The sequence below is a fragment of the Ambystoma mexicanum genome, chromosome 10 (genome assembly GCF_040938575.1).
Source record: "Ambystoma mexicanum isolate Mex_15411 chromosome 10, UKY_AmexF1_1, whole genome shotgun sequence".
Classification (NCBI taxonomy): domain Eukaryota; kingdom Metazoa; phylum Chordata; class Amphibia; order Caudata; family Ambystomatidae; genus Ambystoma; species Ambystoma mexicanum.
In genome coordinates, this window is record NC_090932.1 from 820,899,961 (window position 1) to 820,972,049 (window position 72,089).

Below are 72,089 nucleotides of genomic sequence, written 5' to 3' on the forward strand. Positions count from 1 at the left end.
TGGGCATTATTAGCTGTTTGTTGCCCAGAATTATCCTCTCATGGACGGCTTTCTCCAATGTTAGTTCTATTCCCTCTGTGACTGTTTATTCTGTTTGTCCCCTCCAATTACATAATCCTGGCTCCCAACGCCTCTTCAATCCTTGCATACAGCACTCATTCTCTTCCCTGGCCCCTCACCTCACACTCTGCCTGAACTGTTCTCTTTCCCATCACCAAGCTCTTGGGCTATATGATCTCTGGGCTGTTACTGACACCATTCCCCCTCAAGCCATTTCACGCTGCTGCGTTTAACCCAAATAACTCTAGTCTTCTTCCTTGACCCACTGCCACTGCCTCTCACTTTACATGCACCATTCAAGGGGGGTGGGCAGCTCAACCTACTCTTTACTGTGCCATGCTCTCTGCTCTAATGCTGTTGGATTGCCCTGGTCATGCTGTCATACGCAGGCTCCTCTTGTTGCAGAATCCCAGCGCTCCCAGTTGCCATGGCAACACTGCACAGATGGAACATACGGCTCATTAAAACCACTTTTGCTTCTTTTATGGCCAACACAACCACTTGAACAGTACTTTGACACCCTTAGGAAGAAGCAATGACAACAATTATGTTGCGTAAGTTACCGGCCCATTTACACGCACGCAACACACAGTGCCATATTTTACCCGCTTCATCTGCCGGAGACCCGAGACAACTTCCTGAACCTGGTTGCTATGTAATGGGATTGAGACACATGTAACAACCCATATGGCAGTAGGGCAGCACACAACAGGGAGCACAACATGGATTGTCTGGCTGCTGGCCTGGCCTGATGGATCGTGTCATCTTACCATGCAAATTCCCCAAGGTGTCCCCTGTCCCGCCCCAGATTTTATGTGTCTCCTACACCCTTGGCCGACGAACACAGGCGACCCAATAAATGTTTAAAAAACATGTTGTCGTCCACTTGCAGTTTGGGAATATTTACATAACCGCAAAGCACTGCTCCATAAATGGCAACCGCCTTCGTTTGCAACAAATAACCTTGGCGAACCATGTGCTGAGAGCGACCTTGACACATAGACTTAAAACGGGAGACACCTCCCAGTGACTGGCGCATTTGTGCACATTTGCATTGTTTCTCCACATGTGCTTTTCCTGTCATAGAAGAAGAACATCTAATTCCTAAATAATCAAAGTCCTATACCATTGGGATGACTCCCCCTTTCTCATTTTCATATTCCTTTTACAACTTTCACTTGCAATGACTTCCCATTTTGAGGTGTTTACTTTTAAATTCAGATTGGTCATGAACTGAGTATAGGATGTGAGCAATCTTTGCAAAGCATCGGCGGGTGCGTACGATTAAGACTGTGTCATCTATCTGTGTATGACAAAACAGGAAAAGCCCTGTGGCCCAAGCTTGGATAATTGGTCATGGTCTCCTTAAGCACCTTCTCCAAACCATTTATATATCGGGGAAACAGGGCAGGGGCAAAAGAAAGTGCAGCATTGTCAGACTGCGGGGGCTATGTCAAAAAGAGAGTGCATTGACCCTTCTCCAAGATCTTGCACATGACTATTGTGCATGTGAGCAGACATCAGTACTGATAATAGATCCAGTGGGCAGTCCATGGACCTGAGCATTCTCCTTAGTTTGCCCTGATTCAACTTATCAGAGGAAGTGATCACGTCCATGAAGGCCAGATTATGGGTCCCCTCATAACAAACACAGAGTTGGCCACCAACAAATACAAATGTAAAGCCTGCTCAAGTCTAAAGACTAACTGGGTATCAGTTAGTATACTATTCACCACTGTCCAGTCCCCAAGCCGCACCAAAACCATCCTACCAAAGATGTTCAAGGAGGTATCCAGAAGGGAAATAGGCCTGTATGACAGGGGGCTTGCCCTAATGCCCTTTTTAAAAATGAGGACATTTATGGCATCCTTCCACGAATCAGGTATCAAATTGGTTTTTGCAACAGCATTAAAACAGACCGTTAATAAAGGACGTCACTCTTGTTCCATGTCTTAAAAAAGAGCTGCGGGTATAGCAGCCGGACCAGGCGCTAGATTCTGAGCTTGCTTAAAGATTGCAAGGCTGACTTCCTCCAAAGTAAAGGAGGCTACAGTATTTGAAGGGGTCAATTTAAAGTATTCACTTGACCCTTGATACAGTTTTGAAAAATGTTTGTCCCACGCTCCCACTTCCACCATTGTTTTTGTCCCATTTAGGCTCATTTTGTAACACAGGCCCATGGCCACAAACTCCCAAAACCTTTTGGAGTCTTTATTGTGGGCAGCTACAACAAGTGCCTCCCAATCTGAATGATCCAATTCCAATTTTCTTTTCTTTATAATTGCTTTGTAATTCGACCTTGCATGTATGATATCAAGCATGGAGGACCCCGCTGCGCGCTCTTAGTACAGTGAGAAAGGTCTGCTTGGCTTGTTTGCATTCATTATTAAACCAGCCCTGTGGCTAGAGTTCTTACATGCATATCTTGCTCAAAGAAACCTAAATTTAGAGACAAGATGGGTGATAATTGAGGGTGCAAGCTCCTCCTTAAAAATTGACAAAATCAAGGTTGAATTAGTACCAAAAATATCTTGGTTTATGCTGGAATGGATCATTTTAGCACACTTAATTCTGCCTTTGCACTGATGGCTAATCTCTGCATGATCGAGTACAGCGGAAAAGCACAGAGCCACATTTTGACGCTGCCACAGTAGGCCCAGAAAGACTGCGAAATGGTCACTAAAAAGATAATTTAATACTTTAAATTCAGAAATCAATGACCAGTGTCTTAGTGTGATGCAGAACTAATCTTTTGTTGAACAGCCTATATAGTTCTTGAATGTAATCACCCCAGGCATATCCAGTTTTATTCTGCCGTTGATGGATCGCATGCCCCATTCGACCCGTCAAAGGCAAAAAGGGCCCCTTTGGCACAGGTTTGTGCATCCGACATCTGTGGATTTGGAATCCCTAAAACCTGGTCCTCAAAATCCTCACAAATACCATAGGGAAGCACATTTCCCATTTTTACATTGAAATCACCCCCCATAGGCAATCTGAACCTATTATGGATCCCATTTTGCTTTCTACAAATCCTATAATAGATGACAACCATTTAGGATTTGACTTATGCAGACTATTATATAAATTAAATATAGCAACCACTTCTCCCTTCTTTGGGTTTAACCTGATCAGTTGAAGGCAATTCATATTGGTATCTATAACTTTAATTGCAAAGGTTAAGGTGGCCTTGATAAAAATCATTATGCCACCAAAACATCTCCCTTTACAATTCCTGTTGACGGGTAACAAAACAGTCACAAAACCATCCAGAAAGATACTTTGCATAGCCCAAGTCTCCTGCAAGAGTATTATATTATACTGTTCGAAATAACTTAAAATGTGTGGATCCTGAAATTTCCATGATGCACCAGCTATGTTCCAAGATAATAACAGTTTTGCAGGCTGATTATCATTTCTACCCATTTCAGACCCAGATTCTCCCTTCAAACTCGGTGGAAGAGTTAAACGTGTTCCCACTTCCGCGTCAGTCCATCTATTTCTTCAAGGGTGGATAGAGTATCAAAGTGGTTAAATAGCTGTATTGGCCCACTTTCTTTGCAAGATGCTTGCTGTCCTGTATCCATGGGTTTCTAATCCTAGGGTTCCACAGGAAAGTGGACTGCCCTTTGCAATTCTCAACTGCTAGACTCAGACACTATCAGCTTAGTCAGAAAAAGCTGCATGGACTGCCTAGATTCTCTAACAGGCAGTGGGTTTAAAGAATAGAAGTGTGACAGTGGAACCAATTTACTGGCTGAATCCTGATTTAGAGCTGTACAAGTATTACCAAATTGAAATTAAGTATGTCATTTCAAATGAATGGCTAGGCAAAATAAACCACAATACAATCTCCCTTTGAAGTTTTTGGGTATTGCCCACCAAGCTTACACTTCTGGCCATCAATATTAATCAGGGGTAAACCTTTGGTCCCATGATTGTTGTGTTTATCCAGTGGGATACTTTAATTATCAGTGTCGTAGTGGATTCATATGTTGTTTGAGACATGTTTGTACCGTTCATGATTACACCAACCAATGGCAATGGAACAGCAGCTGGCGCGAGGCCAAATGACCCCACCTCCATCCACCACAGACTGAACAGTATAAGCCTCATTTGTAATTGTACCCTTAGTTACATCTTTGAAAGGTTGCCCAAGTAAATGTTTTTTGTGAGCAATTTCGACCTGTTGCAGATATTTTGGATCCACTGGTATTCGATAGGACAGCTGGGGTGCAGGTGATGGCAATTAGGGACCAAAAGAATCCAGACATCTTTTCTTAAGATCCCTAATGGAATCATCCATGATGGCAAAGGAGCTCAAAACCTTATGCTTAAGAGATGTTATGGAGTCCATTATAGGACGTCATTTCTTGTCATATATTTCTTCCAGTGTCCTAACGTCCTCTCCCAAGGTATTATTGCTACTACAAAATGATGAGTCAGAACACACAGAAGCCTGAGTGGCTGGTCAACCTCAACCCAGCCTAATATGTTTTTCCTCCCAGACGTTAGCTCTGTGAGTCCGACATTGTCTGTCAAATCAATGAAGCTTAGTTTAGTTTAGTTTATTATTTGATAATGCGCTCCAAACCCAGGGGTAGGCGGGCGCAGCAGTTACAAGAATACTTAAGCTTGGTTGCATACAATAATGCATAAAGAAGATACAGGACAAGTGAAGCACATCCCTTACACATCATCCTTCTACGGTTTCCATCCATATTTAGGCAAAAAAGCACCCTAATAAGCATAAGCAGCATTACAGGGAGCAAACAATGAGCCAAGATGAAACTACCCAGTTGATCCAGATTTCCGAGGCCAAGGTTTTGAAGGCAAGCAGAACTGAGTTTGTGGCTACCGCAGTTCTTCCAGTGGGTCCAGGCCCTATGATAGCTAGCCCCATACCATGAATACAGCTGGTGGGAGAGCCCACTGACATGACTGAGGGAGGATTACTTGATCCAGAGATGAAGATGAAGCATCAGTATGTCAGGGGAAGCATGTCAAGAAACACATGCACCTCAATAAGTAATACCCCACATCCCCACCTCTTTCAATGGATACAACACATTTTCGTTAGTTCAAGGACCTGCAGTCAGACCTGTTTATGTTTCATGAAGCTATGGAAAATATGTTCATAAAGGAATGAAAGTATTCAGAGAGGCCCTCTTTTTCACATTATTTGTTCCAACTGTACCCCATGAAGGGGTTTTATGTCAAGCAGCTGGGACTGTCAAATTGGATGACACCTTTGGGGATATCATTTGTCAGGCAATTTCCACCCACTTAATGCAGTTGTCAAAAAGATAGACATGGGCCCTCATTACGACCCTGGCGGAAAGTGACTGACCGGACCGCCACAGCGTAAATAGCGTTTCCGCCATTGCACGATGGAGCAAAGTGCGGCTCATTCCGACCCATCGGGCACGAGCACCACGCCATGGCGGAAGTGCAAAGTCCGCGATGGTGGAAATGACCCCAAAACGGCCCACACCGCCGCCGTACGGCGCCCTAGGTGCAATACCGCCACCCATCTCAGCGGACACCGCAGTGAGCGCCAACCGGAAAGTACGGTGACCGTAAATATACGGAAACGGAAGTAAAAGCATGGTCCCGGAACGGGAAACATCACGCCGTACACCTATAAAACCACTAAATCCACACAACCATTAAAAATACTACCCTGAGACACATCCCAACCCGTCATCCACCCCAGTGAAACCAAGAAAAATGGGAAAAGTAGCGAAGAAAGCGTGCGACCGCAAGCGGCAGGTCCACTTCTCCCGTGAGGAACTCACCGTACTCACAGAGACCCTCCAGGAGAATGCAGCCGCCGTCTTCTCCACGCAAATGACCAGGACGGCACTAGCGAACAAGAAGGCCATATGGGCCCTGGTGGCACAGCGGGTAAGTGCGGTGGGGACCGCACCCCGCAACCCACAGCAATGCAGAAAGCGATGGGACGACCTGCGGATACGCGTCCGTAGCATACTGTCTGCCAACCGCAACATTGCCACAGCCACCGGGGGAGGATCGGAATCACCCATCAAGTTGACCCCCTGGGAAGAAATCTGTGCCTCCACCATAGGAATGGAGAGCATAGAGGGAGTCGGAGGGATGGAGTAAGGAGTGCAGACATCCGAAGAATCAGGTAGGTGGCCCAAATAAAACAATGCCAAAACCACAATGTCCAATCATGTGAAGTACCACGTGCCCACATAGTGCAACAGTAACACATGTCCAGGAGAACGTCCACATACATAGGCCTGATAGCACACTTCAAAACTCACATCAAATACATAAATAATTAAAAATCCTAAAAACACCCTCTACACGTGCAGCAGGCACACCCTAACTGCAGGCTGCCAAACAACTGCACCCTCACACCACACACAAATGAAACCACCTCCAAGGCCCCGACCCAAATCACCCTCAGGTACCACCCCAATGCATGTGATACATTGCCATTCCAATTCCCACAGACCCATCAATAACGCTCGCCCTCCTTTACTCCACCACAGGGTCCGATCCAAACGACGAGCTCCAGGACACCCCTACCAGCACACCTGCAAAGAGGGCCAAGACCAACGGCCAAAGACCCTCCACCTCAGCTGCACGCATCAAGACACGGCAGCAGCACAAATCAAGTGGCAGCACAGAGGAGGGAACTCCAACAGGCACCCCAGCAGCCAGCATGCCCACACCACCACCACCACAGGTCCCCCCAATGGATGCCCCAGTAGGCACTGCTTCTGGTGGCAGCAGCACCATAGGTGACACTGCATTAATGGCAGCATGCTCCGACACAGAAAACGGGGATGTCGAAGTCAGATCCATCCATGACCTGTCCCAATCCCCCTGTCTGTTCCATCCCGTACACCATGAGGATACCACGCAGGGGCACCCACAAGACGACAACTGGCCATCCCCCACAAGCCCTGTGGCAGGGCAACATGAGGCGAACAGCCACTCTGTGACACCACCGCAAATGGCCATGGCCCAGCAGAGGCAACAGTCCCTCGACCAGTTAATCGTGCAACAGCAGCAACTGGCCACGCTCCTCAAGGACCATGCCGATGAATGTGGGGGCACTAAGGCAGACATAGAAACATCAACTGAGACACTTAGGGCAGAAATGGAGAGAAGTACAGAGACACTAAGGGCACAAATGGAGAGTAGCACCGAGTGCCTGAGAGTCCAAATGGAGAGTAGCACCGAGAGCCTGAGAGTCCAAATGGAGAGAAGCACCGAGAGCCTGAGGGGGGAACTGCATGCGACGTCCAAAGACGTATGTGCCGAACTTGCCGCAGTGCGCCGTGTGCTCACTGAGCTCTCACAAACCCTTAGGGACATGCATGGATGTGAGCAGGCAGAGACATCATCCGTTGCAAGTTCCGTCCAGGGCAGCCCCCAACGTAGATCTGGGAGGAACCTGCGCTCCACAGGCAGGGGTGCCCCTGATACCCGCAGAGGGGGCTTGCAATAGCGACTGCCCACTGACAATGAGCATCTCTGGACACTGGTGTTCGGGGGGGAGGTAGGAGGGTGGAGGGGGGGTTTTGGGCTCACTTGGGTGGCGGGTCGATAGGGTGTTTAACATGATATCACATATGCCATAAACAATGCACGATCAACCAATGAGATGTGTGGACATTGATCTTTGTGTACGAGGCCATTATAGGCGTACAGTCCATATTGTGCATGTACCATACACACACAGTGCCACGAGTCCCGTGTCCATGTATCAGCCACCAGGCGTGAGTGCTAGAAGCATGCATCTATGAGATGCTGACGAATGTCACGGCCCTCCTGTGCCTCGCAGACTCCTTGAGGTGCTGCCACATCCCCACCCTCATCATGACCATCTTCAGGTGCTTGCAGTTCTGCGTCAGGGGGCATGGGCACATTTCTACGTACGCACATGTTGTGTAGCATGACACATGCCATCACCATCTTCGCAACCTTCACATGGCGGTACAGGAGTGCCCCGCCAGACCTGCTGAGGCACCGGAAACGAGTCTTCAGTAGGCCGAATGCCTGTTCTATGACTACACGGGTACGTGAGTGGGCATGGTTGTAGTCCTCCTCATGCTGGTCCCGTGGGTTCCGGACTGGTGTGAGGAGCCATCTCTTCAGTGGATATCCGGCATCACCTGTATGTGGACGATAAACGAATCATGTGGAATGCCATTGCTACTTACGCACCCCCCCCCTTCCCGCCAGGTCATTGCCGCATCACATACCCCACATCATCATGCATGAAATGAGACTCACCGAGTAGCCAGGATCTGTTCCCTGCGTGTCGCTCCATGTAGCGTGGTATTGTAGAGTTCCTCAAGATCATAGAATCATGGGTTGATCCAGGGAATCGGGCACAACAATGTGTAATGATCCTGTTGGAGTCACACACCATTTGTACATTCAGAGAATGAAATTGTTTCCGGTTGCGGTACTGGGCCTCCATGGCATGTGGGACGACCAATTCCACATGGGTGCAGTCGATGGCACCAATGCAACCCGGTATGCCGGCAAGTGCATGGAATCCCACTTTTGTGTTCGTAATTTCCTGCTCCGAGCGTGGTAGAGAGATGTAGTCGTCTGCGTGCTGCAGGAGGGCATCGAGCACTTGCAATAGTGTCCGTGAGAACAGTGGCTGTGAAATGCCATGCAACTGTCCGACTGTGTGCTGGTAGGTGCCTGTGGCCAGGAAGTGGAGTACAGACACCACCTTCAGTAGGGGTGGGATGGCGGTTGGGCTATCTATCATGCTGACAAGGTCAGCCTGTGTCATGTCCACAATGGCGGTTATGGTGTCCCGGTCCAAACGGTAGAGGGTGTGGATCTGCTCATCAGTGAGGTTGAACGGATGTGCTCGGAGGCGTGGGATTGCGGGCTGCCTGCGTGGTGGTAGTGTCTGTGCTGGCAGGCCTTGCTGGCCCTGCCTTGCCCTCCTCCTCCTCCTGCGTCTCCTCCGTGCGGCCGGTTGTAGTTGGTGTTCGTCTTCTTCTTGAAGTTGGAGTACCTGCAGTGCTATCAGGTCCCCCAGGGCCAACATAGCTAGTCCTGCCGGTAGCATTTCGGAGTGGTTGTGGGAGGAGACTGGGCGTGCAATTTATGTGTTTTCAGGCTGTATGGCCTCCACCTGTGGTGATTCATTCCACCTGTGCAAGCTGCTCTCCCCTTTGGGCGAGCACGTCCCGCACACAATGCTGCAATTCGACGAATGGCATCTTGCTATTACAATCATGTATTTGTACCCGATGGCAGTGTAACATTGGTTGATATGTTCATTCGGCTATGGTCCCATTGTTTCACATACTATCTTTGCAGTCGCGAACAGACTTGTGAAGGGTCAGTGGAACGTAGTACTCGAGTAACGGTGGACCCTCATGCATCACTGCACCGAGGTTCAACGACGGGCGGGGCGTCCCATTTGTGAGTGAAGGCAGTTGCCATTTTCACACACAGCCGCACTAGATGGATGAATTTGTGATTTCAAGCGGCCACAGATGCCTTTTCGACGTGATGTTGCAAATGAGGAATTCGAAGGGCGGCGCTTTCGGTTTTCAGCTAGCGGCGAGGAGATGCCCAAAGGTCTGACTGCAAATATATCGTTCTATTGTTCAATGTCCTTGGGACAGGGGCCATGGCGAGGATGCAATGATTGATATGAATAGTTTGGGATGCGCAATGGCGAAGTGGACGATGAGGCCGGACGTTCCCAAATACATGTTACTTCACAACACTGGAATTACGGGCTGGGGCACAGTGGATTTTGCAGGCTGCATAACGCACAGACTCAATGGAAATTTCACATGTTATGTGAGTATGGAAACAGGCGTTCTCATTACGGGATGAGGGAATGATGAATGGATGCATGGACAGATGAATTGATACAGAGTTTGCCATGTACAGGGCTTCTTGGAATCTGTCCGCCTCCCCTGCGCTATGTGATGCAGGGCTGCCATAGTGGGACCATCGTCTATCTGGCCTTGTTGAGCCCTCCCTGTCTCGACGCGCCTTCAGACACTTGTGTCTATGCACGTTACCAATCCCATCTGATGGATTCTGTTTTAACAGACGCATGCACAGGTACACTCGTTTGTGATGGTGTTTTCACCTCGATATAGATAGTTATGATTCGCAAGTGGTTTTTGGGTGGTGATGATCCTTTGGAGTGGGCTAGCATGCATATGGCTGTGGATTTGGTGTGATCATTGAAGTGAGTAATACTAATGAAGTTCTGATGGCCATACTGTTCTTTTTCATTTCATTTGGTTGACAGGTATCTCCTCCCCTTTTGCCACTGCCATCTGTATGCCACTCCTGCAGATGGATTTTACTCCCGACACCTGCTGCTTCGTGTTCATCAGTGGAGCAGCATTACGATCTTATGGGACGATCGCCAATGGGCCACATGCCCTTACGCAGTACTAGTGGCTAGGAGCAACATTTCGGCCTTTCAGCTGGACTAGTGCCTCCCTATTGGGACGGCCCTGCGGTTCTAGGCGCTTCCATGTTGCCTTTTCGTACGAGAATGTAGCCCCTGTGTACCATGAAGGAACAGGGCGTCACACAAGAAGTAGCTGGTCATTTATTGCGGATGCAGCCCACAATGGTGAAATGTGTTTTGGGGTTCATGGCCTAATGGCTGTATGGGCTTGGTGAATTTGTTGTGCATTAAATTTCTATTCTGATATGGACCGTGTAGCGTTCTTCTTTGCAAGTGATGTGGCATATTCCTATTTGGGGAGCGATGTATTGTGAGGAGATCTGCATTGGGTTCCAGCTTCGGAGTATAGTTGCGTGGTACTGTGCTGGGCGCGTTTGCCTACGAAGCCCAGTGAGGTCAGGGATGAGGGCTGCCAATATGACTGTTTTAATGATGTCCTGCTCATGGGCGGGGGATTTGCTTTTGTGTAACAGATGCCGGTCAGCCAGGTGGATTGGTGGAATGATGTGATTTTCGAATATTGCTGGTCACAGGTGCCTGTGTTTGCGTGCGTTTCTTGGTGGGGGACTGAGGTCATGTCCATTGGGATGGCTTCTGTATTCGTGCCATCTGTGCCCTGCAGCTCCCATTGGCCCCTCTTGAGATTCATTTGTTCGTTGGCAGGCATGGATGACTAGTACATTTCACTGGTTGCATTGTGTGACTTCATTGCACCTACGGGGAGTTGTGCAATGTGGCCAGGGAGCGGTGTACAGGCACTCAGTGGGGCCGTTTACGGTTGATTTGCGATGCCGTACTTCTCACCATGGCGGAATGGTACTTTCCGCCGTGCTTGATGGCGTTAGGTGCATGTCCGCTAGGGTCAGAATTCGCGTACCGTTGCGCCATGGTGGTAATTACGGTTTGGCATGGCGCGCGCGCGCGTACTTGGTGCAGTTAGCGTTGGCGTTCACTACGGTGTCGCTAATGGCATCGTACTTTGCGGTGACGTGTCATAGTCGCACCGAGCGCTATTCGATGGCGGTATTGCATTTCCGTCATCGTTTTTCGATTTCCGCCAGGGTCGTAATGAGGCCCATGGTTTTTAAAGCAACATATTCAGCTATCAACTTAATTCTTTAAAGTGGGGCACATTCAGGATATAAGGCCCAGTCCTGGTTGAATGACGAGAGGTCCACTGCCTGTCTGTTATAAACTACAATACTATGAGGGGGAAAACATCTTCAGGCAACATTTCCATTGCAGCCAGATGACACCTACATAATTTAATAGTTGGAAGCACACTCTTTCCTATACGGACCATGGAAGATATTTTTCATCAGTGACAGAGTTCTTCAGTACCAGCACTTTTGCCAAGCAGCAGAGGCAGAGATTTGACAAACAGAGGAAAGCCTCCAGCCCCAGCTCAAGCAACTCCTGCATCCCCACATTCCTGACTATCCAGTTAGGGGCTGTCTGTTCATGTTTAAATATTCCTGGTTGGATGTGACAGATAAATGGGTCCTAGACGTGTTACACATGGGATATTCCTTGGACTTTATGGAGTTGCAAAAAGTCCAATGCCTGATTCAAACTCTGCTTCCAAAGAATCCTGTAGAAAGGAGGACATTGACTGGAGGGCATCAATGCCCTGATTCACTTGAATATGATAGTCGAACTTTCACTGAGGGAACTCCAGAAAGGATTCTCTCTGCTTCTCTTTCTCATAAGGAAACCTTCAGGAGATTTCAGGCCAGTTCTGTACCACAAAACACTCAGCAGGTGGATGGTGTATCACCATTTCTGCATGGGAACTCTGAACTCTGAACTGCAACAATCCAACCCAGTTATTAGTTGGCATCCAGGGACTTAGAAGATGCTTACTTTCAGTTCCCAAGAAGGGCGGTCCAGCAGAGGTTCTCTCAGGTTGCAGTGGGACCGTTGGCATATCAGTTCTCTTCTGTGTTTTAAAATCAACACTACAGGTGTTTACAAAGCTTTTGGATTGGGCCCCTGCATGCCCACTGGATATAGAGTATGTACAGTTCTACAAAATTATGCTTTTCTAACCAATTGGAAAGAATCCCAGCTTGTAACAGCTCAATCTCTGTTATTAATCACATTCTGATTCAACAGAGTGAAGGCACAAGCATTTCTGCCAACCATCAAGTCCATGCCACTGCAGAAATACCTGGACCAAGTGCTCACAGCAAAGGAGACCTGGTGGCAGCATGATTAGGCCTGCAGGTTCACATGGCAGCTTGCTCTTCTAAAGTTCAATTTGGTCTGCAACATCTGAAACCGGTGCTATGTTTGCCCCGGGTTCAGGGGACACCCGCCACAGGGGATTACAAAATCTCCATGTTTCCATCAGCATCCATTTTATGACTCATTCCTTGGTGGGTAACACCAAGCAATCTTATAAGGGGAGTTCCCCTCCATGTGGTCAGGCTGGCACTACTAATGGTGGATGCCAACCGCGCAGATTTGGGAGTGACTCTCGAGAAACTAGAAGTGCAGGGTTGTATGGACTAATTGGGAGTCCTTAACAGTCCTAAAGGCTCTATGAAACTTTGAGGCCTAGGTCGGGAACAAAAGGGTCATGGTCCAAACAGAAACACAAGTCACCAAGGTGTATGTGAATGTGCACAGTGAGTTCAATGTCTAGGCTTGGGTCTGGTGGCAGAAAGGTTATTCAAATGGGCAGAGACACATCTTGAACATCTAGAGGAATCTTATCTTCTAGGAGCCCTGATTCGATCAACTGGCACATCCCTTCCTTTTATTAAAAAAAAGATTATTTACACACGTAAAAGTAGCAGCAACAACATGCACTAGCCCCTATTTATAAAGAATACAAAACATTGACATTCTCAAGGCAGAATCACAGGTTATCACCTCGAGAGTGTAGTTTAATGTTTCAGAGTAAGTAAGTAACAAACAGTAACCAAACAGCCACGTCAACCCCACTTTCACAAGGGAGCCATGAAAAAGTAATAGTGGGGTGCTAGAATTAGATTCACAAGTGCACTGGTGGGAGACTTTCTACAATAAATAGTTCTGCTATGGACCCCAAAAGTCTTTGGGCCTTTAAGATGGGGTGTCATGCTCCTGTAGATCTACTTCATGTCATAGGAGAATGTCACGTCTCACAGCCAGGCCTATATCTGTGGTGGAGGTCCACGCCCGCAGTCCCTGGCAAAGCACAGTCCTGCAGGTTTCCTGACATATGGAGAAAGGTTGCTCATATAGCCCAATATAGCTAAAAGAAGCGATGCCTCCACCTCTCGCCCAGCCATTTCCCTAATAAACTGAAATATTTTACACCAGAACTCAAAACAGACCCACAGCTCCGGGCCAAATGAATAAAATCAGTCTGAGTAGTTCTGCAGAGCTCACATGCTGATGAAGACTCAGGATAGAATCTGTGTAGCTGAGTGGGAGTATAATAAACCTCATGTAAACATTTGAAATTAATTAACTGTAGTGAATCTTAAAAGAGACTAATTTAATTTGTGCACAACAATAAACTCCACAACTCGTCTGTGAGCAGTTGCTGCAGGGAATGCTCCCAAAGCCTCAGGGTGAATCCAGCCCCCACACCTGCCCCAGCAGTGATTTTAGCATACAGCCATGAGATAAGGCATCCCTCACCCCTGATTTTAATGATGTTGTGTAGTACTGGGAATGTGTGTGGCTGCACAGGGAATGTGTCAAAGTTCTCTTTGAGCGTGGTGTGTTTCCTAAAATATAGGAACACCTCCAGTAGGGATGACCCACCCAGCGCATAAAGTTGGTCAAGGGGTAGCATAAGTAATAGAGAACATGCCAAACCCAGCCTCCACATGCAACGTGTGTACACACTTTCACTGGTGAGAGGAATACCCAAACATGAACAATGGGAAGCTGTCGTGAACACATCTGCCCCGTCTCTAATTTGGTGCCAGCACCACCACCACATTGATTTCCTCAGCGCTCCTTGGAGTGTCCTGAAGAATTATAGATCTAAATTATGCGCAGGCAGCATTGGCCTTCTCAATCTCAACATGGGATCGGCCTGGAAATGGTGAATACAAATGCAATAAGAATTGGGCCTGAGCTGCCAGGTAATAGCATTTGAAGTCTGGCAGAGCGAGCCCTCCCCTAATGAGGGGGGTGGACAGAATGTCCCAGCTGATCCTTGCCTCCTTGCCCGACCAGATGAAGCCTGTGAGAATGGCTCTCAGTCTTTTAAAGAAGGCTTTGGGCAGGATAAGTGGTATATTGACAAAAAGATAAAGAAACCTGTGGAGGATCAACATTTTGATAAGTGACATCCTTCCAAACAATGATAGTGGAAGATTTTTCCTTTTAAGAACTGTGTTCGTAACCCTGCTCATTGCTAACCCATGATTTCCACAAAACAATAGTTTGAGATATCTAGCTACAATCCACAATTACCTGGTATGGAACTTGTGCCAATTAAATCTGAGCCGAGCAACCAATTCAGGAGTCCCTTTGGTGAGAGGAAACAGTGCTGATTTAGAACCGTTGATTCTAAGGCCAGAGTAAGTACCAAAGTTGTGCATGTCTTCCATCGCTGCCTTCAGGTTGTGTTGGGGCGGCTTTGAAAATATAGTCATATCATCCGCATATATGGAGATAACCAACCTGTGTAAATATAACCTTATCCCTCAATGCATATGCTGCTCCCTAATTAGTTTAGCTAAGGGTTCTATAGCAAGAGCAAATAGCAATGGGGAGAGTGGTTTCTTGACCCTACCCAGTGAGAATCTGTCTGACAATACCCCATTAATGCTCAGCCACACCAGTGTATTATACACAAGAGACATCAAGGATACAAAAAAGGAACCCATGCCTATCCTACACAGGTCTGTAAATGGACACTCTATGAAAGTAAAGTCCTTCTCAGCATCCAGGAGGGCCAGAACCACTGGCAGCCCAGGATCTAGATTGTGTATTAGACCAAAGATATGTCAAACCCATATGAGGTGGACCTCCCCGGATTAAAGCTGTATTGGTCAGCCAGCACACACCGGGACATAAATGGAGCAAGCCTGTTAGCCAGGACTCTCACTAGGATTTTGGTGTCTGTGTTTATTAATGAGATTGGTATTTAGCCATACAGTCTGTTGGGTCCTTGGGCAGTTTTAAGATTAGAATGAAAGTGTCTTCCATCATAGTCTCAGAAAGGATCCCACCCCCCACTCAATTATTGTAAACCTCAAGTAGATGCAAGATTAAAGTTGGGGTGAACTCTTTATTAAAGTCAGTGGGCAGACCGTCTGGGCCCAGTGATTTATCTCCTGGTTAGGGCTGAATCACCTTAAGAATGTCTTGACTGGATATTGGACTGTTCAGAACCTCCTTCTCCACTGGTAGAGTACCACTATATACCCATTTTATTCAAACAGGTATAAATTTGAGGTCCCGTTTTAATGTGGACCGACATGTATAAAGCAAAATAAAATTGAAAAAAACTCATAACATGTTAGAATCAGAGTGGTGCATGGTCCCTGCGGAGTCCATTATTTGATCAATAACAGTCTTACCCCATACTGTTTTGGCAGAACCTGAGTGCCTAAATATTTACACTCCCTCTGGGCAGTCTCTCTGAACTGTAGTACCATGGTGTTTATAGTTGCCAACAACCGGATAATTTGTCAGGTGATTATCCCTTCCCAGATCCTGAAGCTTATTCTCACATTTTGTCAAAGCATCTCTGATAACCTTTAGGACCTCCACCTCCTTAGTGATGCGAACCCCCCTGATATAACACTTAAATGTATCCCACACTATTAAAGGAGAGGAGACTGAGCCATCATTGGTCTAAACATTTTTCACAATTTCCTTATGCACTGAGGACCAGAAAACTAGATCAGACAAGGCGTGGGGCTTTAAACACCACCCAATGCCCATTCTTCGTACACTATGGAAATTGACATGCACACTAATGGGAGAGTGATCCAACAAGGTGAGTGCCTGTATAGTGCACCCGTTGTCCAACTGAAAGCCTGGTCATATAGAAAGGAATTAGCTATGCAAGAAACTGTGCCATGTACTGAAGAACAATAAGAGAACTTTCACACTGTGGGGTGCATAGTCCTCCAAATATCCAGAAGGCCATAGAGTTCACAGAGCTGTTCAAACCTCCTTGTTGCTTTAGATGCAGGTTGGGGGAATTTCTGGATCGATCCCACCCCTTGTCTAAAACCACATTGAAATCCCTCCCCAAAAAAATAATTTTATCTTTAAATCTCAAGGGCTGTTGAGCTACACATTCATACTCTGGAGAATCCACATTTGGCCCATAACAGTTAATCAGGATAACTGATATGATATGAAGTCTTTCAAGGCGCGACAAGGCAAGGGAGGGGATCAGAGGGAAGACAGAGACAACAATCTTACTAGGCCAGGTGACATTGCGATTGCGCAAGTGCAGGGGAGGGTGGAAAGGGGGAAAAGTGCAAGGGGAAATGGGGAACTGAGAGGTCATAAATGATCCTTGTCAACACCAGCGATCTATCATCAGTATTCCTGATGGATTTGATATGTTTAAAACTCAGTGAGCAATGAATAAGGATCTAGACTCCTCTGGCGTATATAGAAAAGGAGAAAAAGTTGCAATGACAGATCCAGCCCCTAGAAAATGTAGCCTCTGTAGAAGAATGCAGCTCTGTCTCCTGTCAGAAAGCAATATTGACATGGTGCCTTTCTAGCTAGAGCAAGATTTCCTAGCCTTAGAGTAGCAGTTCACCCTCCGAACATTCCAGGAGAGCAGCTGAATCTCAAACCCGGACTGAGCCATTAATATATTGGGTAAATATGCACCAGAACTTAGCCACTCCCTAGGGGCAACGCCCAACTCCCTCCACTGCTCAGCCAGAAACCCACCCACCTACCCAGTGTTATCAGTTGATATTGTGCTGTCTCTACAAACATCACAAACATTAACTAGAAACCGACAACAAAACAAACCTGCCCCAAAACCCACCCCTAACCCTACTGTCAACCCACACATGCCAGTAGCCTTTTCCCACCCTACGTAACCACTCTCCTGCATGTGTACTTCACTCGGAGGGTACTCTGGCCCATGAGTGCACCCGCATGCGTGATACAACACAACCAGCAGTATACATGGTTTTGGGATGCAAGTGCAACACCCCAACCATGGAAAAAGGTTTAGACTATGTAAATTGAATTAGAAAAGAGAGATGGTCATTTAGTGTCAGTATTTTGTTATTTGGTTTGTTAGTTCCACACACGTGTTATTTGTTGCTAGGTTTGATGCACTTTAGAGAGCATCACAGAGCCTTATACGATGAAAAAAGGAACAACAATGTAATAACGTTGCTTATTGTATTTAGAGGTTACAGTCAGGGCGTTGTTTCATAGTTTTGTAGGTAGTAGTAGTGACTAATGTTGTGCTTTGGTTGTATTAAGGATATGCTGTTTTATTCTTCATCCATTGCAGTTTTTAGTAGCTGGTAAAAAGGTAGTTGAAGTATCCAGAAGTGAGATAAGGTAAATGTTGTGCTTTAGTAACATGATGGCTGGGTGCCACAGTAGCAACAGCTCTGCCATGTTGGAAGAGGCCCTGTTAGAAGTTGCAGCTTGTGGTAGTTAGAGAATTAGGGAGCCAGTTGGAGCTTTTGCTCTATTCATTAAATTAGAACTCATATATCTTTCCCCCAGAGAACGATCAGACAGCCAAGGATACACAAGTCAAGTTCTGCCCCAGTCACACACAGGGCAGTGAGCTCAGAGGAAGAGAAATGTTACAGTTTTTAGTTTGCAACAATTCACGCATGGGCTTCCATGAGAACAGGACTGGTGTGGCACAGACAGGACAGGAGGTAGTGGAGGCTGTTGGGGCTGTCTGTGCGCAGCACTGGGTGAGGGCAGAGGAGGACTTTTAGAGAACATTGTGCAGCCTAATACAAAAATGGAGTCTGATGTGGCACAAAATGTAGTCTTAATGTATCCCACACTATTAAAGGAGAGGAGACTGAGCCATCATTGGTCTAAACATTTTTCACAATATCCTTATGCACTGAGGACCAGAAAACTAGATCAGACAAGGCGTGGGGCTTTAAACTCCACCGAATGCCCATTCTTCTTAGACTATGGAAATTGACATGCACACTAATGGGAGAGTGGTCCAACAAGGTGTGTGCCTGTATAGTGCACCCGTTGTCCACCTGAAAGCCTGGTCAGATAGAAAGGAATTAGCTATGCAGGAAACTGTGCCATGTACTGAAGAACAATTAGAGAACTTTTGTACTGTGGGGTGCATAGTCCTCCAAATATCCAGAAGGCCATAGAATTCACAGAGCTGTTCAACCCTCCTCGTTGCTTTAGATGCAGGTTGGGGGAATTTCTGGATCGATCCCACCCCTTGTCTAAAACCAGATTGAAATCCCTCCCCAAAAAAATAATTTTATCTTTAAATCTCAAGAGCTGTTGAGCTACACATTCATACTCTGGAGAATCCACATTTGGCCCATAACAGTTAATCAGGGTAACTGATATGATATGAAGTCTTTCAAGGCGAGACGAGGCAAGGGAGGGGATTAGAGGGAAGACAGAGACAACAACCTTACTAGGCCAGGTGACATTGCGATTGTGCAAGTGCAGGGGAGCGCGGAAAGGGGGAAAAGTGCAAGGGGAAATGGGGAACTGAGAGGTCATAAATGATCCTTGTCAACACCAGCGATCTATCATCAGTATTCCTGATGGATTTGATATGTTTAAAACTCAGTGAGCAATGAATAAGGATCTAGACTCCTCTGGCGTATGTAGAAAAGGAGAAAAAGTTGCAATGACAGATCCAGCCCCTAGAAAATGTAGCCTCTGTAGAAGAATGCAGCTCTGTATCCTGTCGCAAAGCAATACTGACATGGTGTCTTTCTAGCTAGAGCAACATTTCCTAGCCTTAGAGTAGCAGTTCACCCTCTGAACATTCCAGGAGAGCAGCTGAATCTCAAACCCGGACTGAGCCATTAATATATTGGGTAAATATGCACCAGAACTTAGCCACTCCCTAGGGGCAACGCCCAACTCCCTCCACTGCTCAGCCAGAAACCCACCCACCTACCCAGTGTTATCAGTTGATATTGTGCTGTCTCTACAAACATCACAAACATTAACTAGAAACCGACAACAAAACAAACCTGCCCCAAAACCCACCCCTAACCCTACTGTCAACCCACACATGCCAGTAAGCTTTTCCCAACCTACGTAACCACTCTCCTGCATGTGTACTTCACTCAGAGGGTACTCTGGCCCATGAGTGCACCCGCATGCGTGATACAACACAACCAGCAGTATACATGGTTTTGGGATGCAAGTGCAACACCCCAACCATGGAAAAAGGTTTAGGCTATGTAAATTGAATTAGAAAAGAGAGATGGTCATTTAGTGTCAGTATTTTGTTGTTTGGTTTGTTAGTTCCACACACGTGTTATTTGTTGCTAGGCTTGATGCACTTTAGAGAGCATCACAGAGCCTTACACGATGAAAAAGGAGCAACAATGTAATAACGTTGCTTATTGTATTTAGAGGTTACAGTCAGGGCGTTGTTTAATAGTTTTGTAGGTAGTAATAGTGACTAATGTTGTGCTTTGGTTGTATCAAGGATATGCTGTTTTATTCTTCATCCATTGCAGTTTTTGGTAGCTGGTAAAAAGGTAGTTGAAGTATCCAGAAGTGAGATAGGGTAAATGTTGTGCTTTAATAACATGATGGGTGTGTGCCACAGTAGCAACAATTTTGCCATGTTGGAAGAGGCCATGTTAGAAGTTGCAGCTTGTGTTAGTTAGAGAATTAGGGAGCCAGTTGGAGCTTTTGCTCTATTCATTAAATTAGAACTCATATATCTTTCCCCCAGTGAACGATCAGACAGCCAAGGATGCACAAGTCAAGATCTGCCCCAGTCACACACAGGGCAATGAGATCAGAGGAAGAGAAATGTTACAGTTTTTAGTTTGCAACAATTCACGACTGGGCTTCCGTGAGAACAGGACTGGCATGGCGTAGACAGGGCAGGAGGTGGTGGAGGCTGTTATAGCTGGCTGTGCGCAGCGCTGGGTGAGGGCAGAGGAGGACTTTTAGAGAACATTGTGCAGCCTAATACAACAATGGAGTCTGATGTGGCACAAAATGTAGTCTTAGTGGATCGTCCCATGGCTTCTTCCCACTGTCGACAGTGAAAGACAAGGGCGACGTCTACCCACGATGGGATGAGCAAATAGACTTATTTCAAGCAGAATGTATAGGGGGGGCATTCAGAACCTTCCTCCCTTACAGCAGTCACCCTAAATGATTGTGCCTCATGCAATATCTAGTGATAAACACTTACAGGGGCGTGAGCTGATTATCATATAGAGACTTATGTGTTAGATCTTTAAAATGTCTGGCTTTTATATTGTCTTGTGTGCACATACAAATTACAAACAAAAACTGCTCTGAAACTGAAGAACTCCACACTTGTTTAGAGCTCACTACCACTATATCAAACATGTTGCCGGCTGCTGACTCTGTGAACATGTACATGCTATTAATTCCCTATTAATTAGTGTGCTGCTATACAATAAACAACGTTGTGTTACCTTTTTCAAAGTTTCTATTTTATCAACCTTTTGAAGACTGGCTTTGTGACATCCACAGCCGTCCAATCAACCCATATAGGTTTAGACTTTTTGTTTTGTTTTAATAAAGCATAAGGAATACATCTAATGCAGGTTTCTTTTGTTCTTACTTGGCAGATATGTGTTAGCAATTTGTTTCTGTTGTGGTATAACAATTCTTACCAATGGTGTGTACCAAACACTTCAATCTAGTACTTAGCGTGGCATTAGTCCTTCTGATTTTAGATGCACAAGTTCTGCTCTGCCCTCAGGCTGATCTCCTTATGTTATCTGGTGTCCCGACTTTGGAACTCTAACTACACAGTTTTGTGGGTAGAACTGTGCAATAGTTGCTGCACCATTCTCTCTACTGTATTGAGGTTATGTCTGTGGGGAGGAACTATGGGTGCATGCATGTGTCGTTAAATTGGAATGCACACGCCAGAACACATTAGTAATGGCATATATTTGTGTTAAATACTGTTTAATAATGGCAATGGTTGACCGTGTTTTTATTTCCTGCTTGCCGCTGAGGGCCACTCATTGAATGGGTAGGGCTGATGGGAGTTATAGTTCAAAACGTGTTCTGACTCTCAGTCAGTGAATTCAAACCTTGCTTCCCCAGCTTCAAAATGCATATGCGCACAGTTTGCATGCATATAATAGTAATGAGCTTGATCTCCTTAAGTTCCGGAAACTTCTCAAAACTCTCCTTTTCTCTACTTCTTACCTTTCCCTGCTAAACACCCCACTGCCACTGATACTGGTGGCCTGGTAATCATGAATCACACAAGTTACCAGGCCTTCTACCCAGTCGATCCCAGCACCCGCTTCCCCCTCAGCACTGCCCCTGCAGACCCCCTGCCTGGTGGCTGCACATCCCCCACTGGGCTCCCTCCGCCCTAGCACTTAGCCAATGCCCCACCCCCCATTTGCTCCCCCTGGCACTTCCCTCCCGGGGTCTCACCAGCACTTGTTCATACCTTGGTCCCCCCTTCCCACACTTCTTTTCACTGCACTTACACGTCTGAATATCACAAGTCCTAGTAGGGCTACAATTGTATATCCACTGTATGCCACTGTTATGTACTCCACTCGTCTTGTGGCACCTTGAAACTCCCATTTTGCTGTATAGGCGCCTAACAAATACTCAATGAATAAATAAAATAAATAATTTAATGTTTTGCAAATGTATAATAATGACAACCATCACTCATAGACAATCTAGAATCACTCAACCTAACACAATACATCTCCACACCCACCCACATGGGAGGTTACACCCTTGATGCGATTTTAAGCACCACAAACATATCTACCCAGCCATATCGCCCCCTTTCATGGACTGATCACTCATCAATTTACTTCTCCATACAACTGAGCACAGCGGCTGGCATTCAAGGACACACACGATCACCACCAACCAGCCCCCCTACCATTCCACCATGGAACAAAGTTGTAATCACCCCAGATCTAGCACACTCACTCCTCAAATCTTTTCATACACTTTTCCTCCAGGAAGGTCCTCCAGTGATCAAATCTTTTGACCTCTGTCTTACAAACGCCCTCAGAACAAACAGAACATACAGACTGGAAATAAAAAAAAAACATTCTATGGGAACAGAATCCTAAATGCTCGAAACCCGAGCAAGGAACTACATAGAATCATATCTGAATTCAAATCCCCTGCATGCTCGAGCCAGCCCCCACCAATCTCCCAAGCCCTATGTGACACCTTATCACTGCACTTCCACAATGCTACAAATGACAAACACTCCGCCATCATCTCTAAATTAAAACAAATGCACCCGCCACTCACCCGTCAACAGACTGACCTTCAAACCCCCCTTGATACAAATCCTAGACTCTTTCTCTCTCATCATACACCTATAGTTCCTCTCGCTCATAGCAGATAACTTCCCTTCAGGCTCCCCTCAGGACCCCTGGTCACCCTCACTCCTCAAAAACATCCTAGCCTCTACCTGACCTGTGCAGGTAGTTTCTCACACACAATCCTCAACCACTCACTCACATCAGGATCTTTCCCGAAAGCCGTAAAAAACCTCCTACATCAAACCATCCTCAAAACGGACACTCAAACCACTCGCCCCCCAGAACTACCGGACATTCTCCAACACACACTTCATCCCCAAACTCATAGCAAATAGCTTGGCCATTTCACTGAAGCCAACAACCTCCTATGCCCTGCACAATCAGGCTTCAGGCCACTCAGGGGAACAGAATCTTCCCTGATCTTCATCTGGGACAACCTAAAAAGAACAGCCAATGCAGAAGGCTGTGCTGACTCATCCGACTGGACCTCTCTGCAGCCTTTGATACCATTGATCACACAATCCTACTAGACAGGCTATAAACACTAGGAATCTGAAACACAGCCCTCTCATGGATCTACTCTTTTATCTCAAATCGATCACAAATCATGCACCCCCACCAGTTCACATCCACATCATGTCCAGTAAGAAAAGGTGTCCTAAATGGGGCATCCCTATGTCCCCTAATCTTCAACTTCTACCTAAAACCCCTGCCTGCAATCATCGCTCATACAATCTTACCTGCTACAACTACCAGACGACACCCAGGTCATCCTTAAAATCCCCAAATCTCAAGGCTCTATTAGTCCAGACCTGTTGTCATGCCTCTCGGATAGGACCACTTGATGATGTCCAACCACCTCATCCTCAACTCAAGAAAAACTAAAATCCTAGTTTGCGGGAAAACAGCCTTCCTCCCCCAACCGATTCTGTGGCCTCAATCCCTAGGACAAGCACCGGCAATTTCTAATGTGGTAAACAAACCTTGCATGCACATTGGACTCAGACTTATCCCTCACCCAACAACCACTACTGTATCTAAAATCTGCTTCTTCCATCTACGGATTCTCAGGAATATTTTTCCTTACCTCACCTATCCCCACAGTTTTTTGGCCATCAACTCCATCATCCTGTCCCACCTAGATTACGCAAACTGCCTCTACGTAGGCGCTCCGGCATCTCAACTAAGGAAACTCCAAAGAATCTAAAACGTGACAGCACGCCTACTCATTAACCTACCTGCCAGAGAACACACCAGCCCTACACTAAAAGTCCTCCATTGACTCCCGATTGGTTGATGAACTACCTTTAAAGCCATGTGCATCACCCACCGCACCATCCACAACACCAGACCGGAATTCCTTCAAGACAAAATCCTTCCCTAGCAGTCCTCAAGGAATCTCAGATCTCATGCAGTGGTTCAACTAGTGGTCCCACCTCACAACTCCTTCAGCGTGGGCGGATCTTCCTTCATTGTCCAAGCGCCAATCATCTGGAACTGCCTAACCCTACACATTTGCACCACTAAAAATCTCCTGTAATTCAGAAAGGCCCTAAAATCCTTTCTCTTCTCAATATCCTCCTGAATCCCCCCAGTCGAAACTACACTGCTGAACCCAACATTCCTCTAGACCAATTACAACACAGAGGCTGGCAGCATTTGCAGCTGCTCAACTAGACATACTGTCACCCCATGCACAACCACACTCCTACTCGATAAATACTGCATGGAAACCAGCAGCATTCATTGAGGCACACCACAATAAACGGACTCGCGCACCAGAGAGACCACGAATAATGAGACCATGTCGTCCGCCCTGGACACCGATCGCTGCAGCCGGACAACATCGAAGTCTGTGGTACGTATATCTTACACCACGTCTGTGGACACAGGCCAAAGGCATGGCCAAAAATCCATTCACCATAAAATGCACCTATGGCTATGCTCATCCAGTTCAGAAGCGCATATAGCTGTCCACACTGAAATACCTGCCATACCTCAACACCTCTTCCACTAACATACAGCGACTACCAATGAAAAGAAATTCGTATAGCTGGCCACACATCGACTCTTTCAACAATAGAACTCTACTGCAAACCACCAACAATGCCCACCATTGCGCCTGACCTTTTTGGGCTGCTAATTCGAGCATAGCCAGCCACCTAAGTCCTAGACCAGCGTAAATGCACACATGCATCTCCTAATCTAAAACTCTTAGAACCTCCAACACATTGACTACGGTTCCTGAGGGCGTTCCAACCACAAAGTGCATTGAGGCAATACAAATGGGGAAAGAGTGCACTATAAATAACCAAATACAATACAATACAACAGGCATAACCTTTTTATTTCCTCTCTATCCCATGGCCTTACAGATTCTTGTAAGTGATATCCACTTTCTGTGCCTCCACCAAATGTTTTGGACTGCCACTCCAAATAGATGTACCCAAGAAATGCATTGGGAAGAACGTGTAGGATTTTAAGTTCAAACCCTGCTTCCACCGCATTGGTAAACCTACAGTAAGCATAAGAACGAATGTAATGTTATTAGTGTTGTTAAATACAACAAAATGGCAGGTCTAGTCCACCCCTCCCAGGTTTATCACTATACAAAGACAGATACAGTTTGTTTTTTGTGGTTTTTGCAGATATTTATTAAAATTATATTTTAGATATGTATCTATAATAAATAATTGTGTATCTGCTAAAACAAGTTTTTTTCATCCGGGATAGCTCTGACTTGGGGTATTGGTATTGTTTCTTGTAGAGTTTGTGTTGTTGAGGTGAGGGGATTACTCAGTGGGCAGGAATGGGACCCGTAGTGTCAATTGTGTGTGTGGGACTGGTGGGGGGGGACCTGGGTATCGAATGATGTCTTCGCCCTGAATATAGAATGCTGGCTGCTTTGCATAAAACAAAGTGCCTTTTGGGAACATAAGAATGATGACCAATTTACTAAACATGTATATGCTAATAATGCAAACGTTCATTCCTTCGGAGCATGGAATGCACTCTTGGTATGGTGCACAGATTAGACCCATGTATGCATTGTGCAGTGCCTCCGTTAGGGCTTGGGATTACAATATCGATGTTGAAGGTTTAAGCCCTTCATTTAGCCAACAATATTGAAACCAGTAGGTTGAGATATTAGTTAGGAAGAGATATGTTAGAATGTAATATTTAGTGCTTTTCACTGTTATATGTTTTATGTTTATGTCCTTAACACCCTTCACACCCCTCCCTCGCCCACAAGGACCTCCTTGATGTGCTGCATCACTAAATCCTACCTCATGCAAGGGTATCCCTCCCTACACCATCATGAATTATTACTTAGGATCTTCCCTCTCCCACTCCAAAAAGTCAATGCCTCGCTCAAATAGACAATCGTCATAAGCACCTTAAAACAAAATGAATCTGCCCACTTCTCAAAAACACACTTTGAACCTTCATAGCCTGACTAAAAGCTGGCCTCATTGATTAAATCATTTGGAAGACAGTTGCTAACCAAGTCTGCGATTAGATCAAGCAATAGGACCTGCTCTGGGATTTCTAGTCAATATTTAGACCCATATTTAGCATGTAAACTGCCACCATCCCAGTCATCGACAATGCTTTCCAAATCATGATAAATGTTGACTACTTTCTTCATCCTCCCTGACCTTTCTGCCCCTTTTCACATGGTTGAGCACTTCACACTTAAAACACCTTATTGAGACAGAATGGGGTTCCTGGTACAGTTCTCAAACAGTTCCGCTTTAACATCTCTGACAGACACCAAGAAGTCCAGACGGATACATTCAGATCCAACCAAAAGAGTCCCACAGAGTTCAATATTCTGCCAATTGATCTTCAATCTCTATATGAAATGACTCAGGTCATTTGTCAATTATCCTTATATGTCACTTTACCAATAGGCCAACTATCATCAGGTATACCACAAAGTGGACTGAACTACAGACATTTCCCGCCTCAATAAATGCCTGTGTCGATCAAAGATTTGATGACAAGCACCTACCTGAAACTCAATCCCACCAAAACAGAATAATTCCTGATAGGCCCTACATCTAAAAAGGAAGCAATCCAAGGGTGGCTAATGGACATGCACCTTGATGGATTCACATGTCAGTTGGACCCAGGTGCCATATCCCTCAGATTCCTCATAGACAGCAACGTCCTTTTTGCAAATTATCATATTAAAAGCCCTAATCGATAGTATCAAATAGTCCTCCTCCAGAAGATAACACTTTTCATCCCCCCTGTGAATTTCAGAACCATAATCACAGCTCTGTTAATCATGTGGCTTATTTTAGGGTACACCATCTTCACCAACATCCCAACTACATACCTGACAGCCCCATAGGTCATTTCAGCATACTGTTGCATGACTCAAAACGGAAACACAGAAATGTGCCCACATCCACCCTAAGAAAATTATACTGGCTACTTATACCAACAGGAAAATATTAAAAACTGCCTGAATGCCATATAATGTCAATATCCCCAAACACCAAAATACCTACCCACAAAATGCAAAGGTTGAGGTGGGATGCACTCTTGTAGAGGCCAGATTATTGAAAGGCTCATTTGCAAACAAAAACAAAAAACAGGCCTTTCCTTGCTACACCTCGGCCTACGGCAACACAATCCCAGTCACAGTCGGGACCACTCCATGTTGAATCATGGGATATCCAAACCACTATAACATGTAACTTCCCCTTCCACCAACCTATTCACCTCTATAGCATTCCATTATTTCCTTGCTAGGTTTGTGTGCCATAACTGAAATACAAATATAAATACAAGGTGGAAAAAATGTGGACTGTCCACCTAAAATTAGGATGGACCTCAATTGGGATGCAATATATGTTAGATTTCAATAAACATGAACCCTATGCCGTGGTTAATACAATGCTACCCAAATCCTATGGCTAATCCAGTATAATCAGAACCCATCATGTAGGGATGTATAATCCCATCACTCGTCATTCTTCAGGGATGTCAGTACTTACACCCAGGTTTACAGGAGAATGAAAATATCACACACAATTACTGTGGTGACTTTAGCATTATCACACGCAATTTCAATAGGGGCCTCAACATATTCACATACAATACTTGTGGGGCTTAAATATCATCAAACAATGTCTATAGATATTTCAAGATAATCACAGACAATGTTTAAGGGTCTTTAGCATGTAAGAACTTCATTATTATCACACATGTCCTGCGGGGATTATATCTACATGCCATCCATGCACTGACTTCAGCACTATTACACAACATCCCTTTGTGGCATTCTGATATCATCACACACCATTCCTGTGGGGACTCCTACATTATCACATACAATCCCAGTGAGGAATTCAATATTTCACATACCGTTTTTTTTAGATATTAGAACATCATCCCACACCATTTCATTTGGAACTTCTGATAATATCATGAAATCACTGTGGGGTCACCAATATCATCACAGGCACCCTTGTTTTGTGGAGGTTCATTATCAATGATAATGAACCCTGTGTGTTGACCTTAATATCTTTCCGTGAAAGCCCTGTGAATATATCAAGAAAATTGCACACCTTCCTGGAGGGATTATTTAACCAGTCACACCATATTTTAAAAACAGTCAGTGTCATCACAAAAAATTGCCACAAAATTGAAAAACAGCGGATCTACCAAGGCAGAATTAATGTGTGCAACACATCAGTACAAATCCCTGTGGAGTCCTATGGACTCATAAACCAATGGCAAAACTGCCAGACTGAGTGGCAGTAAGGCCAAACAGTTTGGGCAGTACATCTACAGAAAAACCACAGAATTACAGTCTTTTAAAATAATGACCACTCTTTTCAAAATGATGTAAAATTTCAAACCATCCATGTGGATGCTTCAATATCCCCAGAACTGCCCTGTGAGGTCATCAATATATTCACTGCCCAACAGCCACTAAGACTTCAATATCATCAGTATTTACCCATGTGGGGGCATTAGCAACACCACCATTAGAGGTGGTGGTTTCCCACCAAGGAAAGCACATTATTATCTGTAAACATAATGCACTTTTCTCTGCAAGGAAAATCCTCAAACCTTCTTGTACCTGTGTGAGCCAGATGTGAGGGCTGCACAATGCATACATGGGTCTAATCTGTGCCTTCTCTATATATTATGTAAACCCAACATCTGCAGTGTGAGCTGTTGTTTCCCTTCTAGTGTTTCTTGCCCTCGTGCAGGTTTATTCCGTTGTTTTCTTTTTTTACAATTCGCCATGGTATACAATATACTGACCATTACAGAGAAATGTAATACGAGCAGCTAGGTTGGTGCTAAGAGCTTCTGAATATATTGGTGGTAACCCTGGTGTGCTCAAAGTGCAGAAAAGCACTTCATTTCCTATGGGGCATGACTCCTGTAAATTATGCAGGTCACCACTGTAAATAATGCCCATATTCACCAGAATAGCACCTTCAGGTAAAAACAGGCAACTAAACTAAATGCTAACTTCAAAAGCTGCAAGGAAGGGACATTAAGGTATGACAGGTATAGTGTGCCGGCATCCAATCAATAAACTGCAATCTTGAAGTATTATGTTCACTCCAATAATGACTAATGAATGAATAATGTATAGTTAGATGCTACAATTGCTGAAAATAAACATGTGCAAAATACAGAAAGGGCAAAAGCAAGAGGTTACTGTGAAATACATGTATTCTAAATAAAAGGAGAACATAACATCAAATCGAACTTTGCATTTGCATACACGTGCAAACTTGGTGTCCTGGCACCCTTAAGTTTGAAAACACCCACTTGCTGCTACTAGTTTTGCTATCAGAATACTGAAGTGTGTTTAAATTCTTATGTGTCGAAGACTGCGGTAACACGACCAGTCGACGGTGGGCAGAGCTGAGAAAATAACCAAAGGGTGGGGACTCAGCTGTATGTGTGTTATCATGCCAGGTGCACACAATTTCAGAAATATATACACATAGTTCCACTGCTCCTCTCTAAAACTGGGCACCTTCAATGTTGTTATCTTGTTAAGAATTATCCCGACAGCCCGGTGGGGGGTTTGGAGGGGGGGGGGGTATTGTTGTTGGTAAGCTTTTGCTTTTCTGAAATTACTACTGCCCACCAGGAAATACCAACAGTTCTATGACAAGTACACAATACATCCTGCAGGATAAAACGACAGCTTGTGAAACGCAAATTGTCCTGCTTTTCCAGCAGCTTCACAAATACCACCTTGGGTAAATTGTTCCAATAGTAATTGCCACTGGTGGTAGAAATATGGGCTGTCATGTCGGATTACCAAATCAGGGGTTGGCCTGTGAACCGCCCCCCCCCCAGCCTTCCCCCAAACCCTTCAGACCCAATGCCTGAAAAACTCCTATATCTTCACAACTGTGTTAACTGTTCATATCACAATTCCAAGGGCTGACATGTGACCCCTTCCTCTGCCAAACCCTGTGCACCCAATGCCAGAAAAACACCTCTCTCCGCACACTGTGTTAACTGTTCACACAGAGCATGTTCTTCACATGGCAGCAGCTCTTTTGGCCAGAAAATGCAGCCATTAAATGGCTGTAATTTGTTCAATGTTGGGGATTGGAGTCGTTGATCACATTATTTCAGCTGTAAGAGATGTTACCTAGCAGTTCTGATTTGTGTATGGTCTTCTTTAGTGGTGTGGCCGACAGTACATGAGGGTCTTGAGGGTTACCAGGAGCAATGGCAATGGTCATGATTCATTCAAAACCTTCAAGCCGTCGCTTTTCAGTTTTAAAAAAACAAAAAAAACATTCTTCTAACCATGAGCTGTATTTACCCCTGACAGTATTTACAGCCAATGGTAAACAGGTGGGGTGGATTTTGCTTGTGATCAGCATATGTTCCCATCTGTAATACGAACTTCGTTAAAGTCAACAGTAATTGATAGCTATCAAAGGTTTTATTTGCAAAGCCATCTCTGGAATGTGGCCAGAGAAAGAAACGGGTTTGGCATGTAAGATCTATATCACAATTATATATGCAATCATATTAGAAATTAATGTAAATCATATTTTATATGTGCACCAGTACGAAAAACTACATGATGCTTGGTTTATGTGGTTTTGAAGAAAAAAAGAACATGGTCAAGTGAATAAGTCAAATGACAAAACAATGATATATACATTGGTGTACAATATTATTTTCCTTTGGGGAAACTTTTTGTTTCAGATTCAAACAACACTTTCTTTTCTTTTCTTCTTTGGAATTGCCTCCCTCTCGCTCTTCATCTTGAGCAGGACCTCAAGTTTCTGAAACGCCTCAAGACCTTCCTCTTCACCTCTTCCTTCACGCCCTCTGTCCCCTGCTAATCGCACAGTAGCTTGACTGAAGTGCTTGGCCCTCATGCATCCTCGGGCCCTGACCTCCAACTTCTTATCATCCCAGCTGCTGTCCATCCTCTGCACTTGCTTCGACTCACACTCCCCTTGGAGGTTGCACTTACCCTTTTCTCCATAGCACTTCACCTGCTGCTCGTCATGAGCACCACAGCACCTACCCCATACTCCTCTCCCCTCTGCACTTGCACATTCTGAACACTCACAAGCCATAGTAGGTTCGTCTTCCCCTCCCCACTTACCTTCTTTTGGTTTATTTAATTAACTTGATTATTTATTATTGTTGTAATTACATTTTCTATCATCCCCTGTCCCCTCCCTGTTAGTATTTGCTTCCTGTATAAGCGCCTAACAAGCAAACAATAAATACAATAAACAAATACAATTGATTTAGGATAATTAAACACAACTATTTTGTCACAGCAAATATGCTTTCCAAAAGTTGGGATTGTTTTGTTTTCTAAAGAATCTGTGGCCGAACTTTGCTTTGTCCTAGGCTTAAGTCTAAGCAGCCATTTTGACCAGTTTCAAAAAAGAACAGAAGGAAACGGCTTGCGCTTTTGCTGTTGGATTCAAGGGTGTTATGGGAGCTTGACTGTGTCTATAAATTACTATACATTTCAAAAATGTGCAAAAGTGTGCAATTGTAAGAGAACTCCCATCCTACTCACCATACCTGTGGCATCGGCGGCCCTGCTTAAGTCATAAGAACGTGTGTAACATTATTAGACTCTAGACCTTGCAACTGCGTTTTGTCCTAATTTAAATCGAATGATACCATCTCTGTGGAGGGACTTGCAATTTTGTTCAGCACAGAATGGGTTTTGAAGATATTGGGAATTTCAGCAGATGAGAAGGGAATTTCAGTAAGAAAGTTGCCAGAGTGAGATTGTAAAATAAATTGAAGTCACTGGGTTACAAATCCTTGGCAAAGTATTTCATTTCACACTATAAACGGATGTGGTTAAGTGTTAGCACTAAGCTTAATTAGGTCGAATGTGCAATCTCCCTTTCTGTACTGATGAGTAATTTAGTTTTGCTTTGAAAACCTCTTCAGTGTGCATTGCACGCTGTATTTTATTCCTCTGTGCAGTAACACTTCATGTTTTACAAAGTGAAAAAGTAATTTCATTGCTTGACAACATTTGCATATAAATAGCTTCAAGTATCGTGTTCCTTCAATATCTGGACTGGTTTGCAGGTATTTGCGCCGAGAATGATGCAGTTTGGGAAGGGGCTGTTGGGGTTGTACGCGTTAACTATGCATGACATATGTAATGCATTGCTCTGCAGTAGCACTAGCTGTCACAGTTTGTGAACCCCACAGTGCACGCAGTATCACATCATGCTATTTACTAGTGTAACGATGCACACTGTCTCAAGCTAAGCAGTGTGTAAAGGCATAGCCAGATACACATCTGTGGCCTGCCCAGTGAACACGGAACTAAACAGTGAGACCTTAAAACCCTCAGGAAATCTGCAAATGAGTGCTTGTGACAATCCTCGCAGGAATGGAATCTGTTTGCATGTAAACAATCTCATAAACAGTACAAGGCGATGACATGCTGCCTACATAATGTGATGACTATAGTTGCATCCATTACGATTAGGTAGAAATAACCCAGTTGTTGCCCATAGACAACCAGAAGTAACAAGCTATTATTTTACCCTTCCATACAATGTTGACTTGAGCTATCTTTAAGGGGCCGATTCATGGAACAAACGTGCGCCGAAAATCTTCGCGCAAGCAGGCGCAAGCAGGCGCAAGCGGAAAAAAACAGGCTACGTGTATTTCAGGGGTTCGCGTGAAGTTTCTCACGCGATCGGGCCTGGGGGAGCGGGCTACGTGTATTTCAGGGGTTCGCGTGAACTTTCTCACGCGATCGGGCCTGGGGGAGCGGGCTACGTGTATTTCAGGGGTTCGCGTGAACTTTCTCACGCGATCGGGCCTGGGGGAGCGGGCTACGTGTATTTCAGGGGTTCGCGTGAACTTTCTCACGCGATCGGGCCTGGGGGAGCGGGGTACGTGTATTTCAGGGGTTCGCGTGAACTTTCTCACGCGATCGGGCCTGGGGGAGCGGGGTACGTGTATTTCAGGGGTTCGCGTGAAGTTTCTCCCGCGATCGGGCCTGGGGGAATCGGGCCTGGGGGAGCGGGGTACCACTCACCGCCTGCCTTGCGTGTAGAAGAACGCGTAGCCAACACCCGCTGTGAAGTAATAGCGTGTGAACCCCAATGGATGGAAAACACACGCACCGCACGAAAAGCACGTACAGAACATAAATGCACGCGGGATCACCAACCCCTGCCAGGGCAACGCCCGTGCGCAAAACGTCACAGACGCGCTTACACTGCAAGGGCCTTTGGTCCAATGTAATCGCGTACGCGTGCTGACGCGCTTACGCGCTAAGGGCCTTTCCTCGATTTTCACGTGCCAAATCACTCCGTATCAAGCTGGCCACACGAAAACACACGGAAGACCACGCTCCTGCCCAGAAGGCCGAATCACTGCCCCCCAGTGCCCCGAGCAGCCTCCCACGTGCCATCTGCTGCTGCCTGCCTGCCTGCTGCCACCGTGCCCTGCCATTTGGTGCGTGCACATCAGCCATCTGCAGGGGTCCAGTTGCTGTGTCCACCCCTGCTGGTACAGAAGACTCCCGACTCGAATAACATCACTCCACAGCCCAGCCCCAGGACCCAGTTGCCCACCCACTCCTGCCCCTGGGGTTGCCATGTCGGGCACATCCACATCTGACCCCAGTGGCAACCCCCGGCCAGAGGGGCAGAGGGGCACCAGCTTCACTGCCACCGAAGTTGGTGTCCTGGTGGAGCAAGTCCTGGGGCAGTATGATGCCCTCTTCGGATCGTCCCGCGCCAACAGGGTAGGACGGGAGAGGATCTGGGCCGACTGTGTGGTTGCCATCAACGCGGAGGGGGTGGCAACCTGCACCATCCAGAAGGTCAAGAAGCGCTGGGAGGACTTAAGGTCCAGGACCCTCATGAAGGCCCGGCGCCTCTTGGAGGGGGGCTGAGGCCGCATGAGTACCATCCAGTTGAGGGTCCTGGAACGCGCACACCCAGCGCTCCACGCCCAGGTCCTTGAGAGGGAGACCCGTCTGGAGTTGAGCGGTAAGTGGCCAAGCATTGCTGTGTGAGACAGGGCATGTTGCAGTGTGCTGGTTGTCTGATACTTGCCTGCATGTGTGACATAGGCCATGTACGCATGTATGTGTGCAGGGACATCATGGGAATGCATGTGCGACCTGTAATGTGTGAACCGCACGGTTGTTGCATGTGTTTGAATGCGACATGGGGAGCCCTGTGCAGTTTGCACACATGAGAGCATGGCAGTCTCTGTTCCTGGACATGGGTGGGGGCGAGGGATGGGTGCTGATGCCAGATACATATGTGGTATCCATATGTGTGTGCCTGACCTGCGTGTCTGTGACTTGTGAGTGCCATGGATGCATGACACATGTCTGTGACAATGTACAGATTCACTGATGCAGCCTAGTCATCCTTGTATGCACTGTGATTGGGGTGTACAGGGCCAGATGGATGTGACTGAGGTGAAGTGTGTGCATGTGGTAGGCATGACCCATGATGCATGTGAGTCCCATTACATTTTATGATTCGAGAGTCCATTGGACATGCATTGAAATGTCCATGGCACGCACCATGACTGTCACTGTGTGTGTTTTGCCTGGACTGACACATGTGTTGTGGTGTGCCATGATGGAAGTGTACTTTGACAGTGGCACTCATCTGCTATTGCTTCCTGTCTAGGGGACCATTGTACAGTACCCTGATGCTTGTGTTCTATGTCTCCCTCTACGCAGCGGCTAGTGAAGGAGAGGGCGGAGATGGCGCTGTGGAGCAAGGCGGCGGGGATGCCCCCACGGCTGCAGCGGAAGGGGTGGGTGAGCCCACACAGGGGCCTGCTACGGCGGTAGACGGCGAGGAGCCATCCAGGTTGGTGGTTTCCACAGAGGAGGAGGAGGCCGCCACTGAGGCGCACATGGGGTCTGGTGGGGGCATCCCTGCTGGTGCAAGTGGTGCAGTCCAGGGGCAGGGGCAGGAGGCAGCACAGGTCACCGTGGAGGGGCCTGTGCATGTCGCTGTCCCTGAACTTGTGGGTGCACCACCTTGCACCAGCAGGGATGCCCCGTCCCAGGCCCGTCCGCAGGTAGAGGGGATGTCCATGTCATCTGACTCCCCTCCACCTGTGGACGAGGGGACCCCTGGCCGTGTGGAGAAGGTCCTGATTGGGGTCGCGATGCGCACGGCTGTGATTTGTGATGCCGTGCGTGCTTCCCAGGAGGAGCAGGCACGTCATCACGAAGAGCACCGTGCCGACGTGGCCCAATTGGGATCGGCCATGTTCGGGGGTTTCCTGCATGTGTCGGCCAATCTGGCGGCCCTCTCCTCCTCTGTGGAGACTATACGCCAGTCGTTCTCCTTGCCGTCTTCCGGCCCAGATGCCACCAGGGCCCCCTGTGGACCTGCCCTGACCAATGCAGCCAGCTCGGTAGGGATCCCATCCCTGCCACAGTCGGGAGTCAGAGGTCCAGCAGGGGTGGACAACACAGCAACTGGACCCCAGCAGATGGAGGATGTGACGGCATCATCGGGCAGGGCACGTGCACGACGGCGTCGGTGGTTTCCATCATCCTGGATGCCGTTGTGCTGGCAGAGGCAGTGGCGTCGGAGGCAGCAGCAGGCTCGACGTGGGAGGCATCATGGCTCGAGGCCATCAAGATCAGAGGGGCAGGCATCGGCCGGAGGGCAGGAGAACCCTGGGATGGTAGTGTCTTCCGTGTGGGAGCAGTTGGTCCAGCTGATAGGTGCAGACCGGCAGCGGGCGGAAGAGGAGCGGCTCACCATGGTCAGGGCGGAGTTCTCCATGCGTCGGGCGTTGAGGCGGGCTGAGTGCCTCGAGGAAGCTCGCAGGGAGTTTGAGGTGAACATGGGGTTATCCCTGCGAGACCTCGGGGCCAGGACAGAGTCCCGCCTCCAGGACATCGACATGGAGTTCGATGATGCCCTGGCCGGCAACATCACAGAGTGAGCCGCAGGACTTGCCCGCTGCCATATAGTTAGTGGTAGGTTTCCTTTAAATTATTATTTTTTTATTTGGTTGTGATTGGACAATGCGCCACTTTTTTGTATATAGTTCAGTGTTTAGTTAGTTGACATAGTTAGGTTTCATTTGGTTGGGCTCATGGACCCGGGATTGTCTTGTAAATAGTTCTTCTATGGATTTTTTGATTTTTTGGATTTTTTTCATGGACATTCATCTTCTTTTTGTTGTTTTGCTTTGTGGTTTTTCTAATTTCATTTCCATTCTAGTTGATTTTCAATACATTTTTATTTTCATCCTTCAATGTGTCGTATCATCTCATTACTTTCATGCATGTCATGTTGGGTGTTTTGACATTCACTTCCAGCCATTGTGTGTGACAGACATGTGTTCATTTGCATTATTTACATTGGGTGTGTAACATGTAATTGCCTTTGATATGTGGGTGGATGTGATAGTTGGTTGGGCCTTTTGGCAGGGGAGGATGGCCATTACGGACATGATTGGGGATTGTTGGGACCCAGGTGCAGGGGGGCATGGATGGGACATGGGCGAGGGCCTGGTGGAGGGTGCCCCGCAATGCTGGGGGGTGGGGGTGGTGGGGGACATGAGTTGGACATGGTTGGGGGCCTGCTGGCAGGTGCCCCACAGTGCTGGGGGGTGGGGGTGGTGGGGGACATGAGTTGGACATGGGTGGGGGCCTGCTGGCAGGTGCCCCACAGTGCTGGGGGGTGGGGGACATGAGTTGGACATGGGTGGGGGCCTGCTGGCAGGTGCCCCACAGTGCTGGGGGATGGGGGTGGTGGGGGACATGAGTTGGACATGGGTGGGGGCCTGCTGGCAGGTGCCCCACAGTGCTGGGGGATGGGGGTGGTGGGGGACATGAGTTGGACATGGGTGGGGGCCTGCTGGCAGGTGCCCCACAGTGCTGGGGGGTGGGGGGGGGAGGGGGACATGAGTTGGTGTTCATTACTTCAAGGAGACATGTGCCTTTGCTGGGGGGCATGCCCATGTTGGGTGGGCTGCCTGCGGGACATGACCAGGGATGCAGGGTAGTCCCCTGTGGTGTGGGCTGCCTGCAGGGGCCGTGGAGGGTGTACAGGGAACACCTGGGAGGACCCACACTGTCAAATCACATGTAGGACTCCCCGGCACCCCTGAAATACACGTACCCTGCTGAAATTGCGTGTAAAACTTCCCGCGCACCCCTGAAATACACGCGCCCAGGCTATTCGCGTGTAAAACTTCCCGCGCACCCCTGAAATACACGCGCCCAGGCTATTCGCATGTGGAACTTCCCGCGCACCCCTGAAATACACGCGCCCAGGCTATTCGCGTGTGGAACTTCCCGCGCACCCCTGAAATACACGCGCCCAGGCTATTCGCGTGTGGAACTTCCCGCACACCCCTGAAATGCACGCGCCCAGGCTATTCGCGTGTGGAACTTCCCGCGCACCCCTGAAATACACGTACCCTGCTGAAATCGCGTGTAAAACTTCCCGCGCACCCCTGAAATACACGCGCCCAGGCTATTCGCGTGTGGAACTTCCCGCGCACCCCTGAAATACACGCGCCCAGGCTATTCGCGTGTGCAACTTCCCGCGCACCCCTGAAATACACGCGCCCAGGCTATTCGCGTGTGGAACTTCCCGCGCACCCCTGAAATACACGCGCCCAGGCTATTCGCGTGTGGAACTTCCCGCGCACCCCTGAAATACACGCGCCCAGGCCAATCGCGTGTGGAACTTCTCACGCACCCCTGGAATACACGTAGCCCGCTCCCCCAGGCCCGATCGCGTGAAAGAGTTCACACGAACCCCTGAAATACACGTAGCCCGCTCCCCCAGGCCCGATCGCGTGAATAAGTTCACGCGAACCCCTGAAATACACGTAGCCCGCTCCCCCAGGCCCGATCGCGTGAAAAAGTTCATGCGAACCCCTGAAATACACGTAGCCCGCTCCCCCAGGCCCGATCGCGTGAAAAAGTTCACGCGAACCCCTGAAATACACGTAGCCCGCTCCCCCAGGCCCGATCGCGTGAGAAACTTCACGCGAAACCCTGAAATACACGTAGCCCGCTCCCCCAGGCCCGATCGCGTGAGAAACTTCACGCGAACCCCTGAAATACACGTAGCCCGCTCCCCCAGGCCCGATCGCGTGAGAAACTTCACGCGAACCCCTGTAATACACGTAGCCCGCTCCCCCAGGCCCGATCGCGTGAAAAAGTTCACGCGAACCCCTGAAATACACGTAGCACGCTCCCCCAGGCCCGATCGCGTGAGAAACTTCACGTGAACCCCTGAAATACACGTAGCCCGCTTGCCGTGCTGGTACAGGGTTAGCGCAGCCCTTTGCGCTGGATTGGGGATTTTGATGTCTTTTCCCTGCGCGGAAGGCGTTCTTGGGCGCGTAACTGGCGCTGCTGCAAGGTCGCTGCGCCACTGTGCGCCACGGCTGGTTTTGGTGGCTGGAATCCATGAATATGCTGTGCGCGGAAATGGGTTTTGGCGCACGCGGCTGGCGCAGGGATTCGCACGCGCACACTGTGCGCCAGCCGCGTGCGCCACTTGTGCGCTGAATTCTATGAATTACCCCCTTAGTTCCAAGAGTAATGTAGAAAAGTGTGTAGAATTTAAATCGCACCATTCTAAAAGTATCGTCCCGATTATATATTAACTAAAGAGCCTGAAGTCGAAAATATCGTAGAAGGACCACTGAATAAAACACGTCTGCACAAATAAATTCTCCATTTGCGAATATCGTGCGCAAGGAAATCTGCATAACTAGAAATTGAAGAATAAGCTGTAAAACAGGGATGATGCAATCCTCTAATGCTGTGTGTTACTGGATCAGATGAAAAATAAATATACATCATCAAGCCAATTCCACCTCAAATGTCTAACACAGTCCTAATCATTGTCCCAATGTGTACCACTTACATCACCACTAGGTGTCATGCAATGCTACTTTCCCCTGCAACGTTTTCTACAAGTTTGTCTACTACCCTCCTCTCCCTGACGAATGCACTGCTATAATTTTCCACCGTTTTAAACTACAGAAAAAAAAGAAAAAGCATGGTCACTGCTGGCCTATCCATTACCTGCTCGCCTCTCTAAGCCTATCACACTCCCTCACATTAGTAGCCAACTGCAGTCTATTAGATATTGAGATCTTCCCTTTGGAGAACATAATCCAAACTGTCTCTCAAAACTCCATAGAAGCAAAACGACACTCACTTCCGACCTGCACTCATGAACAACACAGGTTCCCCATCTGCCCCTCCCACTGTCCAACTAACTAACACCCCTTGCTCTTTCTTTACAGATCAACACACATCAAAGTCAGCACACATGACAGAATGGACCTAGATAAGACCATTTTACATTATTCAGATAAAAGGTAACTGCACTATATTTGCATTAAACGCAGAGTGGAAACGCTTCCGAACTTGCAGCCCCCATTGCTTTTCCAGGTTTCAAGTATTTGCACAATATTTAGATTTGCATTGCCTGTCCAACACCCATATAGATCAGGTAAACCCACTACTCATGTAGGTGAAATGAACAATTCTGATGGCATACCTTAAAGTTCAATATTTGCATTCCCAATAATTTTTCCAGTGTTGGAAGTCAACAACTAAATAGAAACGCTCATGCTCAGCATGGACGTTTCTGTCCTGGTCAATGCAGGACAGAAAGGTATCTAAAATGACCTGTGCATGTCTGTGCTTCACTTATACACAAAATAAAACACTATGGGCCTCATTACAAATCGCCCGGTATGGAAACAACGGTGGTGGTAAACCCGCCGCCACCGTTGTTTCCATGCCGGGCGATCACAACTCCTGCAGGCGGGAGGTGATGTTCCCGCAAGGTCTGACCTGGCGGGTTTAACACCGCCCGCCTGCAGGCGGACGAGGAAACACCGGCAGCATTACGAGATGCTGCCAGTGTTTCCATGATCCCCATTCCCATCGAGTCCAATAGGACTCGATGGGAATGGGGATTAACACCATTCCGCGTCCGTGATTCCCGGAAAACCGGGGTTGTAATGCCCCGGTAATTCCGGGAATCACGGAGGCGGAATGGTAATACGAGTCTGGCAGTAACCAGGTGGTTTTACCGCCGCGGTTACCGCCGGACTCGTAATGAGGCCCTATATTTGTAAAAGTGAACCTTCCTTTGCTATTATACGACAAACTAGAGCAGGTCCTTACACGAGAGCGGATGCCTCTAGAACAGTAGACATGGAGTGCCAATCATTCACAGGAGTAATTTGCCATGCTCCATCATCCCCTCTCACAGAACATGCTCGTGTGAAACACTCACATGGCAGTTCCTTATATCTCACAAGGAATCCATCACTTTCCACCTCATCTACAGACCACCTCACTGGAGTGACTATTTGATTCACAACATCTCCAACTTAAGATTCTTTGCCAAATTATCACACACTAATAATGTCTTTCCCAGATAAGCTAACATCCCCAAGTTTGAAGTCAAAAACCACAATCGAAGCATGCTTTTTCTATTTCGGAATCCATGGACCTTTAGCAAATTCTGCTCTCCCCCATTCACAACAAAGATGATGCCTGATACTTATGTTTTACATCATCCCCCCTCATTACCGGTGCAAATCCTTTTCCACTCTGCTGGTCTGGCCACAGCAATAACACCCACTCGATCACAGCCCACAAAAGGTCAGGCTAAGTGCCCCCTCTCTCAGTACCACTCCTTCAAATCCTTCCTGGTCAATGAGCTAGAAGCAAACGTTGCAGACATCCCCAACTCAGGGAATGCCAAGGTCCTCCTAAAATTATTCAACAACTCTGCTTTGAAGCTGGTGGACACTCATGCCCCCTCGAAAAGCCAGAGGCGTGAAGGCAAAACCACCCACCCCTTGGTTCACCCCTGGGTTTCACTCCAATAAATGCTGAATCAGATCCCTAGAGAAACATTGGTACAAAAACCGTAACCTTGGAGATCTCACCATCCTCAAATCTATGTGTGACTATGGTAGGTTACTGATTACCAAATCAAAATCTGCTCTCTATTCCACCACCACTGTGGTAGGCTCAAAAAGGAGCAAAGCCTTGTTTGAAATAGTAGAGTATTTAAGAAACTCTCACTCGAACCAGAAGTGCTAGCTGCTCAGGAAAATGTATTGGAAAAAACACCTTTAAAAACAAAAATTGCCATAGTCCGACAGTTCATCAAATCAATCTCCCACAGCATTAGAGCCCCAATGCCTGCATGCACACTGCCCCTAGACTCAATTCTCTCCTCTTCCCCACAAACCTCCTAAACTTACTTCCTACTCTGATTATATCATTCCAGCCCCACTCATTAAACAATTGATGGGCACGGTGCTCAATCATTAATGCCGTCCTCACAGAAGGGTAATTCCTGGACACCCTCAAGACTGGTATCAATCAACTGCTTTCGACACACAATCAAACAATTACACCCCCTAAACAATTATCAGCAAGGGTTCCACTCCCAGGTGAAGCATTGAGAAAACCACCATCCAAGTGGTGGTGGATGATGCCCTTCAAAATCATGGATTTCCTTGACCATGGCTACATTCTACACCGTTGATCACTGAATGCTCCTCTCACTTCTCATCAACAGGATAGGATTATCTGGCACTGTCCTGAATAAGTGTGCCCCCTACCTCTTGGACAGACACCAGGCCATCCAGATAAACAAGTTGCATTCTAACCTACTTCTAGTTTCCTGCGGAGTTACCTAGCCAGCATCCAGTCCTAGATATCGACTGCCTATCTCGAATTCAACTGATCTAAGACAGAATTCATTTTCATCGGCCCCTTTGCTGAACAACAACTTGTCCAGCAATGGCTCAATATTATGCACTTAGAAAGATTTGATCCACAACTGCAGTTCTCGTGTTCAACAAAATCCTTAGGCTTTAACATTAACAGCAGCCTGTCCTTCCAGGAACACATAGCCAAGCAGGCCCAAACAGCCTGGCTCCAAATCTCCACCCTTTACAAAATCAAATCCTTCATCCTGCTGCTGGGCCTCTATACCATAATGCAGACCCGTATGGTCTTGCACATGAATAGGGGAGCACTGCCAGCTGCTCAGTGGGCTCCCCTAAAAGCAGTCCACCACACTGCGACACGTTTTAATACAGGCACATGGACATTTGATCGAAGTAATCCTGTCCTACATAAACAAGATTGGCTTCCTCTTCAGGCAATGATACTGTTCAAGACTGCATGCTTCACCTACAAAGATGTAATGAGTAGCAAATCAGCATACCTGGTGGCTATACCACACATATCTGTTGCCACATCATCCTTGCACATCAAATCAACCAATCAACTCTGGCAAAGTCCATGATGTGAGGGGAGAAGGAGAGAGTGGAATTGAAGACGCCACCAAATCTTTTTGCCTCACAGGAAGGTGGGGTAGAGAGCCCAAGGAGGGTGGCCAGAGTGATAGAGGGAAAGCGGGAGCAGGAGTCCCAATGTGATGTATCTCCATCTTACTTGCATTAAGGCAGAGATCATTGGAAGAGCACCAATCCTGAATCGTGGATAGACAGTCAGAAATGAGTGATGTGGGAAGCCCGATGGAGAGCTGAGTGCCATCCGCATAACACTGAATGTTGGGGGAGAAGGTGGAGATCAGGTGGGCCAAAGTGGCCAGATAAACATTGAAGAGCCAGCGTGAGAGGATAGAGCCCTGGTGGACACCACATGTAGACAGAGTGGTGGTGAAGAGGAAAGACCCAAGTTGGTCCTGGAGGGTCGGTCCAAGAGGAAGGAGGTGAGCCACGCAAGAGCCTGACCCGTGATGCCCATGTTCTCACAAAGGCTATTGATCAAGATTGAATGATTGACCATATTGAAAGCAGAAGAAACATCAAGGAGGATGAGGACAGAAGGAGAACTAGCGTCAAGATTAGAGAGAAAATCTTCACAGGTGTATGGGAGAGCAGTTTCCATGCATCTGTCTGCTCTGAATCCAGACTGCTGATCGTGGAGGAAACCAACAGATTTAGTGTGGAGAGTAAGCTGGGAATGGCCAGCTTTTCCAGGAGTTTTCCCAGGAAAGGAGTGATAGAAATCGGGGAGTAGTTTGCCTGACAGGTAGGATAGGCAGAAAGCTTTTTAGGAGGGGGTGCAAAAGGGAGTGATTGGATAGAAAGGGGAAAGATTCAGTGGTGAAATAGTGATTGCTGAAATAGTCCAAGACTGGAGCAAGGGTGACAATGTGGTCCTTGATGGTTCTGGAAAAGAAGGGGAGCACCTGTTTAGACAAAACTTTCATTGATCAGACTTGTCTCGAAACATTGTCAGGTGTCAAGAGAGAGAAGGAGGAAAAAGGAGGAGGAGGGGGAGAGGTGGCCAAGGGGGGCCTGAGAGAAGTAGAGCACGAGGCATAGGAAAGTGATTACAGGATGTCCTGAGATTTAGTGGGGAAAAGAGAGGCTAGTGTTGTGCTGAGTACTCGGGAGGGGACAGGAGAGGTGGGGATTGCAGTAGGATTGGCCAGTGCCTTGCAGATTTTAAAGCGGATAACTCAGGGGCAACGTATTAAGTGTGTTATAAATGAACAATAAAAAAACATTAATAACAATAAATAAAATAGGTTGAGTGTGTTGTTAGAGGTCGCATCAACGCAGGCTTGGATGTGGACTCTCTTATTGGAGAAGACAGAGAGTCTGTATTGCCTTTGGAGCAGGGGACAGGCAGTTTGTGAGAGGATGAGCCCGAATCCCTCCACTTCTCTGCCACCCTGCTCCTGTGTTTCAGGGTGGCGAGGTTGAAGTCGTATATAATGTTTCTTTGATCACCAGAATAGGTTCTTTCAGGCAGATTACTCTATGTGATTTTGCATAGCATGTCTTCTCATTCTACAGTATTTCAAATGTAAGAGTGTGTGCTTGAAAAGTATTTTTTATTCTGCATAGTGCAAGAAGAAGGAGACATTGTGCCTCTGCAACAGGTGACTCTTGTGGTAACAGCACTTTAGGAGTACCCGAGGCATGGGGTATCAGAGAGCACACATAGCAGCTCTTATTGGTTTTCTGTTTTGCGGTGTTGCTCATGTCTGCGTACCATTTGTTAAACTGGTGCTGGTGTTGTGGGTCTTCAAGTGTATCTAGTCCCAACCCATGGTACTCATCATATCTCTTCCGTCCTGCCCCGCTTTTCCTCCTTCTATTCCCTCCTGGACGTACCAGTGATTTTCTTTCTTCATGTTGGTTTGGAAATATTCTGCCTGCCCCCGTTTTCCCATTCATTAAATTCATTATATAATGCAACAGTATTTTCATCACTATCTTTCGTACTCTCAGTGTACGCTGTGTGTTGTTCAGCTGTGTCTGCTGTAAATAATACAGTTGGCTAGGAATCATCATGCAACCAGGGTGATTCAGAAAGGTCCGGGTCGTTCATCTCATAAATACTGAACTAAGATTCATTATAACGGGTAGTGGGATTTACAGGTGCGGGAGTACTGGTTGTATGCTTGTCATTGTGCAAGCTGTTTCTATAGGCAGGAGATTGTGGCAGAAAAGGACAATTGAGGTTCTGGCGCACTTGACAAAGAGTAAGATGGTTGACGGCAGCACATAGGAAATTTTGTGATGTTTATTTTATATGCCACCCTAATGCTTACTGTATGGTCTTTGGTTCTGTCTCATGTACAATTGTTTCTCATCCTAACATTTTGATTGTCAAAAATGTACAACATATGTTCATAATTTTGCAGCCTTGGAAGAAGAGCTTTTGCTCGCAACACGTGTCGGCTGTTGTTTGAATTGCATTAAAGTACGCCCAATTGAGCACTTTAAACATTTTTTGGCTGTGTGCGCAATCCTTGGGAGCAAAACAACCCTCATCTGTTTCTATCGGCCCCTTGTGTCCAAATCGACTCAAATCCATCCCATGTGAGATGGGTACCCTGTTTCACCAATTTTGCCTCTCCTCCCCCCTTATTCAGATTGATAGAGATGAATGCTATTGCCCAATATTCTACTAGGCCAAACAACATTGGAAAGAAAATTACTGCACAGAAAAACAAACCACATTCATATGAATACTGTCTTAAATTATATTCTCTATCCCTATTACTATCTAATATACTGTTATTCACATTGGGGGGCCCCTCCGTTGCCTTGGATACTCCTACAGAATGAGATATAAAAGTGTGTTAAGCATACATTCATCTAACTTTTTTTTTTCATCATTATAACTTTTACTTAGGGCTCCTTATACTTTAAACATATTATCTCTAAATTAATATTCTTTTGATCATAATTGAAACCATTATTAAATCTAAAGGAGGCCATAAAACAGAGAGAAAGAGAGAAAGAGAGAGATTCCCTACCATCACTACTATTTGAATGCATTATTTCTTTTCCCTTTTCACATGTATCATTTATAATACATTATTTACCCACTGTTTTATCATTTTCATTATTGTTTTCCTCCCTTTGTTTGTTTCAGATATCTGTCAATTCTGCCTGTTTATGTTTTTATGTCTGTGTTTCTTCTTCTGGCCTGTGTCCTTCTTCATTTTGCCCTACACTGTCATATGCTTTGCATACGTCGGACACATGGATCCAATACCTTAGGCCCTTCACCTTTACAGCAGTAGGTTTGCAATACACTACCTCATATGGGCCATTGAATCGCGGTGCATTCCACCGACATACAAAGCTTCTCACATACACCATTTCCCCTGGCATTAGCTGGCAGCTTGGGCTATCTGTGGCTGGAGTTACTGTGTCGCTCGCTGTTTCTTGTGTGAAGGGGGTGCCAGCTGCTTTGCGATCATACGTGCTGCTTTTATACGTTTTCTCAAATACTCTTGGAATTCTTCTCCTAACACTGTTGCACTTCTGTGTGCATCTGACAGTCTTCATAATGGGGAGTGCACCCTGTGTATGTGTCTACCTGTTACTATCTCGTGGGGAGACAAGTGGTGGTCCTTGCTGGGTTGGTTTCTCAATTCAAATAGGGCCATTGGTAAGCAATATACCCAGTTTTACTTTAATGTGTGACACAGTTTGGACAACCTCCTTTTAAAAAGTCTGTTTATTTTCTCAACAACGCCATTTGATTGCGGGTGGTAAATCATGCATAGTTTGTGGGTGATGCCTAGCATCGTTGTCACTGCTTTGAACAGGTCATTGACGAAATGCATTCCATTGTAGGAACGTATGACATTAGGAATTTGGCTGCACATTTTGCGTCTGGGTAGGCGCAGGGACCTGCTTCCACCCACCTTGAAAAGGGGCAGATCACCATTATTAAATACCGTGGTCCATTACACCTTTCTCCCATATCTGCTCAGTCTATGTGCAGTTCTCGAAAGGGTCCAATTGACTTAGGCAATGTTCCTCGTAATGTTCTCAATGTCATTCCTGAGTTATATATATATTTGACATGTTGTACACTCTATCACCATTTTAGATATCTGTTATTGTAGAACTGGCACAAACCAATTTCTGGATATCTGCAGCAATGTGTTGTTTAGCATTGTGGGCTGGGAAGTGGAGCTGCTGAAATGCTATTTCTAGTAGTTTCCTTGTCATTACTACTTTACCTGTATTATTTTGTCACCAAAGAAGGTCAGTGGATGACTGACTACACCCACTTTTTAACCATGGCTCCTTTTCTTTCTCTGGTGCATCCTGCTGCAACTCTAGTATTTGTGAGACTGGCATGGAGTTGTACCCCTCCTCTTGCTCTTCCTCCACATGTCTTTCCAATGTGCTCACCTGTTATTTCTTTTGTTAGGTAAGACGCTTCTTTCACAGCAGCGTCTGCTGCTGTACTTCCTAATGAGATGACGTCATTCTTGTTTGTGTGGACCTGGCATTTTACCAATGCTACAACTGTTGGCTCCTTTGACGCCTCTATTAACTCTGCAAGCAGTTCTATGTACTGCACAGGGGACCCATCTGCCCTTCTAAATACCCTCCTTCCCCACCGTGCTAGTCCCCCATGTACTGTGGTGGTCAGATATGCGGAGTCAGTGTATATTGTTACTGCACTTCCCTTGGCTGTAAGTAGTGCTTCAATTAGCACCACTAGTTCAGCTGCTTGTGCTGAGAAGTGGGCGGGCAATCTTTTTTGTACAATCACTACATACTCTCCCTCCTCCAATCGTACCACTGCTGCACCTAAATGTTTTTCTCCTGTTTCACAATTTATTGATGCTGATCCATCCACGAAATACACTTCTACTTCAGTCAGTGCATCTTCGTTGGCTATGAAGATCATCTTCCATCATCTTCCCCCCTGTATGTGGCACAATCATGTCCTTGCATGTCTTCCACTGTGTATGCTTTTATGAGAAATGTGGCTCGGTTCACTGTTTTGCCATGCACTATGTGTATGTTGGCACTTGATAAAATTATCTCGTCAACTGTGGCTCTCTGTGTTGTTAGTGTACTTTTTGATCTTTTAAGTATGGCAAACAATGAATGCTCTACGTATAACATCACTGAGCATCCCATCAAAATTGTTGCACTTTTTTCAATTGTGAAAGCTGCAGCTGTGAGAGCTTGTTCGCAAGCAAAGTCATTACTGTGTCTAGTGTACCACTGTAGTACAGTTGAGGCTTGTGGCCCAACGATGTATTTTGTGTCAATACAACTGTCATGAGTGTTCCAACACAATGCGAAATTAAATAAAATGTGCACTCATAATCAGGTGTCGCTAGGACGGGTGCTGTCGATATCAGTTCTTTCAATGTATTGAAGGCAATGTGCATTTCTTGTGTCCATTGTACTGCTGTGTTTTCCCTTTGTGCTTCCTTTAATGATTGTAGGAGAGGTTTTGAAAATATTGACACAATAATTTTGTGTATGCTGCATATTCTGATATCAAGGCACAGCAATAGTTGCAAATGCCGAGAAATTTCTGCATCCCTTTCACTGTTCTGGGTTCACTTACAGCTCGTGCAGCTGCTGCTCTGTCAGGTATTACTAGTTTCCCTTCTTTTGATATCAATTGGCCCAAATAGACAATACTGCAACTTTTGTTTGTCCTCCTTGTACCCCTTGTGTGCCAGTAATGTCAATAGTGTTACTGAATCCTGTCTGCGTTCATCTTCACTTTGTTCACAAATCAAGAGGTCATCTATGCACTGAATGGTTGTGTTTTTTGTGTCAATATTTTCAAGATCTTCATGCAATATTCTGTTAAATATGGTTGGACTTTCACAGTATCCCTGGGGCAACCTGCAATGCTCATATCTTTTTCCCCTAGGGTGAAAGCTGTCAGATACTGTGTCTCAGGATCCAGTGGTACTGAGAAAAATACATCTTTCAAATCCACCACTGTAAAACATGATGCGTCTTTTGGTATGCTGCATAAGATTGATGCAGGGTTTGGGACGAGTGGGTATTCTTTTTGTCTGACGTCATTGAGGGGGCGTAGATCCCCTATCATCCTCCAAGCCCCTCCCTTTGCTTTTTTGATTGGATAGATACAAGTGTTACACGGAGAATTTGAAGGTACTATAATCCCTTGCTGTAGTAGGGCGTGTATTGTTTGTTTCATCCCTTCTTCTGCTTCTCGTGACAGGGGGTACTGCTTTACCAGGGGCAACAATGCCACTGGCTTGAGTTTGATTTTTACAGGTGCTACTTTGCACAACAACCCCACATCAAGTGGGACAGTTGTCCACAAGTCTGGTGGTATATGTTGCATGTCTTTATTGAAATATGCTGGTGGCACGCTCACTATGGCCATAAGTGGAAGTAGCACTTGTCTGTTCTGGATCATTATGTCACAGGGAATTGCTATCTCCATTATTATTTCCCCATCGCTGTCTGAGTCAGTGAAAAAGGTCCTCATCAGACAGATCTCACAAGGCTGTGTTGGCATTTATACACAGCACTGTTTGCCATTCACATCCATGTATGTCTAGTCCAATCACTGCTATCCTTTGTGATGACACCTGTACCCTATGTAAGCCTAGGGACACCACTGACCCTGATACTATTTCTGGGCGCGCTCTGGGACGGAACACAAATTTGGATGGTACTCTCCATTTTTTGTGTTTTAACTCGGGCACTACTCGTACCAAGGCCTTTAACTCTTGGATAAACATGTCCGGATCTACAGGTATTCCACTCACCTTCTGTGCCGTGGCTTGTGTGTGTATTACTAGCATGGCGCACATTGCACATATCCCAGGAGTTGAGCACACTACCCCTCTCTGTGTGAATGAGATTGTCATTTTGAGCTTGCTGAGGAGATCCCTCCCCAGTAAGTTTATGGGTGAGTCTTCATAATAAAGTAGGGGTGATCACGCTGTTTTTCCTCCCACTGTTACCTCCAATTCTCTGTGTATGGAACCTTGACCACCGCCCCAGAAAACCTCTGCATCTCCATTTTATGATTCGACAATGGAAACCTGCCTTCTCGAAGGCACAATTTTTCTGCTCTCAAGTCTACCATAAAAATTGACTATTTGTGTCACGGCCACAGGCAACTGGCGAGTCTGGCGGAGGTGGAAACTCAGACGCCACTAGACTGTTCCGCCACATTTCTTTGGAAACGCCTTTCGCGGTCTAGTCTTTCTTCCAACATGGCCGCTAGTCGAGTATTTCATCATTCGAATTGCGGCGGCTCAGCGCATTGCAACTGTGCTTCTCCGTGTTGCTATCGATTGTTACTGTGTTCCCTTCTCTAGTCATTTTGCCCGCCCCTGTTCCTTCTCGTAATCCCTTCCTCCCTCTCTTCTTGCCTTTCCCCATATTCCCCATGTTCCTTGGTTTCTTTTCCATTTCTAGTCCTCCTCCCAGTCAGTTTTGCTTCCTGTATCCTTAACACTCCTCCTCCAGCAACGTTTATTTACATTGCAGTTGTTTCCCGCTATACTCGTCCGACTTTTGAAGTGCTCCTACGGTGAATCTACATTCTATCTCTGCAAGTTTTTCACCATTGCGGACCAGCCAATCAACAGTCCTCCTCTATACATTGAGGGTTTTTTTGTGCCCTTGTGGCTTTTTCCTCTGAAACCTATCTGGCTGTCGCGGAGAGGAGTCATCGTGAATTTCTCTACATAAGAGTCACGGTAGCTTCCTTTCGAGGCAGACCCTATCTGCTCACAAAAAAGAAGTCTCAAGCGCGACACCCATGAAGGAAGAAGCTGTACTACTCCACTTCATCAGGTGAGGAGGAGGAAGGTACCTTGGGGGAGCTCTGTTATTCAAGTGAGGGGGAGGACATTACAGACCCCACGGTCAATCCAGTAGGACAGGCTGCTAGTCCTGACAGATTGCAATGCCAAAGTGAAGACATGGCCACGCCACAGCAACTGCAAGAGTTGGTGGCAGCGGTCCAGAACCTCAATGCAGAGGTCCAGACACTCAAGGCAGACAACACACCACTTCAGCATAGAGTAGCCGCTAGAGAACAACAGACTACGGATTTACCCCCTTTACCGCTGGTGTCAGGGAAGTTTGATGGCTCTGAAAGAAAGGTAAAGGAATTTCTGGAAGCCTGTAACATTCACTTCACATTCAGGCAAAATGCCTTTTCCATGGACCATGCTAAGGTGGGTTTCATGGTAACACATTAGACTAAGAATGCCTTGGCATGGGCAACCCCATTGGTATCCCAGTCAGACCCAGTCCTACAAGATTACGCTGCATTCAAAAATCTCCTGAAACAGACCTTTCTTTGGACAGAATGTGCCCATATCGCCAGCGAGGACTTACTGGATGTGCGTCAAGGAAACTCTGACCTACTCTCATACATTTCCACCTTCCAGAAATTGGCAGCTGAGGCTGGTTGGCAAGAACAGGCCCAGTACACGATTTTCCGCAGAGGATTGCGGGAAGAACTAAAGGACAAGCTCGCCAGGATTCCTCGTCCAGAATCCTTCTCGGATCTAATAGCGGGGGTTCTACGGATTGATTTCCGTTTAACTGAACGGAAGAACGAAAAGAAGAAGAGTCATAGCTCTACCCCATTCCCAGACACTCACACTCCAGCCTCCTCACCTGCTACCCGGAATGCCCGAGATGAATCCATGCAAATAGGTACCACCAGACCTCCATTGACTGCCGAAGAGAAGAAGAGGAGATGTGAAGAGAGTCTTTGCAGGTTTTGCGGTTCAGCCACTCACCTATTGAGGGATTGCCCGGATGTGCCCCCCAGAAGGTTGGGAAACGAACGCCCTCGGTAGTTGGTAGGACAGACTACCGAGGGACTCTTCCTTGTTCCTACACCGCACTCTCGGTAACCTCTGCCAAGACATCTGAAGACCTGCGCCTGATGGTAATAGGCATCAGACTTCGTTTCAGAGATAAAGAGGTTGACACTCAGGCATTATTGGATTGCGGAGCCGCTGGAAATTTCTGGATACCTTGTGGGCAGATAAGGTGCATTTACTCAGAATTGCCAGGAAAGAAGACCAGAAGGTTGAAGGGGTAGACGGTACTCCCCTATGTTACGGACTCATAACGCATACCACAGAGGCAGTACAAGTCTCCAGCAACACAAAGAGCTGATACAGTTCGACATAATCCGTGCTTCTCATTTCCCAGTCATTTTGGGAATCGGTTGGCTCCCGAAGCACAACCCCACGGTGGATTGGACAAATAACCTACTGAGCTTCCACTCCAAGTACTGTCAGAAAGAGTGTTTACCGGAACCTTTATACGAAACCGTAAAGACGTTATGCGCTACGGAAAGGAGTTCCATTCATTGTATCCCGGGTTGTTTTTCAGAGTATCCCAGGAACTGGTACCCACTGAACTCCCTCCGCATAGACCTGAGGACTGTGGCATTGACCTGGTCCCTCAGGCCTTGGTTCCTTTAGGAAGGATCTATCCCCTCTCTCTGTCAGAAAAGGCTGTACTTAGGCGCTACCTCGATGACAATCTAGCTAACGGACTGATCCGCTCTTCGAAATCGCCTGCAGGTGCCTCTTTGTTTTTCATCCCCAAGCGAGACAGCAAAGAGTTGAGGCCGTGCATCGGCTACAGGGGACTAAACAAAAGTGACCATCAAGGATCGCTACCCGATGCCCATCATCTCTGAAATTTTGGAAGCTGTCCAGGGCTTAGTAGTGTTCACCAAGCTCGACCTACGGAACGCCTACCATTTGCTCCGGATTAGATCAGGGGATGAATGGAAGACGGCCTTTCGCACTCCCTACGGTCTGTATGAATACCAGGTGATGCTGTTTGGCCTGGTCAATGCACCATCGATTTTCCAAAGGTTCATGGACGTTTGTTTTCTGATCTATTGGGTCAAAACACAGTGGTCTACTTGGATGATATCCTGGTGTATTCCCGCAATCAGGAGGTACATATTCCCCAAGTAAAGGAGGTTCTACACAGATTACAACAACACCATCTTCTGGTAAAGCCAGAGAAATGTACCTTTGCCCAGTCCTCTTTGTCCTATCTGGGATTCATCCTATCCGAGCAAGTAATCACCATGGACCCCAAGAAGGTCGAAGCTATCCTAGGCTGGCTGTCACCCACCTCCATCAAAGAGATTCAACGATTCTTGGCACTAGCACATTTTTATTGGACGTTTATCTCAGAATTTTCTCAGCTTACTCTTCCCATAACTTCCTTGTTAAAGAAGTCTTCCAGACCTTTTGTTTGGTCAGAAGAGGCTGAGAACAGTTTTCTCACTCTAAAGCAGAGTTTCTGTACAGCACCCATTTTGAAGCAGCCAAATCAACTAAGACCCTTTATCCTGGAGACTGATGCTTCAGCGGCGGCCGTGGGTGCAGTTCTCCTTCAATCGGACCAAGGCCGGGAACATTCAGTGGCTTATTATTCCAAGACTTTGACCATAAGCCAACGGAACTATTCTGTCATAGAACGGGAACTTCTTGCAATGAAGCTGGCTTGCCTTGAGTGGAGACATTTACTCCAAGGGAGCCTTCATCCTTCCAAATACGTACAGACCATAAGAATCTACAAATCCTCAGACAACAAGAATGCTACAACACCAGACAAGCCAGGTCGGCTCACTTCTTTGCTCAATTCCATTTTTCCATAACCTACATACCTGGTACCCACAACCAGATTGCGGATGCATTATCCGGCAGAGACGACACAAACCCAACCTACCAGAAGGAGTTGATGTTCCCATAACCCGAATAATCACTGTGGTAACCTCCTTTTTACAGGAAGTGAGAGAAGCTTCTCCGGATGTGTCAACTCTAGGTACTGGTAAACTGCCAGTCAGCACTAAAGATGGTCTATACTTCGTCCATGGAAGTCTGTTCTTGCCCACACAAAGACATCGTCAACAGGTCCTTCGATGGTGTCATGACTCCAAAGCCGCTGGACATCGAGGTATACGCGGAACATTGGAATTGCCTAAACGATTGTTCCATTGGCCCAACATGAAGGCTGATACTCAGACCTACGTACAGTCGTGCCTAGTTTGTCAGCAGAACAAGCATTCTACCCAAAGACCTTTGGGGTTGTTACACCAAGAACCGATCCGTTTGGGTCCCTGGAAGTCCATCTCTACTGACTTCATCGTTGACCTGCCTAGTTCCCAGGGTTGTACATGCATCATGGTCACAGCTGACTCATTTTCCAAACTTGCTCATTTCTCCCCTCTGTCCAAGCTACCTGCAGCCTCCATCATGGCAGAAGTCTTTCTAAAAGATATCTTCCGTCTACACGGCATACCCCAGAAGATCATGTCAGATCGAGGTACCAAATATACCTCCAGATTCTGGGAGGCTTTGTGTAACATTTTGGGTATGGAGAGGGCTCTTTCTTCAGGATTCCACCCCCAAACTAATGGCCAGACCGAAAGATTCAACGGACGACTGGAACAGTATCTGAGATGCTTTGTCAATCAACAACAAGACAACTGGGTAGCCCTGCTTCCCACTGCTGAGTTTGCGTACAATAGTGCGGTGCATTCCACCACGGGTATCAGCCCCTTTTTTTTTTTTTTTTTTTTTTTTTTTTGTAATATCTAGTTTTTACAAAAACTTTTATTACAACTTTTCCTTAGATCATTAGTGACGCTTTCCATTAACAATTTAGCTCATATGTTTTCAGATTAGGACTCTGTCTAGAAAGTTTATCACTGAACAGGTAAGATGTGTCGAGCTTCCACTCAGTATCCGAAACCACAGATCTTCCATCTCTTCGTTTACTGGCTTAAATTTACTCAAATGGATGGAACGTAACTTGTTTAGGGCCACACATTCGATTGTCAGATGTTTTAGTGTTTCTGCAAAAAGATTGCAGTGCCGACAGGCTTCTTCAGTGTCTGGTTTCATTTTTCTCGTCACCTGCATGTGGTTTGTTTTCAGCAGATTTAATCTGAGTCTAAGAAATTTATCTCTATGATATCTCGATGGAAATTGACATAGGTAGTTTGGCATATTGTCCACTTTATTCTTTGTCGGCCCAAGATTCAATGCTGTTGGCATTGTATCGAGTTTGTTCACGTTGTCAATCCATAACCATTCTTTTAATTTTACCCTCGCGATCTGTGGGCGATTCATCAGGGTTTCCGTTGAAATGTTTGCACTATGCAAGATGGCTTTCACTTTCTCAGACCATCTTAAGAGCAGCCCCATATGTTGGTGTGTTCCTTCAGATTTTAAGATTTTGTAAGCAGGTGCAGAGTTCGACATCTCCATCTTTCGCAACAGTGATATAGATTTCCATAGAACTGTTCCGTATAAGCTTTCTAGTGCCAATTCGTGGCGTATTAAGGTCATTGAGAGGTATTTTGGCAATCTCAAGACTTGGCGCCAGAATAAGCCTTCCAAGGTGGGCCAGATCTTTAGATCCAAGTTCCAGCCTGCTTCTGTCCCAAACGTTATTGTAGGTATCACTTTTTGGGTGTAAAACGTACGTAGCGGTACTACAAAAAATTTTCCGTATAACGAGTGTATTCTTGCTCCTTGTAGGGCCAACATTCTGGTCCGCTGTAATAGATCATAAACCCAGCTCTGCTCACGAATCGAGATGTTCATCATTATTCCTAAATATCGAATTTCATTGACTTCTTCAAGAATATTGTTATCAATTCGCCATTTGAAGTTTTTTTTTTTTTGGCAACTCGATCACTGCCAAACCTCATAATTTTTGTTTTTTTCACGTTGATAGTTAAATCGTTATCATTCATGTAGGCTTCAAGCTTTGACAAGAGCCTTTGTAGCCCAATCTGAGTCTTATCAACTAATACTAAGTCATCTGCATATATCATATAACTTATAGGATGTCCATTTATTTTTGGGGGGAAGCAGATGACACTAGCCAGTGCAGTAGAGATATCAGCAATATAGAGTTTGAATAAGGTGGCTGCAAGTGGACATCCCTGTTTTACTCCTCTAGAGGTAGTAATAGGTTTAGACAGGTCTCCACTTGCGTTTAGTCTTACTCTAATTGTTGTATTGGAATATAGTGCCTTTATCGGTTGAAGCAAGGCATTTGGGCAGTTTCGCTTTTCTAACTTCTCCCATAATTTAATTCGATTAATTGAATCGAACGCTTGCTGTAAATCGATGAATGCCATACATAATTGATCTTTCTTATTTAGGGCATCAAGTTTTAGCAGATTTACCAGCACAAGATTGTTCTCTACTCCTACGCCCTTTGTGAAACCAGTTTGTCTTATATCAGGTAAGTTGATTTCATTGGCCCATGTTGATAGCTTTTTTTGTAAGAAAGTCGCCATCACTTTGCCAATAGTGTCCAGGAGGGCAATCGGTCGATAGTTGGCGGGGTCGTCACGACTGCCTTTCTTATATACCGGTACTATTATTGCCTCAGTCCATGAGCTCGGTACCTGTTTTCTTGCGGCTATCGCCATGAAAAGTTTGCAAATGAATTTAGACCAGGCTTGACTGTGATCTTTTAACATAGTGTTGCTGATTCCATCTGGTCCAGCGGCTCTTGAGGTCTTTAGTTTTGATATAGCCGTTATAATATTTTCTCTAGACTCAATTATGTCCCAATTTATGTTGTTTTTTTCACTCATTTCTAAGTATGGTGTCTTTTTTTCTGTAAAGACACTTTGAAAGTGCGTTATCCAGTCGCTTTCGGACACTCCATTAGACATTAGGGCGTCTTGATTAACCGTGCCTTTGTTCAGGATTTTCCATATTTCCCTTGAATTATTTTTTTTGATCAGGGCCAGCATTTCTTCGCCACGCTCTTGATCTCTCTGAATAGAGAAAGATTTTAACCAATTTCGATATTGTTGTTTTCTCTGTTTTATTTGACACCAGACATTCGCTCCATGCTGTTTTTTTAATTTGGTTATGTCTTTCCTTAGTTGTTTTTTTTGATTTGTCAAAGTGTGGCTCCACTTATGTTTATGATCATTATTATTTTGTCGTGCTTTCCTAGCAAAGCCTGTATTCAGGTTGGGTAACAACGGTATGTAGTTTAACTGGTCGCCGTTATCATAGTTTGTCGCTTGTAAATCATTGGACAATTTAATAATTTGGTATTCTTTTATCCTTAGTCGATTTAGCCCATGATTTACTTCAAGTGCTTTGCTGTTAGTCCCACATTTCTTTTTATGTTTCAAAAGCCAAGACATTACTAGTGGGTAATGGTCACTGTTGATTGTAGGTATAGTTTGAAGCTTGGTGATAGTTGCAAACACATTTCTAGAAGTCCAGAAATAATCCAAGATCTTATTATATCCCATGTTCTCCCAGGTGAAATTTGGTGGTATATCACCTCTCACTTGACCATTTGCCATAATACAGTCGCGGGCTTCCAATTCAGTTCTCCATTTCGTTCTGTTTTTATTTCCATGACGACCATCCAACGAATTTTCTTTGATGGGTTCCTTGTGTTCATCAAACCACGAAATGTTCAAATCTCCACAAATGATTATTGCAAGGTCCAGACAGGTGCGTTGGTAGGTATCTATTATTTGCATTACAGCAGATATAAATACATCAGTCGAGATTTTTATCGGATTCCAATACACGTTCAAGATTAATAAGTATTCTTTGTTGTTTTGAGTATTCGAGGATTGCAGTAGTGTTCCTTGGACATAACTGTTTGGGTTTATTTTTTCAGTTATTTCCCAATTTGTTCCTGATTTTATCATTGTAATTAAGCCAGAAAATGGACGTCCCTTACTGTTTTTTACTGCTGGGTTTAGCAGTGTTACATATCCATCTTTAGTTGGTGGCACCCGCAGCCAGGTTTCCTGTAGGCAGATGGCGAAATTATTTGTTAGATCAACCGGGAAGTCGGTGTATAGATGGTTGAAGCCCCTTGTGTTCCAAGAAATCACAGTCGCAGGCGCATCAATTTCTTTTATTGGTTTTACGCTAAAGCTTAGTCAGTTTGTTATCATGGTTCCTTTTCTTTGCATTTCTAAGTGGTGTGCTTTTTAACTGTCTCCTCAAACTATCACGTTGCTGTTCCAAAGTTTCTTTCACTTTTATTTTCTCAGAGATCACTGTTGGTCGGTGATTGTTTGTTGGATCGTAAAGTGAGATTTCAAATCCTAAGCACAATAGATCCTGCTTTGCAGTTAGTAACATTGTACGTACTGCTTGGGAATATATATGGAGAAGTACAATGTCAACTCGCTCTTCCGAAAAGTATTCGACAATACGAATATCGTCGGACCTGATGTTCCTTAGCGCTGGTACTGCATGTAGTAGACGTAAGATGTTTCCACGATTCAAGTTGACATCTGATTCATTTTGGAAGATGTTTTCGATCATGATCTTTTGATAGGATGCCTTAAGTGCTGTTCGGGGTAAGTCATATAAGTCATTACAGGACTTGTAGTTGTAGGCGGACGTATGTTTTGGATTTAAGTCTGAACGAAAGTTGTTTGCTGACTTGGAGATAAACTCCGGTGTTCCACGCTTTTGTCCAGACAAAGATTCGACAATTGTTCTTTGTTTCTCCCCGACCTCACCTATATCACTTTTCTGGCTTTCTTTTTTCTTTAAAAGAGGCTTCCCAGATTTTGTCTGAATTGGTGAGTCTATACTACTTGTCGACACGTTTATCAGGACTACAGCAGAACCTCGAGGAGAATCCTCAGCCTCGTTGTCGTCATATGTAGACAAGTTACATAGGTCTTCTATTAGATCTCCGAGATCAGAAGATCTCTGGTCTGAATCGATTCTCATCCGCTTTTTTGGATTTGCAGGCGATTTGTACTTTGGTTCAGCTACTATCTCAGCTTTTCTCACATTACTATTTGTATTTGATTTACTGGAACTTTTGTTTGCGGTAGACTTTGATTTCACCTGCGTGGTCAAATTTCTTATAAATTGCTTTATGTTGCTTCTGTGTTTAGGGACAGTCTGCGTGTTCTTTTTTTTCTAGCTTTTTCTTTGGGTGGCTGTTTGTCTCTGGGATTGATTTTTCTTTGTTTGTCGTAATCTCAAGATTTTTGGCGGGGCCGCTGAAAATGCCATATGATGCTTTTGCGAAGGAACATGATGGCTGCTCGGAACTCTTCCCCATATTCGGGTTTGTCTCGCTGCATCTGATTCGCGAATCAGCTGTTGAATCACTGATTCCCTCTGCCAGAGATTGATTTGAGAAATTAGCAATCTTGTTTATTTCGGGCGTGATTCCGTTAGGCCGTTTATTCGGAGCCATGGATGAGCTGTTTCCTGTTCTGTCAGTGGGAGCTTGCAAGATTGGATCAGTGACTAAGATTGAATTATTAATTGCATTTCCTGTGTCACGTGTTTCTACGTCCAATGTGCATTGTATCCCTATGTCTATTTTTCCATTGCTTTCCTTAGTGTTATCTCTTTTCTCTACTACTTGTGCTTGCATTTGTGTTAATTTTTCAAACATTTCTTCAATGCGTTTTTTGGATCCTTTATGTTCCGTCAGCAGTTGTTCAAAGTGCCTGCTCATGTGTTCGGTAGACTGAGTATTTTCGGCTTCTTGTCTTAATTGAAAAGCCACGAATTCAGTTTCAATTTTGTTTATTTTATCATCTAAGTGTCTCATGATAGCTCCGTTGTTTTGGGAGGATTCATTCAGGCTTTCATAAAGTTTTATGAATGGAATCAAGGCAAGAGAAGTTGCAGCCAAAACGTTGTTATGGATCTGTATGGCAGCCGCAACTGATAGGTTCGATTTTGAATCAGAATCTTTACAGTGTGAGCTGCCAGTGTTCTCTTTGCTTGAAGTATTCTGTTCGTTCATAGTGATTGAAGGGGTACTTTTCGGCCGTTGTTGGATTGCCACATCAATTGCTTTTCCCCCCTGTCTTTGCGCTTTTGGGTGAGAACTGGCAATAGTGCAAGAGTGAGTTCCATGGCTTTTTGGGCATGGAGTTGTGTCAATTGCTGGATTTAAATTGAGGCGGTCTGCTTTGCGCTTCTGATCCAAAGATGTCTGTTTCAGACCTAATGCTTTGTCGCTGATAGTTCGTTCTTGGTCTCCTTCAAAATTTATGTCGGAGACAGTTTCCGTAGTGCTGTTATTGCTTGAGGCTCCAAGAGTGAAACTTGCTGTTAATCTGTCTTTCATTTCTTCGAAATCAGCTAAGAGTCTTTTTGTCAGGCGTGCTTCTCGCGCTGCCAGATCTGTCTCTTTTAGCTGTGATTCATTAGAGAGGCCTTGTTGTAGACCAAAGGGCTGGATGCTACTTATTGCACCGAATTCTGAGTTGCCACTAGTTAGTGACTGTGAGGGATTTAACACATTTACATTGCTTGTCATCGTGGTTGCCGTAGTTTGGTTGCAATTCTTGGCTCCATTTAAGGTTTTTAGTTTTGGCGTACTTTCTGTCCGATGGATTTCTCGTGGTTTGGTAGATGGTGGAAAAGTGAATTTCAGTAAATTTGGATCAAGTGCAATGTGTGGCACTTCGAGTGCGAGCAGTTCGTTGTCTGTTACACCGAATGGTGATTGAAATGCCTCCGCATTTATCTCGATCACTTCTATTGTCTCAATGTCTCTGCTGGAATCAGCTTCCAAGTGCTTAGTTCCATTCCTCGGATTTTTGTCTTCAGTTATGCTTATCCTAGCGGTACTGCTGTTCCTGCCGTTGCTGTCGTTATCATCATTGATAAATTGTGCGTATGAATTCATAGATTCAGTGCGTGCTTTGCTGGAGGCTTTAGCCATTCCTGCCATTTTGCTCTTCAATACCACTAAGCTTTCAGCAGACTCGCGTACGTTCGCATTAGCAGACGATGCATGATCATGCAGATTTAATTGCTTCGGTATTGGCAATGATTCCACGTCTGAATTAGCTATAATGGTGGCTCTACATACGTCGACCTGCGTCTTGGCTGGAGCGAGTTCAGTTGCGATTTCATTGGAAACCGGCGCGTTCGCCGTCTCGGGCTCTACAAAAGGTGGGGCTTCTATCGTGTCCGGCGTTGCGCCAGCTGTGCACTCTTCCGAGGTTGTGGGCGTGATGCATTGGACGGTTAAAGTGGCGGTTGGAATAGCTGAAAGTACGGGATTGGTCAGTCTCGACCTGCTATTCTCAGCTCCTCCCTTGATTTCATCGAGGGGTTGACTTTGTCTTGCTTCACTTTCCGTTTCAAGGTCACTTCTAAAAATTCTATTTGAATGCAATTCAGTGTCCATGGTTTTACTGATAATTAGAGGTAAGGATATTTGGGTTTGTTTTAACTTAAGCCTTGTCCACGGCCTATTGTCCCCCATGAAAGTCACTTACCTATAGACTTAACTTCTGACGACAGCCGCGGCAGTCTGCAGCGGACTGCAGCAGACTGGACTCTCTCACGGACTCCGCGTGCGCTCCGCGCTCTTCTGATGTTTTTAAAGGCAGTTGTACCTTTTTCCTTAAAGGCACACTGGCACACTGAAACAAAGACCGTAGACCGTAGACCATAGACCGTAGCTGCAGCTCCTCTCTCCTGCTCACACTGCAGCAGAATGGACTCTCTCACGGACTCCGCGCGCGCTCCGCGCTCTTCTGATGTTTTTAAAGGCAGTTGTGCCTTTTTCCTTAAAGGCACACTGGCACACTGAAACAAAGACCGTAGACCATAGACCGTAGCTGCAGCTCCTCTCTCCTGCTCATACTGCAGCAGACTGGACTCTCTATTTTGCTTGTAATACACAGAGAGAAACGATCCTCCACTGTGCAGCTACAGGGCAGTGACTCAGACTGCAGTGTGAGCCCCTTTTATTGTACGTATGGATTCCATCCTCAATCCATCATACCTGCCATCTGGAAAGAGATCAACATCCCGTCTTTGGAGACTACACTCAAACAGCTTAAGGAAGCTCATAACACGGCAAGACAGAGCTTACAGGAGGCCAGCCGACGGTACAAGGAGAAATCCGATAAACATCGGAGACAAGTGCCTACTTGGGGTAAGAGCACAAAGGTTATGCTGTCCACAAAGTTCTTGCCCCGTTGGGTCCGCCCTTCCAAACTATCTCTCCGGTATATTGGACCTTTTGAAATACAGTGCAGAGTCAATCCTGTTGCCTACCATTTAAAGATGCCAAAGACACTCTGCCGGATCCATCCGGTATTTCATTCCTCTCTCCTACGCCCTTTTGTACCAGATACTAGGAAGAAAATTACACCCAAGTTAATGATCCAGCCCACTTCTGCCTTGAACGAATATGAAGTCTCCCAAATCCGAGATTCTCGGTACCACAGAGGGCGCCTTGAGTATCTCATACATTGGAAAGGCTACCCCTCATCAGAGGATACCTGGGAGCCGGAAACTCGCGTTCATGCCCCCCGATTGCTACTGAGGGTTCAAAGACTTCATCCGGGTAAACTGGGAGGAAAGGGTCTTGGAAGGGGGCATACTGTCATGGCCACAGGTAACTGGCGAGTCTGGCGGAGGTGGAAAAACTGAGACGCCACTAGACTGTTCCGCCACGTTTCTTTGGAAATGCCTTTCGCGGTCTAGTCTTTCTTCCAACATGGTCGCTAGTCGAGTATTTCATCTTTCGAATCGAGGCGGCTCAGCGCGTTGCAACTGTGCTTCTCCGTGTTGATAGCACTCGTTACTGTGTTCCCTTCTGCGGTCATTTTGCCTGCCCCGTTCCTTCTCGTAATCTCTTCCTCTCTCTCTTCTTTCCTTTCCCCATATTCCCCGTGTTCCTTGGTTTCTTTTCCATATCTGGTCCTACTCCCGGTCATTTTTGCTTCCTGTATCCTTATCACTCCTCCTCCAGCAACGTTTATTTACATTGCAGTTGTTTCCCGCTATACTCGTCCGACTTTTGAAGTGCTCCTCCGGTGAATCTACATTCTATCTCTGCAAGTTGTTCATCATTGCGGACCAGCCAATCGACAGTCCTCTTCTATACATCAAGGTTTTTTTTGTGCCCTTGTGGCTTTTTCCCCTGAAACTTATCTGGCTGTCACGGAGAGAAGTCTTCGTGAATTTTTCTACGTAAAAGTCACGGTGTCTTCCTTTCGAGGCAGACCCTATCTGCTCACAAAAAAGAAGTCTCAAGCACGACGCTTCCGAAGGAAGAAGCTGAACTACTCCACTTCATCAGGTGAGGAGGAGGAAGGTACCTTGTGGGAGCTCTGTTATTCAAGTGAGGGGGAGGACATTACAGACCCCGCGGTCAATCCAGTCGGACAGTCTGCTAGTCCTGACAGCTTGTTCCCTATCTCTGCCCCCACCAGTGGTTCCTCAGCTGCATTGAGGGTCGTTGATAGTACTGGACACGCAAGTGCTCCCTGTGGGCTGTCCTATGCTGAATATCTTGTGTTCTCCTCATTGTCAAAAAAATTACCCAACACTACTGCTGTTCCTCTGAAAGGTGCAGGGATTTCCGCGAACCAGGGCCATGTGTTCTCGGGACTGTGGGTTTGCTGTGCATTTTGTGGAGGTGCTCTGTGTTCATCTATGTACCTGGGATTGGGTTTCTCTTCCCTCCTACAACCACCCATAGGCAGCCCATGTGGGCTTCCTGGATGGGGCTGGCTATACTGTTGTTCGTCATGGTAGGGGTTCGACACGCTCTTGAAAAATGTCCCCACCTCCCACAGTTCCAACAAGTCCCTTGTCCTCCCCCTCTAGGGCCTTGTCCTCCATACCCTCCATACCCGTACCTGCCCCCTCGCTACCCCCTATACCCACCTCTTCCTCCACAGGTGCTCCTTACTTGCCATTGTGGACCTCCATACTGTTCCTCTCCATTCCAATGTTCCTGTCCATTCCCTGCCCAATTCACAGCCATCCTTGCTTTTATTGCTATCAGCCCTTCCTCCTCCTCTAGATCTCTTTCTGCTGGGAGGGCGGCTACTGCTGCTGTGACCTTCACTAGTTTCATCTGAATTAATTTAGCCTTGTCTGCCAGCCTCTTTTGGGATATCTCCCTCTTTCTTTGATGATTCTTTTGCAATGGTGCACTATGATTCTCTGTATCTCTAGCCAGCCCTTGGCTTCTATCCCAGCTATTTTATCAAGAGCCTTCTGCACTTCTTTTAGGAGCCCTCTCTTGATTATAAAATAGAACAAGGAGGTTGATTGATCCCAAGCCATGCCTGTCTCCGCTCTCCACATCTCCTGCACCCGAATGTAAGCCATCGCATCTTCCCCCTCCCCCATTGTGCATTGCATTAGAGACTGCAAACCTGGTGTGTCTGGGAACGTTTCTCTTAGTGCATCCCATACTCTTGCTCTTACTGTGTTAAAATATGCCCCATCATGTTGGTCGTAGTCTAGTGTTATTCCGGGGAATCCTGCCTTTGCCCACACCCTGTTGGCTTGACCACCTACTGCAAACACTAATAGGCTTTTGAAATCACCTACTGCTAAAGGAACCCCGGGAGTGTTTTTCTCAAATGCGTATATATACTCTTACTCGCCCATCCCGAGAGCGGGGGTAAAGTTTTTAGTAAGTTTTCTTTGTTCATCTGGGCCCAAGGTATGTAATGGGTCTTCCTCCCCCTTTGTGTATCAATGGTAGCTGTAATTTGCTTCTTGTTGATTTTCCTGTACTTACCTTTGCTCCCTTTTTCCCTAATACTGCCATCCATCCCATCCTGTTCCTTAACCTTCCATGCTATTCTTCTTCCATCACCCTCCCCAGGGGAGACTGTTCTGTTCCTACAGACCCTCCACCTGTCGCACACCCCAACCTTCTCTCTTCTTCTTCTTGTTCTTCTATGTCGCACCAATATTCCTCCTCCCTGTCCGATGCCATGTCACCTTCTTCTGCGCCCACCTCACTGATCACTTGATCTATTTCTATTATTCTCGTGGGTGCGTCATTAATTCGGAACAATATTTCTCCCTTTTTCCACCCCTCCTCGGTTGACCTCTCAAGTATTTGCGACATCTGCGTATTTTCTGCTCTGGGAGTAGAGGAGCCTCCCTGCTCACATATATCTCTTAATTGTGAGAATTCTGTCCGGGCCATTGTTAATCGTGAGTCTAAGTCTTGGGTGAACTTTTCAATATCTATTGCAGGGGTACTCACCTGTCCACTTGCTCTTTGACACTCATATGGGGGTGGTGCTGGGGCTGTTGGTTCGGGGGTAGAGGGTGACGTGGGCTTTGACACATACACTAGGTCACTATACCCTTCTGCTGCTACTGGCTTTGGCAGGAGGGGACATAATAGTCCTTCTCTTCCCCCTCCCTTTCACTGCTACTTGCTGCCAGGGGAGGTGCACCTTGTCTTTTTGCCTTGATCAGAGGTACCTCCTCGAAAAGTCTCCATAAGTCTAATATTTCTCTTCTGTTCTGGAGTTGTTTACCTTTGTATTTTACGAACAAACAGGTTGCTACCATGTCTAGAACATTTTTATCAAACGACTTCCCTTTGGGCCACACCTGGGGTAAACGTTCCCCTTTCAACTCTGTCATCCACTGATCGTGGTACTTAGTGATCCTGTCTGCGTACTCTGGAAGGCTTTGGCAAATATGTACAATGATGTCTCCGCACCCATCCTGTCACAGCAATACCTTCTCACCCTTGTGTGTCAATATAACAATGTAATTCACTGTGTTTCAATAAGTCACCCCTTCATGTGTCACCTTTGTGACACTGTTTTTGCCAGACCACAATCTGTCACACCTATTATGACAGAGTGTGTTAACAAAACAATTATACAATATTGTTTCCATCAATAATTATTCATTAAAATTGCACGCAACAGACACAAACAATACAATTACACGACAATAAACTTGAAACGTACTACATATAATTCTGAAAATAAATCCTCCCTACCTGTCCCCCCTTTATCCTAACAATATTCTCCCTCGATGTTCCAGTCTGTTTCCTATCTTAGTACCTTATTAACTACCCCCTTCCTGTCTAACAGTGTCCCCTTAATAAAAAGGGAAGAAAAAGATGAAGATTTTCTAAATACTATTCCAAGTTTTCTACTTATATGAGACTCCTACTGTTTCCACTTATTTTCCTCTTATATCCTGTACTAGTCGAGATAGCACTATGCAGTGCCGCCTTCCACCCACTTTCAGAGCTAGGTTCCTGTATCCCTTTTCACCTTGTAATCTCTTTAACAGTCCTAATGGCCATATGCAGAAAGAAAAGAATAGATTAAACCCAAGAACTCTCCTTCTAATATAACATTTTTACTCCCCTCTAATTTCCCTTCGTTCAATCCCTTTATCTGACTCCTTACACTACTTTTCCATTCCCCCATCACCTTTTAATGTCGCTCGCACTTGATAATCACATGTTCGTCTTGATCCAAGATCCTCCGGAGCCGGCCTGTCAAGGTGCTGCCCCGCACTCAACTGTGCACCGTTCATCGGCGAGCTGTACAGTGGGTTTTTGCAAAGCCGGGACCCATACACCCTCTCGCCCTACTGCGTGCACACGTCTAGGTGTACCGGTTGCCGTAGGTGGGCAGCTCTTTGAGGGGGCGTGCCCTGTGTCTCTGCTGTGGCCGGGGATGTCTCGAGCCAAAAGGAACGGAACAACGAAATCACGTCCAGGGGTCAACAAATGAAAGGGAGAGTCAACCAAAATGCAATCAAAACTCCCCAATGAGAGTCCATAATGGATACACCACAGGAGGGAATGAGACCAAGACCAAGAGCAGGTGAAAGTAAAAGTAAAGTTTATCTAAAATAGGGCAAGCAGAAAACTCCACAAACTCCGAGAGTGCTTTGCCCAATATCACTCTAACAGTACTTTAAAAAGGGTTACAGCATCATAATTGACGACAGTATATATGTTACATAAATTACAGTTTCATTGGTAGAGTCACAGATCCAGTATGGTTGTGTAGGCGCCGCCTCCAGATGATTGGATCGTTGCTTGGCGGGAATGCGGACATCACATGCATCAGCCAGGCTGGTCAGTGTGAGGTGAAGATTATGGGGCTCCGGATAAGGTGATTGATACTAACTCTCTAATCTAAACACCACTTCAAAGTATGCAATAAAAGACACTCATAAAAAATAACCATTGACATCCTGAAAATTGGGGGGAGAATCATATATTTCACTCTTACATATACATACATTTGTCTTGGGTCCCTGAGAGGGGTACATGAGGGTCATCTTGTGTCAGGGGGCAGAGGTGTGAACTCTCTGTGCAGGCCTAGTGGAAGTGGGAGTGGATATATTTGTTGCATTAAGGCATCAGTGAGACATGGGCCTTTAGCCGCAGCACCATCATAAGAGGGGAAGAGGTGGGGACCGGGTGCTTGTCGTGCTCGGCGCTGCTGGAGAGGGGAGAGAAGGCCTTTTGACTTTTCGAGCTTGGCCCGGTTTAATTAATGGAGTTATAAGCAAACCATTAGAATGGGGTTTGAACATGTTTACTGTTACTTCATTTATACCAAGTAAAATGCAGGCTCTGATTATATTGTGGGCTATGTCGTCACATATCTAGTGGTCACCGTGCTACAGAATTGCTCTTATTTACATTAACCCTTTGGCTGCACCTTTCATATTGCACAAGTGAACCTTCTAACATCCCAATATATTTGTGAATATATACAGTACTGAAAAACAATTTAACATGTGGCCATACATTTTACATCATAACACGTGTGCCGCTTAACATCTAATACATTTGCAAGAACATCTGGTACTGAAAGACATGGACCCCGACTTTTATAGCACCAGCATGTGGATCCTGATATCGTATTCATTGCAATCAATTTAGATGGATTAAATATTGGTTGTTCTATTACATCTCATAGGGACAGCTCCCTTACACATTAACACAAGAGAGAATGTATAGTCTCATTTGGGATTAGCGCTGTGGGTGAAACAGGATGGCACACAGTCGTGGGGCAAGCATATGCCACATCAAACGGGGTGTGAGGTTGGGGGGTTATACATGTTATATATTTTAGGGGTAGGGCCTGCAACTAGTGAGGAATGTTTTTGGAGATTAATGTGTTTTTCAAGGCCCAAGCTCTTGCCCGGTCATTCACAGGTCAGTGATGAAAGGAGGGAGGTTAGAGATACAGTGTTTAACTTATAGCTGTTCGGGCCCAGTCTTCCATGAGAACAGGGCAGCGGCAGGGACACCAGAGGGGAGGAGGTGGGGGGAGTAGCCGGCTAACTGCGTGCAGCTCCAAGGGAGAGCTGCAGGCCAGCAGGCTGGCATTGCTGTGAGGCCTGCTTTGGCATTATACAAAATGGAGTTGGGTTACCTTACAAAATTGAGTTGGTAACCAGCCCTCTTCAGTCCTCTTATGGATGTTGCACCCGTATGTGTCGTCCCGAGGCTGTCCGACACCTCTGGCCACAGGTGCGTGGGCAGCCGAGGGATGAGCATAGTGTGTGTGCGGGAGAAGGAATGGAGGCCAGGGCCCTGCACGACCTTTCCTCCCATTCACCCTTACAGCTTGATTTACTTCTCTGTCCAATTTTATGTTCCTTTGAAGACAGAGAAGTGACAGAATGAAGAAATGACATTTGATGCACGCAAAAAACAAAAGTTTGGGCTACTTTAACATGTGCATGGCAGACATCCCTCTTGTTCCACACTGGCCAAAATCGCTGATTCCATTTTTGTTTTCTGCACCCTGTTCTGCAGCATTATATGGTACATATGGTGATAATGGACATTGGGCCTCATTACAAGTTTGCTGGTATTCTGGCAGTAAATTTACAGGAATACTGGCAAACTCAATTACTGTTACCAGCACTTATTTGTCAGTATTACCAACAAGTACTGGTATACACAGTAAATCTATAGCTCAAAAAAGGCTAGAACGAGGAACCCCTCTAGACACAACCTGTCTCCACGGTCAGGGGCAGACCATATATATCCATACATCAGGGAAAAAGGTGTACAGTTTAACACAAAATCATTCTTATCTGCAGTATTAGGGTATTAGAGATTGTCCTAGCACCAATATTCCTGAAAAAATTGAAATGGTGCAATTCTCATACATTTAATTCAAATAAGTTTAATACTGCAGATGAGTATGATTTTTTGTGTTAAACTGTACATCTTTCTTCTTTATGTATGGATACACAGTAAATCCCGATTCCAGGTAGTCGCATAGGACTCCATGGGTAGATTTTGCTGCCAATACTGGCCGTTCCGGTAATACAGGCATTTGTTTGCTGGTAGGGGTCAGATTGACCTCCAGCTCTTAGTTGGAGGTAAATCCTTAACCCCTACCGGCAATATGGCAGACCTCTATCACCATAGTGTGCATATATTGTTCTGAATTATATTTTACAGAAATACATTAGGCCTCATTATAAGTATGGTGGTAGCCATGCCTGTAAAACCGGCAGGCTGTTGCCAAACTTCCAAAAATTTCTGGCGCCCGCGAATGCGCAATTGCCGGGTCATTACGGCCCTGCCGGACACAGTAATTTCCCATTCGCGGGCGCCGGAATGAAATGATCCCCATTCCCATTTGAGCCCCATAGTGGGAGGTCGGATGCACCGGCACCTGCGAGCAGAACTCCTAGTTTGCAAGACCGGTAACTATGGTACCGGCAATCTTACCGTTACTGTAGTTACCAGACCGGCAAACTTATAATGAGGCCCATTGACTTCAATGTCTAAGTATTTCATTTCCTATCATATCACTGTTAGATAAGAGGTTCACAGCACTGCAATGCTTGCATGTCTGACTTGGATATATGTTACTCACTAGCTGGGGTACCCAGCGTTGCCCGTGTTCTGATCGAGTGGTGTCTCTTGTGTCCTGGAGGATGTTGCTCTTGTCCTCTTGTTGGCAAGTCTTGTGTCAGTTTGCTCTGATGTCTCATGTGCCCTGGAGGATATTGCTCTTGTCCTCATGTCAGCAAGCCTTGCTTCAGTTTGCTCTGGCATCTCATTTGCCCTGGAGAAAGTTACTCTTGTGCTCTGGTCTCTGGCCGTTAAGTCATGCTGCCGTTTGTTGTTGTGTTTCAAAGCTGATGCTTTGCATCGGATGGAGCTTTTCCAAGTGATATCCGTTTTTTGTGCTGCATGTTTCAGTCACTTAATGCCTTCAGCACATTTGAGAAAATGCCCAAGGAAGGTTGATTGATTGTGCTCTCTTCTCTTGAATGAACTTAAGTAAACTGTAATTGTGCCATTTTCCAAATGTGGAGTGGCGTGATAAAAAAATGTTTTTAATTGCCTTTAAAAATGCTTTCATATACTCTTTCAAACTGTATACAGTAGTAATTCATTTCAAAGGAATAACCAACACATCGAACATTTTGCTTCAGACACTTTTCCAAATTTTGCCTCCTTCTAGTACCTACTTTAGTGAATCGAGGTGACCATCACTAAATGAGGGTGTCTACGGAGTGAATTTTTTGCATTCAAACATAAAGTACAATCTTTCCCTAGACAAATCCAATGCAAAATTTGGTAGCTGTGAGTTCACTGGTGTGGATTTGTATAGCCGGACAATCATACACACACACACACACACACATACATACATACATACATACATACATACATACATACATACATACATTCAGCTTTATATGTAAAGATTACTGTTGGTTCCCCTCACTTCTGCTTTGTAGCATCTTGTGAAGATCTCTGTGACTTTGAAAGCTCAGGCTTTATTCCGTTGTCCTATCATATGCTCGTCTAGTCCAATAAAAGTTACCATAACTTAAAATGTTTCGATTGTTTTAAACTGTATCAGCACTGCAAGAAACGTGTTTGCACATTGCAATGGATACCAAAATGCATCAAAAATAGTGGCACATCTAACAGATTGGGGAGGTAAGAAGCTTGTCTTGACAGTGACATTTGTTTTCTTAAAGCTTACCAAAGATACTCAGGCTCTCAAACCCACTCCGGACTACCCATTATGCAAAATACTGTGAGCAGATATGCTGAAAAACATCTGCATTTCCTTTATGTATTTGTTTATGGTGCAAGTAACCTTTACAAAATTGCACAGATTTAGTAACATATAAATATCAAAACCTATTCAAAATTTGAGTTAAAATCAACACTAACTTAGACATAAATGATATTTTTAAAAACAACCTTATTAGATTGACTAAGAAAAGACTTAATACACATACAAGAACTATCTAATCCTATAAACATACAGAGTACAAAATTACCTAAGACATTAAAAATACTCAGCATCCACCAGCACAATGTTTAAAAAGAAAACACTTAAAATGTCTTTCTCTAGGTGAGTTTAGATATTGTCACTTAAGATGAGGAACAACCTCCACCTTACATCACAGCATGTGATGGAGGTGTTACATCACATATTTTACACGTATCTGCCAAAAAAAGACCACAACGATCTGAAACGTAACCCTTTGATCATGAAGCATTTGCCACCATAAATCATCTAAATTTACTCTTTCAAGATTAATTACAAATTTACTGAAACAGCTTATGCGCTCAGATCTCAGTGCAATGCAATCTATCAGGAGATGTCGTAACGTTTCAATACGCTCAGTTTCACTTTGAACCTGCTTTCAGATGTTGCTGGGTACAATCTAGCCCTTACATCAATGATTTCTCCTGTCTTCAATACATTGAACCGAAAGCACATACAATCCTGGCTCCTCTGCTTGTCCGGAAATAACTTTAGGTATGGTGTCAGGATCCCCCCTTTTTAGAATGAGAGACTAGCTGATAATAGAGCTTAGTTTCCAGAACCCTCACCAACATTTGGTTCCAGTCAAAATATTCACAAAGTATTTTAACTTTTCCCAGATTAAATATTAATAGTTTGGTTGTGACACCCAATTTCACCAAAGCTTCCAAACATTCCGTCTCCAACCTATGCAAGTAACCCGAGCTAGGAGACCCATAACGCAAACCACTCCCAAAAATTGCACAAAAGTGTGATTAGGGCTTGTCACCAGTTTCCTAAATAGGGAGATCTGTCGCCATTCCACAACACTCTCCAATGGTTAAGTTTCCAACTCATAGCGGATAGCCGCCAATGGAACTGATTTAGGCAGACATCTAAATACTAACCTCAAAATACGAGCTTCGGATTTACATAGTTCTTCTCATTTCCAGAGAGGGAAAAGTTCTAATCCATAACAAAAATGCAGAATAACCTTCCATTTGTAAAAACGGAGTTTAGGGAAAAAAGACAATTTGCCATATTTATAGGCGATCTTTTTTAGCTGGGCAATTTGTGGAGCAACTTTCATATCCAGTTACTGTCTATATTGGAATTTGTTAGCATCCTCGAAAACGGGGGAACCCAGATATCACATGAAAGACCTAACAGTCCCATTTTCATGATTTAGGAACCATGAATATCCAATGGCGCTGGTTCGCCCACTAATCCTAATAATAACAGTCTTCTT